This window comes from Neovison vison, chromosome 9 (genome assembly GCF_020171115.1).
Source record: "Neovison vison isolate M4711 chromosome 9, ASM_NN_V1, whole genome shotgun sequence".
Taxonomy (NCBI): Eukaryota; Metazoa; Chordata; class Mammalia; order Carnivora; family Mustelidae; genus Neogale; species Neogale vison.
The window spans coordinates 32579762-32633691 of record NC_058099.1 but is presented as its reverse complement, the minus strand read 5'-3'; the positions used below and the strand labels follow the sequence as shown (position 1 = coordinate 32633691).

The 53930-nt window shown below is 52.6% G+C and overlaps 1 protein-coding gene across 1 annotated transcript; it reads right to left on the bottom strand.

The window, feature by feature from the left end:
• Nucleotides 1-231: 231 nt before the first annotated feature.
• CORO2A (coronin 2A) lies at nt 232-53401 on the bottom strand. The gene is made up of 12 exons (XM_044265278.1): nt 53349-53401; nt 24959-25159; nt 12006-12122; nt 10736-10885; nt 9258-9437; nt 8428-8544; nt 7628-7732; nt 6764-6860; nt 5912-6024; nt 5464-5554; nt 4317-4576; nt 232-3122 (listed from the first exon to the last, which is right to left on the bottom strand). The coding sequence occupies exons 2-12, from the start codon at nt 25157-25159 to the stop codon at nt 2991-2993; spliced, it is 1563 nt and encodes a 520-aa protein (XP_044121213.1). The 5' UTR covers nt 53349-53401; the 3' UTR covers nt 232-2990.
• Between the last annotated feature and the right edge of the window lie 529 nt (nt 53402-53930).

The following is a 53930-nucleotide window of genomic DNA, read 5'->3' as shown; positions in this document are numbered from 1 at the left end:
TCAGGTGTCTGCCGAAATTTCACCTCCTCCAGGAAGCCCACCTTGCTTATTTACCCACAGCCCACACTTCCCCTAACCTGGCCCTCATCTTCCTTCCAAGCATAACTAAAAACTTCAGAGGGCAGGGACCAAGTCTGTTTTATCTGTTTCCCAGCCCGGTCTCTGGTCCAAACAAGTAGATAATTTAATTGGTATTTGTAGAACAAATCAAGAAAAGGAAAGTTCCAGGTATTAAAATGTCTAGGCAGATGTTGTTTATTATTTTGGTACATTCTTTCCATTGCACGATTTCACATCTATTTATTTTCATTTTTATTTCTTAATTTTTTTTTTTTTTTACAAAGGTAAAAGGAATTTCAGAAACAACATTAAAACAATCAGACTATTTCAGGCACAGTTTCATATTAAAAGCATAGATCTATTTTTGATTTCCTTCTTCCCTCTATGATACAATCTTAAATTTAGTTCCAGGAAGAACATTTATTGTAGAGCTAAGGTGGATACGCCCCAGCGCTCATCTCCCGGTGCTGTCTTCATTCTCAGAAAGCTCCTGAGTCAACGGTCAGGGGCCTCCCAGAGGACGGAGTAAAGAGATGAGTGCACATTCTGCTTTGCCCTGAGTGTGCAGGCCTGGCCCTGCAGATGCTGGGCAACCTCTGCTTCATCAGTCAAGAACATAAACAAAAATGCAATTTTAAAAAATGGCTTAAAAAAATATTTGATAAAAATTACCTATCCCTCTCCCTTGCTGTGAAATAATTTAAATAATTTACTCTAGTTTAAAAAAAAGCAAACCCAAAAAACAAGTTTGTTCACAGATGCCTTCACATTGTTTTTAAGCATGAGGTCTGGGTCCCTTAAGAGCCTGAGAAGGTTCTGCTCAGAGGAACATTTGGGAGGCGCCCCAGACTCAGCCCCAACTCCGGCTGTTTGAGGCCAGTGCCTGTGGGCGTGATCCTTCTTCATTCTCTGGGAATGACATGGGGATAGTGTCATCATTCTGACCAGGGGGGCGATGCCCGCCTGGCCCATGTTAGAATTAGAGCTGGACATGCCAGGGAGTGGAGGTGGAAGGGCTTTGTTAACTGCAGAGAGCTGACTGCCTATGAGGTGGGAGAGGCAGCCCCACCCAGGGGAGCTCTGTTCCCTCACAACACCTGGGACATGGCCTCTGGTGAGCCCCAGGGACAAGTCAACAAGACAGGATGCGGGGTCTGGTGTGTGTAGGCAGACAAGGGGACCAAGCCATGGCTAGGGGAGGGGGCGCTCGGGGTCACAGAGCCCTCATCAAGTTGTAGCCAGGGGTCCCACAGAGACACGGGACACTTCCAGCCCGGATTCAGAGGAGGGGGTTAGGTCCCAGAGCCGGTCTGACATTCTCTATCCTTATCTCTACTGCAGATAGGTACAGATGGGCCAGCTCAGTGGCTCTCCAGTCTGTACTGCAGAATGACCTGGAAACTCAGAACAATATACACAAAGATTCAGCTTCAACTGGCCTGGGATTGGGACGAGGCATCTGTATTTCTCGAACCCTCCTAAGAGGACTCTCACGTACAGCCTGGGCTGAAACCTACCAGGCGGTGGGGCCGCCTCCCGTCCCCACCTTAGCTCCAGGATTGCCCTGTGCAGCGGACAAAATCCCATCAGGGCTCATTTAATTTCTGACATTTTCCATCTCTAGCTCGGCTGCGTATTGGCCACTGACAAAGAACCTTAGCGAATGGGCGCAGGACGCAGTTTCACAAGGGAGGGACATATTACTCTCAGGCTAGAAGGGAACTTCAGGGTCATCTGGCCCTACTCCCTTCCCTAGTGCAGTCATCCCTCTCCAGAAGGGGGTGGCCATGGGGTTCTGCAGGCATCCCACAGCGCTGGGGCTCCCTGCCTCGTAGACCAAAATCTACCTGCCTCTATCCTGGAGCGGACGGCTCTGTGGCCGTCAGTGGTCACAGGAACCACCCTGATGTCTGCTCCCCCACAAAAGAGATAAGTGTCTGTCCACACTTGGCTGATGGCGATTGAAGAGAGGATGGTGTGGGCTTCCTCTCTGTGTTCTAGCACTGGGCCAAAGCTTGACTTATTTCCCCACAGTTAAACTTCCTCTGCTGGTTCACCAATGTCTTGTGAGTTCCTGCAGCCGACCCAGATCATTGCTATGGGTAGTTTTCCTCAGGTCAAGGCCATGGCTTCTAGTCTCAGGAGGCAGATCCTGTAGAGGGCAGCACACCCCAGGGTCCCCAGGTTCAGATGGAGAAACTGAGACCAGAGAGGGAAGGACCTGTAAGAGGTCACTGCTGAACCCAGAATAAACAGATTCCTGCCCTGCGGGCTTGAGAGATGCATCAGACCGGGAGCAGCAGAAAGACAGACCCAGAAGACCAGAAGCTTGACCCAGCCCTTCCACGAACCCTCTGTGGACCCTGGTCACTCGTCTCTCTCTGGGCCTCAGTTTCCCCACCTGTAAAATGAGGAATTGGGCCAGATCACTGCTTTTCAAACTTCTCAATGTTTTTTCAGAAACAGAACTATGTATTCCATGGAAGCCAATATATAAATCAGAAAGAAGGGGAGCTGTCTGGTTGGAATGGGGTGGGGGTAGGGAGCACAGCCCTCCTGCATAGGCTTCCTCCCACCCTGTGGACAGTTTGAAAATCACAGGCAGCTTCCCCTCTTGGGTCCTTCCAGCTCTAACTTTATAGTGTTCTTTTCCTGGAGAAGTGACAGCTCGCCGTGGACCCTTAAACACAGAACAAAACCGAAGGCAAGTTGTTGTCTAAAAAGAGTCAATTCAGACACCTGTTTTGAGAAGGCAAGTAGAAAACGGCACCACACCCCTCCCACTAGAATCTTCCAGCAACCGAGAGTTTTCGTTTTCTGGTAAAAAATATAGAAATAGTGGTTGTTCTTGGGGGACTTCTGGTTTGGTTCTGGACCTCCCCGTGGAGCCGAGTGGTGTCCCTGAGGGTGGGGAGGGCAGCACGCTCTGCTCAGAACCTCTGTGAGCCCATGCGCGAGTTCTGGACCTCCAGCTCCAACTGCTTGGCCTGCACCTCACGCTGCGTCAACAGCTCTCGGAGCCTTCGGATCTCCTCCTGTTGTCGATAGAACATCTGCAGCAGCTGGGAAAGCACAGAGCAGAGGGAGAGATCACGCGGTGGCCCCGGATGTGAGGGGCCAGAACACCCTCGGGAAGGACAAACCACCGCCCCCTTTCCACACAGACAGAGGCTCAAGGGAGCGGCCGTTACAGAACTTTATAAAACCATTCTTCACCCAATAAATGAAGTCTTAATGACTCGATGTGTCAGACTTTTTTTTTTTTGCCTCCTTAGATGCCCTGTGGGATAGAGGAAAGGATGCATGGCCCTGAAGTCTGGAGGCTACAGTTCTCACCACTAAACTAGCTAAATGATGTGACCTCAGCAAGTTACTTAGCCTCTCTGAGGTTTTTTGTTTTTTGTTTTTTTTTTAAAGATTTTATTTATTTATTTGACATACAGAGATCACAAATAGGCCGAGAGGCAGAGATAGAGGAAGGGAAGCAGGCTCCCTGCTGAGCAGAGAGCCCGATGTGGAGCTCGATCCCAGGACCCCTGGGATCATGACCTGAGCCGTAAGCAGAGGCTTTAACCCACTGGGCCACCCAGGCACCCCGTAGCCTCTCTGAGTTTTAATTTCCTCCTCTAGGAACCTCGGGGTCAGAAGATGAACCTGGGCGTTAGCGTCATTGTTGTGGCATAGGGAACCGTCGTAGATGTTGGGTGCTCCCCTGAGGATCTTCGCACCCCTACGGGGGTGGGAGTGTAAGTACCCCTTCCCCCACCCCCTGCCGCCGAGGCCAAGAGAGATTCAGCCCCTGGCTCTGAGGTCCTCCCGTCAGTGTTCAGCAGAGGCAGGACCAGGACTCCTCTGTGAGATGCCGGCCCCTGTGTTTTTAGCCACTATAAACTGACCCCCAGGGCTGGGGAGAAAATTCAGTCAGGTCATAAGCCACAGTGCCTACCACAGGACCTGGGACGTGGTAGGCACTTAACAAATGGGCGCTTAACAATGTTGACTCTGAAAACAGAAAATCCTAGCGTCAGAACTGGGAGGGACTCCAATACGGAATCAAACCCTCCGCATCTTGCAGACGGTTTTCCGCCATCTGGATATACACCCGCCATCTTGGCAGACCACAGCGCTCACTGCCTGTTTGGTCAATGAGGTCACAAAGCAAGTCAAGAGGCCAGGCCAGGCCCCATGGCTGGCCGTCTTCACCGCTCACTTTCTCCCGACCATCCCAGTGCACGCACTGCCCTCCTCGTTCCCACCTCGTTCTCTGTCTTTGGTGGGGGACACTCCATGTCGAAGCCATTGGTGAGCCGAGGGGTCTTCTCTTCCAGCCTGTGTTCTGCTGCTCCCTGCCTGGGCACCTTCTCCTCCAGACGGGAGAAGGCTCTCCGGCCATTGTCTACAACCACCTTGTCTGTTTGTTTGGAGGGGGCCATGGAGACGGACGGGGGTGTCTCTGGGAGCAGTGGCTGTGGGTTCAGGAGCTCGGAGCAGGGCCTCAGGGACACCATGACTGGGCCTGGGAGGGAAGCAAAGGGCCGTGTGAGGACTGAGGGCTCATGAGCAGATGGACAGGAGTGGAGCTCTGGCCGCATGCAGACAAGAACCAGCCCCCACACTGGGGCACCCAGATCGCAAACACATCCCCACGGGGTCATCTAAGCGAGGCCTGGTTTGCCAGGGCATCTGCGTGCACACCTGCAGCTGCCCCCAAACACTGCGAATGGCTCCAGTGAAGACTTGTCCTTGCTTTGCAGGGACAGTCCTGTATGCATTGCGCTCTGCCTTCTACCAGTTCATGAATCCTCCCAACAGCCCCGAGAAGCTGGGCGGGGGCTGGGGGTAGGGGTGGGTGGGTGCCAAGGTAGCAGTCACAGAAGAGGCGAGAAGTCCAGAGAGGAACAGACCAAGTGTCACCCAAAGGAAGAGGCAGGAGCCGCGGTGGGGCCAAGAGCACACATTGCCTCCTCTGGGGTAGCCCTTAGGTGGACAGGGCAGGGGGTGGTGAGCACAGGGAGGAAGGGCCTGGGGCAGGGGTGGGCAGCGGGGAGCTGCTGACTAGACTAGGGTCTCTTAGGCTGAAAAGTAATTGCAAAGGTGGGGATGGGAAGATGGGCAAGGACCTGGGGCCGAGACTACCTACTCACGCTGCACAGTCTGGAGTTTCAAGAAGTGTTCCATGGAGCAAAATGCCTTGATTTGGAAAGACTGTCCTGAGCCACTTAGGACAAGCCTTCCATTCTCGGACCCATATGGGACCATCCTAGCCAATGGGGACTCACTGTCAAGGACACGGGGTTATGGGAGAATACAACTGTAGGCCAAACCCCTCTCAGCTACCTGGGATGACTGGACACTCCATTTCACCTCACATTTGCAAGGGGCCTTCTGTCTGCCCCCCCTCACCTTTATTCATCCCACAGAGCCACTCCTGGGCTGTCAGAGAGGGCCGGGCTCCTGCCGTAGGCGGGTAGATGTCCTCTTGGTAAGACTCCGACTGGAGGAGAAGCCAGAAGTGAGGACTGAGGTGACAAAGGGGCTTCCCAGATGGGAGGGCCCTAAGGGAGCTGGGGTCCAGGATTTCCCCACCTAGGAGTTGAAGAAACCAAGGCCAAGAGAGCAAAGGGACATGTCCAAGGTCACACAGCAACTCAAGAGCAGAGACGGTTTGGTCTCAGGACCCTTAGCTCCCAGCAACACTGCACTGACAATGAGAAAGGCCTTTCCCTTGAGGAGTGGCCACCAGCCTCATTGCTGCTACCCCAAGGGCATGGGCTCCGGGCTCCAGCTCCCAGGGCATGTCTTCTTCAGAAGGGGCTCCCGCCTCCCTCACAGATGGCCACACCACCCTTACCCGCCGGGGTACAATCATGGATATAGGCTCAATGAGGCCTTTGCTTGTAATCAGCTTGTAGAAGCGGAAGATCTCGCAGGAGGTGACGTCGAGGCCTCTCTTTGGCATGACACCTGCGGGCAGATGGCCAAGGAGGGCTCAGAGGTTCTGGCTGGGCTGGGGTCACAGGGACCCAGGGTGAGGGGCGAAGCCAGAGTGCACACCTGGGCGTGAGCAGAGAGTACCCTCCTCCCACCCCGCTTCCGTCTACAGACAGTTCATGAGCAAATACCTACACTGGGCTGGGCCCTGTGCTGGGGAAATGGGGTTGGAGTAATCAGACTTGGTCTTCCCCACCAGCTTGCGCCCGAGCTGCTCTGAACAGAGCTCCTGCCCCCGTCCTGTTGATGAGTGTTACCATGGTGTCCTTCTCCTTCCCTTTGTGGTTAATCTAGCTGTGTCTTCATGTTCAAGTGTGTTTCTTATAGACAACATAGAGATGTGTCTTCTTTCATTTTTTTTTTTCTATTCCCAAATACACTTAGAGAATAGGGGCTCTCCTAGGTCAGTCTCTCTTATGTTGTGGCTGCTGCTGTAACTGCCCTACCTCAGCCTAGAATGCCTTCATTCTCTCCCCATACTGTGCTCCGCTCCCCTTTAGGCTCCTCGAGTGTTGCCTCCTCTGGGAAGCCTTCCTCGACTTCCTGCTGCTTGCTCCCAGAGAACCTCCTACACACCTCCATCAGAGCTCCCATAGAGTCCGCGTTGATCCACCTTCTGCCCTCCTGAATGGGGTCCTCTCCAGGGTGGGGCCCTCATCTGACTCGCTCCTGTCTCCCCAGACCCCACGTGTCCCCAGTGTTCCATACTCACCCATCCCCTTCTGCGGGCTGTGGGAGCGGTACTCTGTCAGGTAGCTCAGGTGAGGCTTGTCGGCGCTCACCTCATAGTAGCGGATGTTTCCATCTCCCTGAGGAGGAGGAGGGTACAACTCAGAGCCGGGTCCCATCCGCCCCCCCGGGGCTCCCCACGGCCATGCAGCAGAAACCTGGCATTCACAGTGACCGAAGGGCTGGCGAAGCCACCTCACATAAGAAAACACCAGGGAACTGCCGTTAAAGCAGCAAGGGGTCCTCATTTCAACACTCGATTCTCCCAATCATGACCCAAAGCCCACCTATGTGCCTCCAAGGCAGAAACTCTGGGAGCACAGGCCTGAGTCCCACTCCCAGCTGCACAAAAAGGTCAGCAGTGGTGGGTCCCGAGACCGTCCAGTGATCTTACACTTCTGGGGCATTTCTGGTTGTCCCTGTCCTAGTGACTGGGGAAGGGAGAGAGGGACAGAGTGCTGCTCCAGGCACTGGTGGGGAGGAGCTACGATGTCAAGTACCAGTTAGTCCTACCCAATGAAAACCTGCTCCAGCCCAAATTCGAAGGTACCCCTATTGAGAAACACCGATGGGGCCTCCTCATCTGGTCCCAGACCGGAGGAGCGATAAGCCTGGGGTGTCTGCCCAAAGCCCTGGCCCTGGGTGTTCCCTGGGAGCCAGGATGGTGGGACAGGGTACGTGCCCAGTGCAGGGAGACAGTGTCCAGAAAGCCCTCCCCATCCCTCTCCCTGGCCTGAACCCCCAGGGCCCCCGGTTGCTGTGGGGCTAGCGGTAGGGCTAGGCTGGGGTAGCCCTGCTCCCTGCCTCAGGGGCTCAGGCAGCCCCCTCCCTGCCACACCAGGCTCACCTTCCCCACCACATAGAGCATGTTGGTGTCCGCATCATAGAAGGGAAACAGCACGCCCGAGGAGCCATCCAGGTCCATCTCGAAGAGAGGCTGGGACAGGTTGTCCTACAAGGAAAGGAGACCAGGAAGGCCTGTGGGTCACTCCTGGAGGTCCTCAGTGGTGTTCCTGGAGATGGGAATCCCTGCCAAGGGGCTCTGGGTGAGTGTGTGTGTGTGCACGCGTGCATGAGAGAGGGAAGGAAACAGAGGGAGAGAGACCACCCCCTTTTATCCTGCAGGCATTTTGCCTCCAACCCATCACCTCTCACACCCCTGATGGCACACCAGCCCTCCCCTGCTTGTCTGATTATTTGATGGAGGAGGAGGTCAGAGAGAGGAAGCGATTTGTCTAGTCTTTGAACTCTAGCCAAGCGCTCCTGCAGTGCCTGGCCTGGCCCTTCCCTCACCCCCTCAGCTGCTGCTCCTGCCCACCTGCCTCCAAGCCCTCACTCCAGCTGTTCCTTCTGTCCAGAAGCACATCTTCTCTCTCTCCCCCCACCCCCACCCCTCGTCCTGGTCCAGACACGGCCACCTCCCCCTGATCCCCACACCACGGTCACTCCCTCCTCAAACGAGAAGATGTGCAAGGTCTGAGCAGCCCCCCAGTTTGCATCCCAGCACCCTTAGCACCGGCCGGCTCTGCTAAGTACGTGCTTGGGCAACGAGTAAGGGCACAAACAAACGAGTGAGTAAGCGAACGAAGCCAAAACTCAGCTATAGACAACAGTGAGGGGCAGGGTAGGGCTGCACGGGATACTCACCTGGTCCCACACCGCCAGCTGCCGATTGTTCCACTGGGATGTGCCCGTGGACAGCAGCTTATTCAGGTTCCCCAGAAACAGCACCTTGTTGGCCCGGTGCCCTGTGCAGCTGGTTTCCTGGATGGACATGTGTGGTCAGGGGCTCGTGGGCCACAGCTAGGGTCCCTGGCCTCCCTGCCTTTGCTGCTCTACTGAAATGCCTTTCTTGTTCACTACCTAGCTCTGCTTAGAGAATCTTTCCAGAGACACCACCCCCAGGAAGCCTTCCAGAGATCCTCCCATCCATCTGGGGGCTCAACTTCTATTTTTACTGAGCTTTTTCTGAGCTATGATCGAGGCAAACTTCAGCGCACCTCTGTGCTCGTGCTGAGAGATCCTTGAATGTTCACTGTATGCAAGGCAATGGGCGGGGCGGGCACTGTCACCTGAGTTATCTCATTCAATCCTTCTAGAGGAAGGACTGACAGCCCACTGTTGCAGATAAGGAAGCGAAGGCTAAGAGAACAGAAAGTGCTTGTCCTTGGTCACACAGCAGACCGGCAGGAGTGACGGGCCTCCTGACAGAGCTTAGGCACACCGGCAAGTTCTGGAGTTAACTAGGTTCAAAACTCAGCTTTCAAGGTGGGCAAATCACCTGACCTCTCCTTAACCTCCGTTTTCTCATCCAAAGAATGCAGGGGACACATCCCACCTCCCAGCAGGGCCAAGAGGACAGAGAGATAGCACATGTGAAGGCTTGGCCACAATGCCCACAGCATTACTAGCCTCCCGCAGGCCCTCACCACCCCTTGCTCCTCTGCCCCCAAGCCAGACCCCAGCCCGGCACAGACCTGGAGGACAGTCCCGGCCCGGGGGTCGAGGATCCGAAGCTTGCGGTCTTTACAGGTGGTGGCCAGCAGGCTGCCATTGGTGTTGAAGGACATGGAGAGGATCACGCCTTGGTGGCAAGTAATCGTCCTCACGGGGCTCATGATTACAGACTCCTTTGTGTCCAGGTTCCAGACCATCACCTGCACGGCAATGAGCTGTTTCTGAGCACAGCAGCCACCCCCACCCGGGCTCCCACGGTTGCACGCCTGCCAGGCTGCAGTGAAACACGGTATCCCCAGGAGGGAAGCCACAGATGGCAGTCTGGCCAAGAAGCCTTGGGTGGGAGGCTGGATCTGCTGGCTGAAGCCGCTGTGTGGCAGGAGGGGAAGCCGGGAGTCAGGCTGTCTGGCGGCGAAAAGAAAACACCATCTGCTTTGGAGTGACAAACCATCCACGCTGGGAGGACCCCAGAGATGAGCTAGTCCAGGGGCTCTCACACACTGATAAGCAGCATTTCCACCTCACACAGATAGAGGGCTGCCACGTTTAGCTGCAGAGGCTGTGCACTGCACAGCTCCAGGGAGATCCATTCCCATAGCCCATGACGTGACCTGCACCCCGTGGAGCTGTGTGCAGAGTTCCTTGCACAACCATATAGGGTGGCCCTGCAGACACAGCCCATATACACAGGTGAAAGAGCACTTCTGATCAGAAGGGGGTCAGAGGCTCTGTCAACCGCTCCCATCCCATCCTTGATCCATTAGAGAGGTCCCCAAAGTGCCTCCATAAAGCCCTGTGTTGTGAAGGGAAGAGTTTCAGAGCCACGGCTATGGTCACACCGACCCCATTCATGTACAAAAGGAGAAACTGAGGCCTAGAAAAGTCAAGGGACTTTCCTAGTTCCTACTGCAAGGCAGAGACTGAGTTGCAATAGAATCCAGGGCTCCTCCACCATGAATTTTCCCCATCCCCAGGACCCATAGACTGCCAGCTTGGCTGTCAGTGGGGCAGTGGGAAGCTTCTCTGGATAGGATCCAGCCCACCCCCTCCAGGACGACTAAGGTCCTGCAGTGTCCCCCTGCCCCGACCACAAAAACTCATGTCCACTGGAGCCTCAGAATGTGACCTTATTAGGAAACAGGGTCTTCGCTGATGTAACTAATTATGATGAGGTCATATGGACTGGGGTAGACACTGCATCCGCTGACAGGTGTCCTGCTCCAAAGATGAGAGAACACACAGAAACACAGAGAAGCCTGCACGAAGCTGGAGGCAGGCCGAAGTGACCCAGGTGCAGCCCAGGGAATGCCCGGAGCCACCGGAAGTTCTAAGAGGCACAGGAGGAAGCATTCTAGGGTCTTCGAGGGACCGCGGCCCTCCTGACAACTTGATTTTAAATTTCTGGTCTCCAGAACGAAGTGAGGGTAAATTTCTGTTGTCTGAAGTGCCCAGTGCGGTCATGTTAGGGGGGCCCCAGGAAACGAGAGCACGGACCCACCTTGAAGTCGTAGCCAGAGCTGAAGAGGATGTTGGCAGCCGTGGGATGCCACTCGACCAGGCCCACCCTGCGGGTGTGGCCCATTAGCTCCTTCTTGCAGGCTGTGAGGTTCTTTGTCAGCAGCTGCTTGGGGATGTCCCAGATCTTAATCTTTCAGGGGAGATACAGCGGGGGTAAGGGGAGCTGTTAGCCAGGGTCACCTGGTACCCAGGCCACCCTAAGCCACAGAACTGGCAGTGCCCAGCAGAAGGGCCCGGGGAGTGCTCTCTGTATCCATCTCTTTGGAACCCTCAGAGGGACAGAGGCTTTGCCAAGGTCTTCCAGCCCAAGTCGGGGCTCGCATTGCCAGAGTTGAGCCCAGGCCTCCAAATCTGCTTCCTGGTAATCTTTGCCATCCTAATGGCCTGCACTGTGGGCAGCTGGGCTGGCCACAGGCCTGACTCCCAGGCTGGATGTCAGATCAAACCCACTTCCCAGCCTAGACTATCTCTCCAAGGACAGTCGTCTACCCTTCCTAGTCCCAAGGCTCAGGCTAGAGCCTCAAAGGTCAGGAGCAAGAGTTTGTGCTCTATCATCAGAGCACTAGGGAGCCAGTGCAGTCTCTGGCGCAGAACAGGGTGGGGCCAATGTCTTTCCTTTGGAGTGGCCCCCTTGGATGGCCTGAAAGAGGAAAGATAAAGGGCCAGAAGGCCAGGCTGGATGGGGTCATGGCCTATACTCCACAGGAAGGGCCCGGGAAGAAGCGCTGGGACTTCCTTTCAGAGTAGTATTGTTGAGAATGGAAGGGGCTTGCACAGCAGAAAGTCAGCTCCCGGTAACGGAGGCATACAAATGGAGGGGGGGGGTGGGGTGACACAGAGGGGATGGCAGAAACTTGATGTTCTCCGTTGTCGTTCAGATCTCTCAGGCCCCTGAGTGACTGTATGGCCCCTTTCCCTCAGAGATACACAGGGTTTTCAGGCAGACTTTGCTTTCAATTCAACACATATTTATTTCCTGGTCACCAGGATTTAAAACCAGGAGGGCAACCCCAAGAGTGCCAGAGGCTCCAGATAAGGTGCTGCGGGTATGCTGGGCATGTGGGCAAGTCCCAGAGCCCAGACTTTCTCCTGCACAATCTCCCTGAGCCCTCCCCCCACACTGACCTCGCCTCATGAAGGATCAGGGGGTTAGGAGCACCCGAGCTAAGAACAGACACCCATCAGTCCACCTCCCCATGCCCCCAGCCCGCTCCTCTCGGGAAAGGGAACCGCCTCACGCAGACACTCACTGTGGTATCTTCAGAACAGGAGGCGATCTCAAAATCATTAAAAGGATTCCACTTGATGTCTAAGACATTCCCTCCGTGCCCGCAGACCCTTGGGTAGTGGGGGTCCAACTTTCCCGTCTGCAAAACAGTGCCCAGGAGTGTTGGGGAGAAGAGAGGCTAATCCCACATAAGCATGTGGATGGTCACTCGGCAGGCAGCAATCACGGAGTAGACAGGAAAACGTAAGGGACAGACAGGGTGTCAATCTAGGTCCTACGACTGCTCTCTTGGTGATTCTCCGGGCCTCAGTGTCTTCCTCAGATAATGGAGGCAATAATAGGTATTTCCTGGGGTTCATGTGAAGATCTCAGGAGATGAGGTGTGGAAAGGGTCTAGCACAGTGCTTAGCGCATAGTAGGTTTTCAGTCAAGGGCTATTTCCCCTCAGACACCGCTGGTGGGAATGCAAAAACGGTGCAGCTGGTTTGGAAAACACTCGGGTGCTCCCTTCTAGGCTAAACAGAGTTACCACATGACCTAGCCATTGCACCCCGAGGTAGATTCCCAAGAAAAATGAAAACACAGGCCTACAAAAAGCTCATCCGCCAATGTTCATAGTGGCGTTATTCATAATAGCCAAAAGGTGGAAACAACCCAAATATCCATCAACGGACGAATGAATATACAGAATGTGGTATATTCTATATACCTGTCACATCATGAAATATTATTTGGCTGAAAAAAAAAAGGAACGAAAAACCAACACGCTCTTTGACATGGACAAACCTTGAAAACACGCTAAGCGAAAAAAGACCCCAAAAGCCACACATTGCAGGATTCCACATAAATGGCCAGCTGTGGTTTCACTGTTAAGAGCAACTTAATACATCTTTTGGTACCCGATACTCAGAACCTTGGATAATACCTATGAAAATTCCAGAACGGGTCAATCCATAGCGACTGAAAGCAAATTAGTGGTTGCGCGGGACCCGGGGCGGGAGGAAGTGACGGCTGATGGGTATGCCGTTTCTATTTTGCATAATGATTTTGTGATGTTTGCACAAGCACGTGACTATATTAAAAACCTACGGAATCCTACGTTTTTTAAAATGGTGAATTTTGTGGTGTGTGAACTGTATTTCAATTAAAAAGAAAAAGCGAGCACCTCCTTTCCCTCCCTCTTGGCCTGCTGAGAATTGCTGTGTGGGTGGACGGATGCCCCAAGTGGAGACTTCCAGCTCTGCACACAGACCTGGGTTTCCTAGGTCGTGGGACTGCCACACGGGTTCAGTCATAGAAACCCAGAGCTGGCAGTGACCAGCACTCTCTTTTCACACATTGCACTGCATGGCTTGGCGGAACAGGCGCCAGGACCCAGGCCCCCTGCCTGGCAACGCAGGCTTTGTCCACATCCACGATCCCACCCCAGGTGCTGAAGCCCCCCTGCCCCACCCTCCGAAGGCTCTGCAACCCAGTTTTCCATCTACGAGGAAGAGACAGCTGAGAAGAAAACTGGCCAACATCCACGACATACATAGGACAGGCCCTGCGCAAGGTGGTGGCGGCATAAAGTGTAGTACATGAACCCGCAACCTCGATGGCTTCAGGGTCTTTATAAAAGATCTTTCAGGAATAGGACGGACTCAAGGAACACCCACCACCTCTCCTTCCCTCACCACTCCCAGCTCTGCAGAAACCACCAAGACCGGGCCCCGCTGAGACTGAGCAAAGATGCAGTGGTGTCTCCCATCTGGCTTCATAAGGCTTCCAAGCCACAGCTACCGCAAGAACGGACAGAGGCCTCCAGGTCCCTCTGGCACACTAGCAAACAGACACAGAGACCCTGGCTCACAGAGACTTATGCACCCATCGTAGTAGCTCTGCAAACACAAGCAGTGGTCCTGGGCTCCCCTTCACAAATACTCTGCCCAATCCAGCTCCTGCCCTTCGGGAAAGGGTCGTAGACACCTTACCCTTGACCAGATCCCACACTGGAGGGGAAAATCTCCACCGGGCATTATCGGATAAACTGGAACATGAAAGGTAGGTTCAAGTATGATCACAATGTTAAACTTCCAGAAGTTGATAATTGAATACGGTGATATAAGAGAATATTCCTACTTTCAGGAAACACTTAAGTATTTAGAGGTCAAGGAAATCTGTCATTTATCCTCAAATGCATCAGAAAAAAAGATCATACCCTCATATATACATTCAGACAGAGAAAAGGGAAGAGTCTGGACTTGAGTTGTTTGTGAGCGATGTGTGAGGTGCATCTGGGCCCTTCAGCAAGGAAGAGAGGTGCATGCTCCCTGCCCCCTGCAGTGGGCAAGGGCCTGGAGCCAGGCCTGGAGGAAGAGAAGGTGCACCTGTGGGCCCTGGCCCAGGTCCGCACAGGACCACTGATCCAGCCACCAGCCTCTCGCCTCGCCTCTGCGCCCTTTTGCACACTGTCATGCGTGAGCTTTCAGAAGTGTAAAATCTGATCATGTCCTGCCCCTGCTCAAATCTTGCAAGCTTTCCCCCTCGCGTGTAAAACGTGAAGAATCATCTCTTCCTCACAGGGCTGTTACGAGGGTAAAATGAAATACTGTGCATGAAAAGCCAAACAGGGATGTCCTACAGTAAGCGCTCAAAGAACAACAGCTTTTGTTAAGAGCGTGTTTGTGTGTGTGCCTGCCCGAGTGTATCAAAAATGAGGGGAAAAAAGCCTGGAAGGAAGTGCTCCAAAATGTTACTCATGGTTACCTCCAGATGGTGGAAAATGGGTAGTTTAATCATCTTCCGTGGTTTTTAAAAAAAAATTTTCCAACTTTCTATAAAACTATTGCAAAAACATTTATTTTGCAATAAATGAAAGGTATTTAACACAAAGCTCCAAACTTTCTGAAAAGATGAGTCCTTCCCGGATTAGCCATAAATGTGTTCTAAACCTGCAGATCTTGAAGGGCTCTCAGAGACTTAGAATAAGGGCCAGCAGCTTTTGCTCAGGGGCCCAGCCCAGAGGGATTTGCCTAGGGTCCCAGGAAATGTGGGGGGTGGGGCGGGGCTGCAGCCCAGGGCCGGGGCTGGCAGGTGTGAGTGTGCCCTGCCCTTGCTGTGTGGGAGGGCTCTCAGCCCTGCGTCTGTGTCCTGCCCCCTTCCTCACACAGCCCTTCCTTCTCTTAGGCCATTTCCTGGGTCAAAGGGCATGAGCCACGCTGGGTCTTCTGCTCTGGCACACCCAGTTGTTCTCTGGCCCACAGCCCTACCCTAATTTTTGTTCCGAAGGATTCTGGTAAGGCATGTGGCTGCCTTCAGAGCAGCACGGAGGCTTGAGGGGGGTGCCGCAGACCCGGGAGATGCTTCTAGGCCAGGCATAGCCCACCAGGCCAGCACTCCTCCCAGGCCTCCCAAACAGAGACCCAGCGCAGGCAACTTCTCTGCATTTTCCGAGGCCGGGCATGGCAGCCTGTTCTGCCGGGGCTGCTCTGCCTGCCGGCAGAGCTGAGGTCGGACGTTACCAGACCTCATTAGCCCATCTCCTGGGCTGAGACGGAGCTGCTGAAAGCCCTGTCATGACAGGGACATTTATAATCAGGAGGCCACTTCCGCCTTTCAGTCCACGAGGCCAGCAGTCAGCCGGGGCAGGCCTCTGATTTATGGGGAACGCAGCTCTAAATCAGGGGGGCACCCCTGCTCCCCTCGCAGACTGCCGGAGCTCGGGCTTGGGGGCAGGAGCCGGCCGCTCAAGCCTGGAGACATGCCACTTCCAAGTCTCAGTGGGGCTGCCCTGAGGTAGGCGGAGTGGATGGGACAGTGGACAGAGGGCAGAGCCGTGCAGGTGGGGGACACTCTGAGGGGGGCAGAGCTCAGCTGCTGGGATGGGACAGCGGTGAGGCCATTGCTACAACCCCCAGCGCTCGCAGGGGTGCAGCCATCCCCACAACAGTGTCACAGCTTCCGGGGGCCCTTCCAACTGCCCAGGGCGGACACGGGAGGCAGAGGTGGTAGGTAGAAGAGGTGAGGCGGGCAGGCTGACTCCAGCTTCCTGGGTTTGAGTCCCTGCCGTGGCACTAATCTGTGTGACCTTAGGCAAGTGACCTTAGCGCTCTATGCCTCAGTTTTCCCCATCTACGAAATGGCAATAGTAGGACGTCGCAGGGTGTGAGCGATTACGTGAGTTCCTCCAAGTAAAGCACTTAGGACAGCGCCTAGTACAGGGCAAGCTCTCTGGAAACTCGCCAGTGTCAGTTTATTAGAGCGAATTACAACGACCCGGTGTTCTTGTCACTCAGGATGCTTCAGGGGGGCCAGGGATATACTCAGTGTGATGTCAAACTGTTCCGCAAGGGTCTGCCCTCTCTTCCTACACATCTGACGGGTGATTGTGCCCGGATGCCCTCGGTGAATAAAGCCATGCCTAGACTGTACTCCAGTGAACAAACCCGTAAGGAGGCGTGTAAACGTCGTTCTTTAGGGACTGTAATTCAGGGAGTCATCCATGTGCCAGGCCTGTGCTGGGTGCTTCGCTTCACTCCTTTTATTTCATTTATCCCCCAACCACCCCGTGAAGAATCCCCGTGTACAATGCAGCAGCTGGGGAATAGAGGGGTTCACAGTCATGTGGGAAGGGTGGCAGAGCCCTGGGACCTGGGAGTACATCCTCTCGCGGCCTGCTCGCCCTGGCTGTCCTCTTGGCACAGTCAACACTGGCATCGTGGGCCACTTTCACGAGGACCTGCCTGGAACTGGAAGAGACTTTCAACAAAATAAAACAAGACAAAACAGAAAGCGACACACCATGCTGGCCCACAGCCCTGCATTTCTAGAAGGGGAATCTGAGTGTGGAGGGAGTAAGTACGCCCCACGGAAGGCTGAGATTCAACACGATGGCTGGGCCAGAGACAGAAGCTCATGAGAAGGCAGGATTGATCTGCAGGCAATGGGGAGCTCTCAGAGGGGACTGAGCCGGGGAGTGACATGATCTGATGAGGGCTTTAGAAACTCCGTCTGGCCCTCCAATGCTCCTCTCTTTCTCCAGGCACACAGTGTCCATCTGACCTCCTCCAACGAGGTCCACCCCTTGGGCCTATCCCCAGGGCTCTGCCTGCCCTTGTGTTCATGTCTCCCCACCCACCACACCTCACAGCAAAGTCCACCCCACACACCCCCAGGGGTGGCTTGGCTGGCTTGGCTGCAAGCCAGGCCCCAGGCTCACCTGTCCCCAGACCTTCCTGCTGCTGCCGCTTCCGTTCCCCGAGCACAGCCCTTGTTGCCCAGGCTGCGGGAGCCTCCCTCCAAACAGGCCGGCCCTAGGTCACAGTGAAGGAAAGGCAGCCGCCTGCAGAGTCCCCTGGCCCCTGGGGCAGCCTGGCCCTTCTAAGAATAACCTCCAGGATGCCATGGCAAGGCCAGGCACCATGCACACTGATGCTCCTGTACACACTCCATGAAATACTCAGCTAATTTGTCCCTCCCTTCCTTCTTACGGCACTAGTTCAGCAACACCTTTTTGTGCCTGGCTGGGATGGAATCCCTGGTAACTGACGAGAAGCCCCTAGAAACCAGAGCCCAAACCGAGACGCTGCACGCAGTCCAGTGAAATGAGAGCGAGGCCCACAGCCACACCCAGGGCTCAGCCGCCTTCTGGTCCTCACCCTCAGGGCTCAGGAGCCTTTGGGATGTCATCTCTCTGAGCCTCAGCATCCTCATCTGCACGACGGGGCAGTATTTCCCGCAGAAGGGGCTAAGGAAGGCAGCAGCGTACGCACTGTCCGTGCTAACCCTGCAGGCCCGTCCGCTGGGACGCACTGGGTCAAAGGCCCAGCAAGCGTGTCCTCTCCCTCTCCCCTCCATGCCTACTCGCGCATACTGCATGGGTTTACCCAAGAAAAGAACAACCACATGTGATGCGTGCACCTCTCTGGACGCCGATTCAAAGGAACCAAGCACAAAGAGGCATTTACAAAGCGATCAAGGGTATCTCCACATGCACTGGGAATCGGGTGACACCGGAGTTCTTGTCAGGGCTTCCATCAATGGCACTGCAATTCTGTCAGAAAATATGCCTAGTTTTTAGAACTGCACCCTGAAGTTTATGGGGGTATAATGACAAAACGTCCAGGATTTGCTTCAAAATACTTCAGGAAGGGGCGCCTGGGTGGCTTGGTCAGTTGAGTGGCTAACTCTTGATTTCAGCTCAGGTTACAATCTCGGGGTCATTGGATCAAGCCCCAGGAGCCCCAGGAGCCCCACGTCGTCGGGCTCTGTGTGGAGTCTGCCTGACTGATTCACTCTCTCCCCTCCCTCTGCCCCTCCCTGGGCTCTTGCATGCTCTAAATAAATAAGCAAATAAATAAATAAAATCTTTAAAAAATGCTTCAGAAAAAAAAAAAGGATGGATAAAGCAAGAGCGGCAAAGCTTTGAAAATTCTTATACAAGGGTTCCTAGGATTGCTTTTATCTACTTTTGTGTTTGAAATTCTTTTGTAAATATGAAAAGAACCAGATTAGAGCTTAGCTAGTGCAAACGTAGTCTGCAAACCAGCAGCATCTGCATCCCCTGGGAGGAGGGAGGCCAGAACTGACGAATAAAAATACAGGATGCCCAGGGATGTGTGAATTTCAGATAAATGACAAATAATTCTTTTAGAGTAAGTACACTCCATGCACTATTTTACTTATACTAAAAAAGAGCTTGACAGTTTCTAATGAAACTAACCATGTGAAACTACTTTAGGACCCAGAGATTGCACTCATGGGCTTTCACCCAGAGAAACGGAGACTTACTCATGTCCCCACAGAAACCTGTACATGAATGTTTATAGCAGCTTTATTCCTAACAGCCCCAAACTGGAAACAATCACGGTGGCCTTCGGCAGGTGAACGGTCAAACAAACGTCTGCACACCACTTAATACTCCGCAGCAATAGAAAAAGGAGGCGTTATTGGTCCATCCTGGATCACCCATCCCCGGGTGGATTTCCAGGGAATTACGCTGAGTGACAGATGTCAAGCCCAAAGGGTTACATGTTGTATGGTTCCATTCACACGACATTCTTAAAATGGCACAAGGCTCAAAAAAGAGAACAGATGAGTGGTTGTCAGGGGTTAAGGAGAGGGCGGAGGTGGAGGGCGGAGGTGGAGGGCGGCGGAGCAGCAGGAGGGATCTTTGTGCTGGAGACAGCGTTCAGCTTCTAGACTGTATCTGCGTCCATATCCTAGTTTGGATACTGTACTCTATCTAGTCTTGCAAGATGTTTCCATTGGGGAAACTGGCCAGAGGGTACACAGAAGCTCTCTGTGTTAGGTCTTATAATTGCATGTGAATCTACAATGCTCTCAACACAAAAAAGTTTAAGTACAAAGAAAAAAATAAGCAAAAAAAAAAAAAAGTTATTCGGTGTTTATTTGAAATTCAGGTCTGGAGCTGGCTAGAATGCAAAGTGCCTGGCCCCACTTCGGACCTGCTGAATCAGTATCTATGTTCTGACATGCAGGCGTGAGCTCTGATTCATGGCTCCCAGCTCCTGGCGTGCTTGGAGATCATGCTGAGCAGGGAGCCCAGTGCAGGGCCTGATGCCAGGATCATGACCTGAGCTGAAGGCAGATGCTCAGCCAGCTGGGACACCCAGGCACCCCTCATCCTATCTTTCTAAATTAGGTCCACTTTCCCTACCCAGGTCCACTCCATCTCAACAAAGCAACTTCTTTTCTTAAGTCAGTTGTTAGTACCTATTTATAGTCGGTAGTTCATTGAGTTAGAAATTGTGATAGCTCAAAAAAATAAAATAAAATAAAATAAAATAAAAAATAAAAGAAATTGTGATAGCTCTGAAAGAGGCTGAGTAATAAAAATCTGAAAAATACACTAATTATTTAATTAATTATGATATAGTCTGTTTGACGGATAGAATCTTCTAAAAGCCCCCAAAGCATGGGAGACACAAGTCAAATGGGTCATCTCCAGGGAACCTCTGAACTCTGGTCTTCAAGTTCAAGTCTTTGCAGAAATCCCATTTTACACTTGTCCCTCCCCAGCTTGAAAAACCTCAGCTCTAGAATACTGTTTACACTTCTCAGCCTGGCGTTCAAGACCCTTCTCATCTGGCCGGAATCAACTTCCCCAAGGTACTTCCCTTCCTCGCCTTCGACACAGAGCATTCATTTGTTCCGGCCAGACCATTCTCTGCGTTACTGCCTTGGGCATATGTACAGTCTCACCTCCACACCTTGGCTGGTGACATTCCCTTTGCCAGTGATATTCTCTGTATTTATTCAGATGAATAATCCCTGGGTAATTTGTTCAATCAGTGAAAATTTATGAGCACTAACCGCATGCCCAAAATGTGAGATACACACACACACACACACACGAAGTACCAGTTGTCTCCCCAACCCCCAACTATTCCAAGTAGGTTAGGAGGTACTAGCAGAAGAACACAAATGACTCTGATGCGAAGTAATCACATTATGGTGTCCTAAGAAAGGAATACGCTGTGGAATACATCCTATAAAAGAGAATGTTGGGGAGATTTAGGAGAGGGAGAAAGAGAGGCTATCCATGAACATGGTACATATTTCCATTTACTTGGGTTATCTTTAACATTGGTCTTTTTTTTTTTTAACAACAGACAAAAAATGATATTTATTAAAAGAATGGCAGGCAAAGGATTAATATCTCTGATCTAAAGTAAGTACATACAAATGAATGAGATCAGTAAGTCTTGCTCCTAAGTAAATCAACAGAGACTAGTCACAAAAGAAATGACTAATTGGCAAATGTGTGGGAAAATGTTTGGTTTTCGTCTTTTTTTAAAAAAAGTCGTAAGTTAAAACAAGATATTCTCTTTCCTCTATCAAATTAGCAAAGATCTTAGGCTATCATAAAGGTAATGGCCAGAGCAGTGAAATGAGCAGTTGAATTCATCACAAGTAGAAGCATATATTAATCTTTAACATTGATCTTTCAAGAATGCTCTGCAATTTTCTCCTTTTAAGCCTTGTTTATTCCTCCATATCCAATCTTCTTTTATTCCACTGCAAATGTTTACAAATTCTAAGTGTTCTAGATATACAAATATGCAATTCATTTTTGTATCCTGACTTTTTGCACCCAGCCACCTTCCAAATGTTCTTACTATTTTTTTAAAAGATTTTATTTATTTATTTGGCAGACAGAGATCACAAGTAGGCAGAGAAGCAGGCAGAGAGAGAGGGGAAGAGGCAGGCTCCCTGCTGAGCAGAGAGCCTGATGCGGGGCTTGATCCCAGGACCCTGAGACCATGATCCGAGCCAAAGGCAGAGGCTTTAACCCACTGAGCCACCCAGGTGCCCCTCTTACTATTTTTCTAATAATTTGACCACATATTTTTGGGGGAGTTTTTATGTATGCAATCAATCTATAAATAAGAGTGGTTTTATGTCTTCCTTTTTAATCCTTACATCTTTAACTTGTGTTTCAGCCCTATGGTGCCAGCCAGCATGACCCATTAAACTCATTGCTGATTTTAAAGGGATATTTCTTTTTCTTCTTCTTCTTTTTTTTTTAAAAAGGTTTTATTTATTTATTTGACAGAGAGAGACACAGCATGAGAGGAAACACAAGCAGGAGGAGTCGGAGAGAGAGAAGGAGGCTGCCTGCTGAGTAGGAAGCCCATGCGGGGCTCGATCCCAGGACCCTAGGATCATGACCTGAGCCAAAAGCAGATGTTTAACGCTGGAGCCACCCAGGCATCCCTAAATGGCTATTTCTAACATTGCATCTTTATGAATGTTTGCACCACATTAACAAGGAGATCAAATATCACCATTATTACCAATAATAGGACAAACTGACATGTCACACGATGTAATCAACTGAGGATACAGTGTCATTTGTTTAACATTCTTGCCCCAAACGTATATTATATATCTCATCATGAGGAAAAAATGTCAAAAATCCAAATTTTAAAATGTTCTGCAAAATAGCTGTCCTTAAGCTCCTTAAAAATGTCAGTATCACGAAATAAAGTAGAGTAAGAGATTTGACAACTAAATATAATGAACGATTCTCAGCTGGATTCTGGGCCAGAAACAAAATTTCTATACATACGCATATAGAGAGAAAGATATACAAGAGATAAAAAGTAAACCTGGCAGAATGTTAGCAAGAGATGAATCTAAACAAAAGGTTTTAAAACTTCTATTTCTTATGTTAGTGAAATTCTCTTTTCCTTGTTTGCTAAGAATCTGTATCAGGAATGGTTACTGAGCTTTACCCATGCTTTTTTCCTGTATTTATGGAGATTACCATATGGATTTCTCCTTTCCTTTGTTAATATAATGATTTACATTTATAGATTTATTAATATTAAACTGTCCTCAGTTTCTGGAATAAATCCAACGTGGTTAGAATATATCTTTTTTAAAATTCACTGCTAGATTCAGTTTGCTAGCCATTTTACATACATCTTGAGTGAGGCTGGCCTGTCATTTTCCTTTCTTGTTCTCTCCTTGGTTTTGGAATCAAGGTCACACTGGCTCACAGAACAAGGAGGGGAGCCGTCCCTCTTTTCCTATTCTCTAGAAATGTTTATGAAAGATTGAAATGATCAGTTCCTTGGAAGTTATACAGCAATGGCCTGTAAAATCACATGAACTCTACAGTATCATCTTTATGTATGCAATCTTGTGAAACGTAGCATATAAAAAAGGCATAAAATATAAGTGTTCAGCTTAATGAATTGCTGGAAAATAAATTACCCATATATCTGCCACCCTCTCAGGCTAAGACATAAACTATTATGGGCAACACAAAGGAGACCCCCCACCCCCCCACCATGGGACCCTTTCCAATCATAACTCCCCCCTCCCTCAGGTGGTGATAGTTATCCTGGTTTTCTGGACAGTCTCTTGCTTGCTCTTAAAGTTTTTCTACTTACTTATACATCCCTTAAGGTAGAGTTTAATTTAGCCTCTATCTATCTTTATATAAACAGAAGGAGACAGTTTATAATTTCTTTGGTATCTTTCCCTCAAACCGTCATTAGGATTCACCCATGTTGGGGCACCTGGGTGGTGCAGTTGGCGGAGCGTCCTGACTCTTGGCTTCAGCTCAGGTCTGATCTCAGCGTCAAGAGATTGAGCCCCGTGTCGGGCTCTGTGTGGGGAGCCGTGCGTGCTCAGTGAGGAGTCTGCTTGAGATTCTCTCTCCCTCTGCCCCTCCTCCTGCTCTCTCTCTCTAAAATAGATAAATCTTGGGGCACCTGGGTGGCTGAGTGGGTTAAGTCTCTGCCTACAGCTCAGGTCATGGTCTCAAGGTCTTGGGATCGAGCCCCGTATCAGGTTCTCTGCTAATCGGGAAGCCTGCGTCCCCCTCTCTCTCTGCCTACATGTGATCTCTGTCTGTCAAACAAATAAATAAATAAAATATTTTGAAAAAAATAAATAAAAACAAAACTAAAAAAATAGATAAATCCTTAAAAAAAATGGTGCCTGGGTGGCTCAGTCATTTAAGCCTCTGCCTTCAGCTTGGGTCATGATCTCAGGGTCCTGGGATCGAGCCCCACATCGGGCTTTTTGCTCAGCGGGGAGTCTGCTTCCCCCCCTCTCGCCCCCACCTGTCTCTCTGCCTACTTGTAATCTCTTTCTCCCTGTCAAATAAATAAATAAAATCTTTAAAAGAAAAAAGATTCATCCATGTTGTGGTATGTATGTATGTTGTTTCTTTTTCATGATTATGTACGTTCCCTAGTATGGATACATCACGATTTATTTATGTAATACTTCGGACATTTGAGTTTTTGCAGTTCGGTGACAATATGAACCACAAAGCTACGCACAGTGTCGTCACTGCGTCCTGGTGCACAGAAACACTGCGTGGACATACCTCGCAGCGGAATCTCGGGGTCGCAGGGTGTGTGTATTTTCCTCTCCACTAGAAACTGCCACATGTGTTTCCAAAACACAGGCGACAGTTCACCCTGTCCCCAGAAGCATCTGAGAGTTTACGAGCTCCGCATCCTCACCACCACTCACGATTCCTAGCTCCTCACATGTTCCCCGATCTGGTGGTCGTGGTAGTATCTCATTGTGGGCTGCTGGTGAGATACTCCTCAAGGGGGATTTAAGATTTCTCTTTTGTAACTGATTTCTAATTCAGTTCCATTTGGACCAGAAAACCCAGTGTATGAGATTCTATTTTGTATTTATGATTTTAACTTCTGAAGTCCTTCATCGGGGGGCGGGGGACAGGGTATCTAAGCCTGTTGTTCCTTGTTTCAGCTGACTCTAATTCATGGTGGCTCACATGCCTGACTTCACTCTGTAGGAGTTCTGTCCACATATGGGATGCTTTCCTCTGGGGACACTCCCTGTCTGGCTCTGCTGGGAACGAGAGGCACTAGTAGCCAGCATCCCGCTAGTCCCTTTGGACGTTCTGCCTTGAGCCGACTCAGGCTTGGTTGGATCCTGAAAAGGTCTGCTGTTAGGTTAAGTTATATGAAACTACCCCTTTGGGGTTAAAAAAAAAAAGTGAAACATCAGCAATTGCATATAGTGTAACCTATACTGGTAACCTTTGCCTACAGGACAAGCTACTGCTTTCTGTTCGCTTCCCGCTTCCCTCTCTCAGACTGTTGACTCAAGATTTGCTTCTTTTTGTTGGGGAGGGGAGGTGGCTTTGGCCATTTCCCCAACGTCTTGTGAGCCTGGCAATGCATTACAAATTATATCTGATTCGGGAGTGAGCTATTTTGCTGTGGGGTGGAAGACAGGTCTTGGGAGTAGCTAGGCAACTGCTAAAAGAAGAAATCCCAGGATACGTATCTTTTTTTCCCAATGAGGAACCCAAGGCTCAAAGAAGTGAAAGAACTCAAGGTCACATGGCTGGCAAGAGGCAAGGTTAGGATCTGAAGCCACACGTGAGACCAGAAACCCAGGCTCTTTCTACTTCCGCTGTCTACACCATCTCCAGAGGGCTGTGTGGGCCCGAAGCTTAGCCGGTGGCCTTACCTGGTTCAAGGGAATGACGAAGAAGGCCCCCCCACAGGAGCACTCAGTCACGACTGCAATGAAACAGGGGTTCACGGCGCAGAAGTGGTTGTCTTGGACGCTGTGGGTGATGGGCACCGAGTCGTAGCAGTTCTCCTTGCTGGCTGGTTTGCCAAAGACGTGGCGAAACTTGGAGCTCCGGTACTGGGAATGCCATGACATCTGTGGGAAACGAACAGGACAAGGCGTGAAGCGTGAGGCTCGTGGTGCTGACAGCGGGACACCTGGGGAGCCCCTCTGGAGTGGGCAGGACCAGGGCAGCGGTCAGCTCTATGTGGACAGGGCGCTCTCAAGGGCAAGCAAACGAACAGGATGTCATTGTGGCGACTTCTGTGGCTCTGGTGAGATGGTGTATGATTATCCCCGACCTGTTTGCTTGTCCTCTCTTCACCTGTCGATCCAAGGGGCAGAAACGCCAGAGAGAAAACTCCCATTTCCTATCGGCCCACCCCACTCCAGCCCAGCGATGTGGGTCACATTGTGTCCTCTGGACCCAGCCTGCCTGGGCTCCAATTCCAGCTTTGCCTCTTACCGGCTGGGTGAGCAAGTGACTTAACTTCTTTGGCCTCAGTTTTCCCATCTGTAAAATGGGGATCACAAAATCATCTGTCTCACAGACTTGTCGTGAGGACCAAATCACAGGTTCCTTGATCTACAGTCATAATTACTACCACGATTATCGTCCAGGCATCTTGAGCTTCCCTAGCTCCTCATTCGGCCCCGTATTTGTTCACTCTAGTTACTGAGCGCCACTGTGTGACGAGGCCCTGTATCTGGCACTGGGGATTTGGAGAGAGTAAGCCTGAGCCCACCTTAGAGAAGTGAAGAATCCTGTGGGAAGATGGGCCACTGGGATCCGGGGTACTACAGATAATAATAAAGGTTAGTACATGACAGTCTGGGAGGGCTTCCCAGAGGAAATGACAAGTGAGTTATGATTCGAAGGATGAGTAGGAGTTGGCCATGTTGGCGGTGAAAAAGGTAAGGTGGGGGGAAGATGTCCCAGGCAGATGGAACAGCCTGAGCAAAGGCCCTGAGAGAGAAGCAAACATGGAATGTTTGAGGAATGACACGTGGTTTTATAATATTAGAAAGGAAATGTGAGAAAGAAAAAATATATATATATATGCATATACACACATAAACATGGATATGGGATGATGGGAGTGAAGAGAGCACAAGCCGCAGGGGTGAGCATGGCTAGGCCATGGATGGCAGAAAAGGGTCTCAGCTTCATGAATGGCCAAACATACGTGGTCTTCCAGCCTTGCTGCGGCCTGGGTCAAACCCCTGACCCCAGGCTCTGGCCCCACTGGGTCTACCCATCCACACTCCTCATCTAGGCCAGAGAGAGCCTTCTGGACACCAAGCCTAGCTGTATTCCTCACCCTCCTCCCCTACCTGAGCTCACCCTTGGTCACTCTGGACTGACTACCGCCCTACAAAGGCCAAAGCCAGCCTGGCACTCAAGGCCTTCCAGTGAGGTTCCCCTCCGATATTTCAAGATGCACCTTTTCTTGCTCATCTTTTAAAATGTACTTTCTGGGGACGCCTGGGCGGCTCAGTTGGTTGGACGACTGCCTTTGGCTCAGGTCATGATCCCGGAGTCACGGGATCGAGTCCTGCATCGGGCTCCAGTCCCGCATCGGGCTCCCAGCTCCACGGGGAGTCTGCTTCTCTCTCTGACCTTCTCCTCGCTCATGTTCTCTCTCACTGTCTCTCTCTCAAATAAATAAATAAAATCTTTAAAAAAAAAAAATGTACTTTCTGGGGGCGCCTGGGTGGCTCAGTGGGTTAAGCCGCTGCCTTCGGCTCAGGTCATGATCTCAGGGTCCTGGGATCGAGTCCCGCATCGGGCTCTCTGCTCAGCAGGGAGCCTGCTTCCCTCTCTCTCTCTCTGCCTGCCTCTCCATCTACTTGTGATTTCTGTCTGTCAAATAAATAAATAAAATCTTTAAAAAAAAAATAAAAAAAAATAATAAAATGTACTTTCTGGATAAAGAACCTTCCAGCTTCCTTTGTACCTGCTCTTGCATTTCCAGTCCCTTGTCTTCCCCCTCTGCTTGGCCTGCTTTTCCCAGTAATCCCTGTACCCATCTCCACAAGTCCGAACCCTCCCTTCTCCAGCACCCAGGGCCCTCCTCCAGAGTCTTCCTTGCTACCTCAGGTAACAGAGCCCCGGTCCTCTCCTCTCTTCTACCCCCACCAGCTGTGTCTCCTGCCTGCCCTCAGGCCCCTGACACTGCCTGCCCTGATTCCTGTGTCTGGTGTCAGGGGTCACCTACTCTGCCACCAGCAGGTTCTTCAGAGAAAGGCCTGGAGCTCTGCTGCAGGAGTGCCCAGCACAGAGCTCTGCTCACTCCCAGTTTCTAGGAAATTCCCAAGGGCAGGCATGGTTGGCTGGGCACCCCTAGGGTTAGCACAAAGAAAGCATCTGCTCTGTGGTTAAGTTCAAAGGCACAAGATTAAACTGTTGACCTCAAGAGGTCATGGTGGGGGCGCCTGGGTGGCTCAGTGGGTTAAGCCTCTGCCTTCGGCTCAGGTCATGGTCTCAGGGTCCTGGGATTAAACCCCATGTCGGGCTCTCTGCTCAGTGGGGAGACTGCTTCCCCCTTTCTCTCTGCCTGTCTCTCTGCCTACTTGGGATCTCTTTCTCTGTTAAAAAAATAAATAAATAAATAAAATCTTTAAAAAAAAAAAAAAAGAGGTCACAGTGACTGGGGGTCTGACATGTGAGCCAAACCCTCCACAGGAAGCCCACCAGCCTCCTGGGACAGATCTGTCCTGCGTAGCTCAGACATTTCAACTCTCTTTTCAGGAGATACATTTGCTAGAGCTCCAGGAAGCCGCCCAGAATGCAGGGAGAGACTAACTGACGTCCATCCAGTCCCAGAAAGGATGTAAGAAGTCTTACAGAAGTGGAGAGCACGCAAGATAGAAGCACAGGGAAAAGCCATGGTGAGGCAATGGGGACAGAGGGAAAATGCAGGAACAAAGAGATCACCCGAGATTCGGGGGAGCTGAGCTACTGAATGTGTGCTGTCAGGTCCGCCACACAGTGGAGGTGCTCCTCCAATGTGGGTCTGAGCCTCCCAGTGGCCAATTCGATAAGGGAAACCAAGTTGGAAAGGGATTTAATCAGTGTGTGGAAGATATAAGATACATGCTAGGCGTAGCCCATCTTTTCTCTGCCCTGCGTCCTGAGGGAAATGGGTCCTGGGCACCTTCTTACAAAAGAACAGCAAAGACCAAGATGTCCCTAGGCTCTTGGTCATTACATAGCAGCTGAGGAGCTGCCTTGGGCCAGGGCTCAGGGTAGGAAAGCAGCGGGCAAGTCAGCAGGCTCAGCTCCAGGCCCCCCAACTCTGCCTCACCTTCAGCAGCCGCAAATGTTGAACATACGGTGCGACAGAGACATAAACTGGCAGAGCGAACCACTGAGCAAATGGGGCTGTTTGTCCCCGAGGGCAGTCTATCCATCCCAACACCCTGCTCCGAGCAGCTCCAACCAGTGGTAGCCTGGCGATGGCCGCCTATGCTCAGTGTGGCTGGAGCACAGGAACCCAGGGGGAGAGGTGGCCAGGGAGGCAGGACTCACGTCATCTCAGGAGCCATGGAAAAGGACTTAAACTCTCAGGGCAAGGCAGAGCTGCTGTAGGGATTCCAACAGGGACCGAGGAGCTGAGCTCACTTTTGGGTGATTCCCTTGATTGCCAAGAGCAAGACAGCATGGAACAGGTGAGAGGTGAGGATCACCGGGGCTGAAGCAGGGCAGAGGGGACAGAGAAGGGGGACAGGTCAGTGGAAAAGCAAGGCGGGGGGGATAAACTGGCGTTTGTGTCAAGTGCTGTGGGCGGTGGGGTAAGAGGGCCGGTGGTGGCTGCAGAAATCACCTTGACCCGAGTGGCATCACCCGTCTGGGCCCCTCCTGCCACCCCTGGTGCTCCCCCTTCACAGCCCGGCGCTCGGCCCCACACTTGAGGGATGGCTCCCCGCCCAGGGTCAGGGTCAGGGTCAGGAGGCCTCAAGAGGCCCGGGCAAGGACGCTCCTTCAGCTCAGTCACTCCACGGCAATGACAACTCACAGTTTTCAGGGTGCTTGCTACGTGCCAGGTGGCATTCCCCATGCTTCCCTGTATGGACTTAACAGGTAGCTGCTACCCTGCTCTCCAGTACAGAGGCAGAGAAGTTGAGGCAGAGAAGCAAAGGAGAACCCACGCGAGGTCACACAGCGAGCAAGCTGGAGCTGAGGGCTGAAGGGAGCCCCCCCACCCCCCGAGCCTCCAGCTCCAGGTTCCCGCAGATAATGACGGTGATGAGGAGTCTCGTTCCTACCCATCCCATGCTGGATCTCGCCTCAGCCCGGAAGCAGAGGCATCACGACCGTTCTGACCACCACTTTACAGAAAAGTAAAATAAGGCTCAGGAAACTATGCGGACACCTTCTGGAAAGAGGGCTCTTTGCTTCTACTGTTGAAGCCAGGGACTGTGGAACAGTGACAGAAAGCTAAAACTGTGTTCACGACCTTCTGTCCCCTTGCCCCCAACTCCACTCCCCACTCTACACCACCCTACCCCACCCCGGGCGCCTTATCTCCCCTGGCAAAGTTCTTCCAGACCTGTTGCCTCAGACAGAAACGTGCAGAAGTAGGGCATGGGGCCAAGCCTGGCCGTCTCTCCCTCTGCCCGCAGTATGGGAGTGTGCACCCATATATGTGGGTGAAGTCTGTGCAAATGTGTGCTGTGTGCAAATGCGTGCATGAGTGCAGCATTCACCATAGGCACGGGTGTGCAAGCACATGGGCATCTCTTTGGGTGTTCGGTGCATCTGGGCGTGCATGGGTGTTATCTGTGCATAAATGAATTTAGGGACTCAGCATTTCAGAGAATGGATTTTATTTCCCCCACAAGCAGGCACTTGCCTGGAAATGTGGACTGCAGTGGGCCCTTGGGACCTGGACGGCCCTCGCCCATGGGCTGGGCCAGAAGGGCCTATCTGGGCGAGATTTAGCCCATGCCACCAGTCCCGTCCTGCCTGGTGCCATCCAGTGGGCCCACATCAAAGCCACAGCATGCCTTTCTTAGGTGTGGCAGGCTGGCTCACTGGGGCACAAAGTGTGTGGGGGGGTGGCTTGTGTGGCTGCTATCCCCATGCGTGTATAGCAGGCCTGATGCCACGGGATTAGGCTTTGTGGGCTGCAAATTCCCTGCCCCCCCCCACCAAAAGATTAGTCATCTCTGGGTTTTAACATCCCATTGAGTTTATTTCTTAATGCCTGAGAGAATGGCTTGCTGCCTGTCCCATCCCTTCCAGCTCCCCTGCTAGGTAGGTGCAGGGTCTTGTCCCACTTGAGGGCAAAACCGAGGAGCCGGGGAAGTGCCTTGACCAAGATCACACTAACAGGAGCAATGGGAGGTGGGAAGCAGAAGCCAAGGCTTGCCCCAGAGGCCCCTCTTCCTGCTACACCTTCCTCTCTGATGAGTGTGACACACACACACACATACACACCCCTTTCCCACTGGGCCCCCCAAGGCCTGCCTTCCCAGCCCAACCAGGTCTCACTGCAGGACAAGGGTTAGCTGCGGGGTGAGCTGGGTGTGGCACAAACTAGCATTATGGATTATTCTTTAATTGCCTGTTCCTGGCCTCAGGGAAAGCGTGACTTGACCTAATTTAGCATTAGACTCAGGCGAGGGTAGGGGTCTGGTGCTGCTGGTTACTATGATCCCTTTGTAAGCTTGTGGTTCCTCATGGAAGATTTGAAGTGTTACTTGTTCTCTTAAGACCTGCCCTGTGCTTGTGCCTCAGGAGGTAAAAAATCACCATGCTTAGGTCAATGCAGTTAACAGAGGGGAACTAGAACCATGGTTTCCTAGGCTTAAAAAAATGAAAAAAGGGGTGCCTGGGTGGTTCAGTGGGTTAAAGCCTCTGCCTATGGCTCAGGTCCTGATCTCAGGGTCCTGGGATCAAGCCCCGTATCGGGCTCTCTGCTCAGTGGGGAGCCTGCTTCCTCCTCTCTCTCTGACTGCCTCTCTGCCTACTTGTGATCTCTGTCAAATAAATAAAAATCAAAATCTTTAAAAAAAAGAAAAGAAAAAGAAAAAGAAAAAAGACTACGGTAAGAAAAAGAATACTCTGAAAGTGATCTACAAAGACCAAGAGTTAACAAACACCTAATTATGGGTGGGTCCCTCACCTTGACTCCAATTCCTGACCAAACTATTATCCATCATAGAGCTTATCCTGATCCGACCTTGGCTCCAAACTTGACAGGAAATCTTCTTTCTCTTTCATCCTGAATCCTTATCAGGGCCTCTGATTCACCCCTGAAGGAGGCAGGACACCTGGATCAGGAAGCAAGGCCCAAGTGAGGTTAAGGCACCCTGCTGTCCACACGTGTCTCTGCTTAACCAGCCATTCCCAAGGAGGCTTCCTTTCTCACCAGGCAGAAAGAAGAAACCACAGGTCTTAGTGACCCCCTCCTAGTGAGAATTTTATCCACAGTTTCTGCTCACGAGTTTCTGTTCATCTGAGGCCAGGCCCTGGTTTATTTGTCACTTCTTGGCATAATCTCTATTTTTGCCTTCCACGGGCCAGCAACAGGGTCTGCAGTGACACATTGGGAGCCAGGGACCTGGGGCCTCAGGGTCTCACCCCACTGGCTGTTTTCTTCCTTCCTTCAGAGGGAGAAGAGGCCTCGTTGCTCTCCACAGAAGCAGGGGGATCACCTGTCCTGGCTTGCCCGGGATGTGGGGAGAAGAGTTGGGGGATGTACTCCTGATGCTAAAATGGAAAATGCCTGGGAAAGTCCTGGGCAAACAGGGGCAAGTTGGGCACCCCACCAACCTCAGGGGTTTCCAGAAAACTGTTATCTGATTCACAAACAACGATTCTGAGTCACTTGTAACCTTGACTCTGGCAACCTGCTCACTGAGGCCCAACATCCTGAACCAGAACACGGCACTTTCAAACCAGAACACAAGGTCTGTCAAGGAAGGTGAAGCTGCCTTAATTCAATCAGCAAGCTTCATCTGCTGTTGGTGCACTGCTTCTTCTGGGCCAGGCCTCGTGCTGACACCGGGGTGCACGGACGGGGGATGGGCAGTGCTGTCCCTGCTCTGCGCCTGTGGACGCCACCCAGAGACACGGCTGAGGGCAGGAAGTTGGGAGATGGCGTGATCTTAGCCTGCTAAAGCACGGGGTCGCGGGCTGCGACTTTGAAGGCACACGAGCATAAGGGACATCAGATCACTGGGTGTGGGACCCCCACCCCGGCTCTGTCTGACACGGGGCCCTTGTGGCTTCTAGATTAAAGTCACAATGAAGTACAAGGAAATAAAATGTAAAATGCAGCTCCTCCATCACCTTTGCAACGTTCCACATGCCCTACATGTGGCTACTGGGTACCCAGTTAACAGTGTAACTATAGAGTAGGTCCCCCACACCTATGTGACTTTGGGTGGGTGATTTCACATGTCTGTTCCCTCACCAGCAAAATTCAGCACAGTAACAACTAACAGCTACCGCATCGCTTACTTTGCACGAGATAGCCTCCGTGTCCTAACTCAATGCTCAAAGCAATCCCCTGTTATCATCCCATTTTTACGGAGGAGAAAGCTGGGGGCCCAGAGAGGTTAAGCAGCTTGTCCAAAATCACACAGCGGCTGAGGTTGGCATTTGAAGCCAAACTGTTGAGTCCTGGGTCCACAGTCTCTCACAGCACTCCCAGGACAATTAAATAAGATAATCCACACAGCATATGGAGTGATGCTGGGTGCATACTTAGTGGTCAACACGTTTGCTGTTAAGACTGCTGTGGTCCCAAATTTACCGCACTCTAGGACGTGATGTCGTATGTGACAGGTATGTGTTGAGGGCCCAGCATTTTGGAGATCTGAGTAAAAATCCCAAACCAGAAAGTACAAAGCAGCCCCCTAGGCACAGAGTTCCTAGTGGTGGAGGGGGCAGACAAGCACTCATGAAAAGCTAACTAGTAATCCCTCTTGGTCAAGAGGAACCTGAAGAGTGTATGTGTGCATCTCCCGGCAGGGTCAAAGCCCTCGGAGGGGAAGCCGGCCGCCTCGCTCAGCCCTGTGTCAAGGAGGCTGGGGTTCCTGGTGGGTTCTGGGTGGCAGTGGTGCTGGGCAAGACAGGGGAAGCCTTGTGATTTCCTCCATCAGCACAGCCCAGCTGGCAAGTAAAAACAGCCCCGTCTCCAGGTTCTTTCTGCTGTGGGGCCCCTCCCCTGCGCCCATCTCCCTTCTTCCAGGTCTCCGGTCCTTCTGGTCCAGCACAGATGCCTCCCGGCAGGCCCACAGGAAATATAGCCTGAGTCACAGACAGAGCCAAGAAAATGCCTCTCTCCTCCTGATGAGATTAGGCCCAAGGGAGAGCTTCCTCCTGACATCTGACACTGCCCAGAGCCCTGGCACCAAAGAGGGGCAGGGCACCTCCAGGGACAGCCTGACCTCCTCTGCCCCACGGCCCCCCACTGTCCTCTACCCCTCCCTCAAGTCTTGCAAAGCCTGGCCAGCCTTTTCTCTGGGCCTCACTCCCTTTCTGCCCCTAATCCAGCCCAGGGCTCCTTTCCTGATCTCACTCAGACACCATCATTTCCCTTAAGACCTACCACCAGATCCCCTCTGTCCTCAGAATCAAGCCCCCTGCTGGATTTGGGGTGTGGGGTCCCACACTCCACCGGCCACATTTCATCTCCACAAACTCAACCTTTAGCCGAAATGGTTCATCTGTCTTCCCCTCAAAGCACCGTGTTTTCCCAGGCACACCATCTTTGCTCATGTCCCCTTCTCTCTGCCTGGAAGCAAATCAGCCCACGTTAAGTACTTAACTGGGCTCCTAGGATGCTCCTCGTTTCCCTCCACCTTCCTGGGCCCAAGAGAACCACCACCAGCTCTACCAGCCAGAGCACTCTCTATTCTATGAAGCAGCCTAGAGCATGAGGAGAGGAGAATCAGGTTCAAATTCTGGACCTCAACCTGTCTCTGGGCCTCAGCATTTGCATGGGTAAAAGGGTATCCTATGATCTACCTCATGGAGGTTTACCAGGGATTGAACAAGGTAACGGCTGTAAAATACCTTACAAACCTCTGGTACCAAGAAAGAGCTCAGCTGTGGTTGTGTTCTTCCCTCCCCTGGTCCTGCTGCCTATGCTCCTGCCTGCTCCCTCCGTCCAGCCTTCCAGCCATCCGGCCATCAGACTGCCAAGTCCGAATGGTTCTCCGCTCTGCTTTGCCCACACACAGGCCAGATCCCACAAGCAGGTACCCGGGGTGGGGGGCGCGGTGCAGGGGGACCCACCTGGCCCCTGGACTAGCTTCCACTCACGCCATGAGCCTCTCCTGAACCCCTCTCTGGACACGAGGAATGGTGGGCAGGGCAGGGGGTGCGCTGAGCCTGTAATTTTCCTAGATGGTATGCTGGTCAGGTGGGAGAGCCCTGATTCTGACACCAGTCTGCTCCCTGACCTTGGGCAAATCTCCATCCCCTCTAGGGTTTTGTTTTCTCAGGCAGGTAATACTCATACCTTGCCCGAATGTTAGGACGGTCCACTAAAGCTCTGCAGCCCACATGCACCAAAACCCAGGACTGGGAGGACGAAGGAGCTACCTATCAGCTGTCCTAGTCCTTGGAGGCCTGGGCCCCTTCTTGCCTTGCTCCTCTAGAGAGACAGAAGCTGGCTTCTTCCTGTTTATTCCCCTAAGTCAGGCCCAGACCAAAACTTCAGGCAACTTTATTGCCCCACAATCTCCTTATCTGAGAGTTTCAAGAGACAAGGGTCACTGGGGACTTTCTAAAGCCACCTTCAGGAGGGTGACAACCTGGAGGTTCCACTGCTTCCTCACCATTCATCTCCCAGCGGAGCTTCTGAATCTGTCTTTGGACAGAGAGGGCCACTGAGGCCCGGACTGGGGGAGTGCCTGGCTCGGGGTTCCACAGTGAGCAGAAGCCCTCCAGCTCCCGTTCTGGAAAGGGCACCTGCCAGCGGCAGGGGCCACCTCCAGCCCACAGCTCAGCTCCCACCTTGCCATGTTGCTGGGACCCTGGGGCCCAGGGGGACTCCAACCTGCATTCCTGGAGCCCTCCCAGAGCTTGGCTTGTGCTGGGCACTGTGGGGGGAGAGGCGACGATGACCCTGGCAGGAACTTCTGCCCTCCAGGGAGATCAGGTGGATGGGAGAGGCCAACATGGAACCAGTGAGCTCAGTTCAGGGCGAACGGGACTGACCAGGCTGCAGCAGGAAGGTGGAAATCCCAGGAGTGGGTGAGAGCCTCAGGGCAGGTCTGTTTGAGGCCAGCCTGAAAGGCTGAGTTGGGTGAGCTGAGCACAGAGTGATGGGGGACAGGGGTGCGTGCTGTAGGTGGAGGAAGTGAAAGACACAGCCAGGGAACGAACTACAAGGGGTCAGGTCTGGTTGGGGTCTGGGCAAGGGAGCAGCGAGGGCCCCGCCAACAAGGCACCGGCGAGGGCTCCGAATCTGGCTAAGGCCTTGGCACCTGAGACCACGGGAAGATGTCAGTTTGAAACCAGGGGTGTGGCGACGTGATGGCTGCCACGAAATGGGGGTCCAGCTATTAGGTAGTTAGAATGTCTGGCCAGAGGAAGTATTTTCTTTCCTCAACTTTGGGCTTGTATCTAAGGAAGAAACAGATGGGTGAGTGGGTCCTGTTTCATGGCTGGTTGTAGTCGGCTGGAGGGGGAAGCTGTGGGGCATTGGAGGGGGGGGAGAAGATTCCGAGGCCTTCCTTGTCTGGGCTTGGGAGGAAAAGAGCGTGCCTGACTGGGGGAGAGCGCAGAGCCTTGGGCTTGCTGGCCAGGAGTCAAGGGCTGACCTGTCTCCACAGGTCAATTTGAGCGACCACGGAGCTGGGAGGCCTGGCTCTTACGTCACATCTCAGCCAGCAGCTGGGGTTTTACATCAAAAAATAGTCTCCTTTTTCCCTTCAACCCATTTCTGTGCTGAGTCCCCAGATATGCCTGAGGGCCAGCCTGCCTGTTTCCTGCTCCTGCCTGGGCAGCCCAGCCCAGCACATGGGCGGGGGGTGGGGCACTGGCCGTCCCTTCCTGCTTCTCTGCCCCCCTGCTAGGAACGCGGACATAATGCTTGGCCTTCATCAATTCTTCAGGTAGCAGCTGCAACAGCGGCCAGGGGAGGACAGCCAGGCCACCATCCCCCCATTTCCAGCCTCCCTGAGCTCCTCCTGAATCATCTGTTCGGACTGGGCCCATGCACCAGGGAGGGCAGGCCGTCCACCAGAGTCCAGGCTGAGGAGGCCCCTCTGGCCCAAGACGGACTCTCCGCTAGGACTGGTGCCCGTATCTCATGCACATTCTGCGTGAAGCTTTCCAACAGCAGGTCTCAACCCAAGGGTGCACCAGAATCACCTGGAAGGCTGATTCACTCCCCAGATCGCTGGGCCCATCCTGGAGTTTCTGAGTTAGCAATTCAGTAGCAGCGCCTGAGAACCAGCATTCTCAACAAGTTCCCAGGTGACCATGAAGCAGTTGACTGGGGACCACCCAGAGCCACGGCCCTACAAGTCAGCTCTGTGATTTGCGGAGTCCTTCCTGTTGGGTTCACTCCTCACGTCCACCTCGGCGGCGGGGGGCAGTTACCCCCTTTGTGTGGACACAGCCAGCTGTGCTCCGCTCAGAGCACTTCTCTGACGTTACACAACCACGAGACAGCAGAAACCTGTCCTCCAAATGCTCCAGGAGCACACAACCGCTTCCTAACTGGGGGCCACTGGGGGCTGTGATTCTTGCCTTTCCATCTCGCAAATATTCTCGGTATACAAATGGGGGGGGGGTCAGGCCAGTCCTCAAGAACCAGCGGGTGCTCGGCAGCTAGCTTCACCCTCCGAACTGCAGGCATCAAGGTCAGGTGGTCAAGACACAGGCTTCAGAGTCAGAGACCCAGAGAGAAACCCAGACTCTCCTTCTCTAGATCTTGCAACTACAAGGGCACCGACCTCTCCCCACGTTGCTATGAAATGGCGCCAAGGCTGAACAGAGCCATTAGACCGGCGCACAGTGAGTCCTCAACAAACGGCAGCAACTGATGGGCCAGGGAGGGATGTGGGGAAAGATACTAAAACCTGTGTCTCAGTCTTCCCATCTGTAAACTGAGGTCAACGACGGAACCTAACTTACAGGGAAATGATAAGGATTCGATGAGTTTATTCCTTTAAAATGCCTTACAGTGGGTGCCTGGGTGGCTCAGTCGGTGAAGCATCTGCTTTCAGCTCAGGTCATGATCTCAGGGTCCTGGGATCGAGCCCACATGCTCAGTGGGGAGTCGGCTCCCCCTGCTTACGCATGCTCTCTCTCACTTTCTCTCTGGCAAATAAATAAATAAAATCTTTCTAGAAAACTATTTAAAAAATATAAAATAAAATGCCTTAAAGCAATGCCTGGCATGGGGGAAGCTCCGACACGAGCTCCTTTTTGTCAAGTGTGGTAATTTCAGCACCGAGCGCACACTTTTCATTAAGGCATGTCAGCAAAACCATTAAAGAACAGAATAGGCTATTGTGAGATCAAAATTTAAAAATCACAGTGGTGCTGGTTGTACAAACAGCGTGGATGTACCCCAGGGCACAGAACTAAAAATGGTTACAATGGCAAATTTTATGTGATGTAAATTCTGCCCCAATAAGAAAGGAAGAGAAGAGCTAGCAGCCCCTAGGTATCCGGCTGGCTCTCCCCTGGCTCTCCCAGGCCATCAGCCTGCTCCGCCCTTCCTGCTCTACTTTCCCCGGGGAGGCCGTCCTCCTCCCCCTTTCTTTCTTTCTTTCTTTCTTTTTTTTTTTAAGATTTTATTTATTTATTTGAGAGACAGAATGAGAGAGAGAGAACGAGAGGGGGGAGGGTCAGAGGGAGAAGCAAGCAGTCGCCCAGCCGACTAAGCCACCCAGGCACCCCTCCCACCCCTTTCACTCCTGGCTAGTGGGGCCTTCTCTGCCCACACCGCCTTCAGCAGAAGGGGCTGCTATAGGGCGAGTGTCCTCACAACTTTCCCAGGCACTTTCAGGAAAGGCCTGGAGGGGCTGTGCCTGGACAGAGGAGTTCTCTTCCCATCCCCTTCCTGCAGGCTTCCTGACCCTCTGTGGGCCTGGCTCCTGCTGCTCTTGGGGTAGAAAGAGCTGAGGAAGCAGTATCGGCTCACAGGGACTCTCTCTGGGCTTGGCTGGGATTCCCACTCTGTGCAGGGAAGGCACAGATATGTTCTGAGACCAGGGGCCCAGCTCCAGTCTGCTCTGCCTCCATTGGCTGTGTGACCCTATTCAAGTCATTGCCCTCTCTGGGCCCCAGGGCCCCATCTGTACAATGGGAATGTGCATCTCTGCTTGCTGCAGTCCTGAGGCTCTAGGGAGGCTCTGAAGGGAGAACGGGGGTGGGGGGAAGGGGGCACATGTGCTTTGTTTCTTTACTGTGTGGTATGACCACATGGAAAGGAGGCAGAGAAGGCTACAGACACAGTCGGGCCTGGCTCAGGCACTGGTCTCACCACATACCTGCTGGGACACCTTGGGTAGGCTAGTCAACATCTCCAGGTCCTAGGTTTTGTCATCCTAAAGTAGTAAATGAGTTCATATATGGCAAGCACTTAGAACACTGCCTAGAACATGGCAAATCCAAGATAAATTCAAAATAAGTAATAATAGCATTCTACTGAGTACTCACTGTGCGCTAGGCACTGCCCTACCGTATTTAACTATATTAATGGGTTGAAATGAACGTTTAACAAAAATGCATAAGGTGACCAGAGCTTACAGATTAAACCAGATGCACAAAGTGTCCATGTCATTTTTTTCTCCTCCATGTGGCAATGCTTAAAGATCTAAAGATTTGGGGGTGGAGGGGATCACCTGTGTTGGGAGGCACCCGAACCCCCTTAACAGGCTGGCAGCAGAGAAAACCTCGTGCCCCTCCCCCAAGCCCTCTGTGCTGATTTAAAGCTCTAATTCTTATCTAATCTAATTCTGAGCCAGATGCACTCACTCCTGCTCTCAAATGATCTTATTACATCTTGGGCAAAAAAGCAGGACTGCCCAGCCTCGGGGACCTGGGTGGACATCCAGCTCAGCTCTCAGTCCTCCTTTCCACACCATTCTGTCTGAAAAGTCTGAGGGTCTTGGCTTGTACCATTCTAGTGATGGGAAGCTCACTCCTTCCGGGAACAGGGCAGATCCACTGTCACATTTCCTTCTCCCACTGAGTGGAAATCCCCAGTTCCCCTCCCGCCCTGCCTCTGTTCCTCCAGCCCCACCAACGGCACACCCAGGGCCTTCGCCCCATGGCAACCTTTCAGACAGCTGAGGCCCCTGACCACATGGCCCTGCACTGGGTTCATGCAGGGAGGGGGGGTTTCTTGTGTGACTCAGGTTCCCATCTCCCCATTTTCGTCGCCTCCCCATAATGTTCCAAGCTGTCCCCATCTGACACCTAGGTTGGAGCCCAGACCAGAATCAAATCCTCCAGATGGGGGCTGAGAACCACTCAGTGGAGCAGGCACCCCCAAAAGATCCTAGATTCACTTCTTAGAATAGTAGCACTGGCCAGACCTCAAGAGCTCATGGGGTGCAGAAAGGGAAATTGAGTCATCTTGTCCAGGGACATCCATAAAGGGCAGAACCAGGAATGGGATCTGGATTTCTGGCACCCCAGCCTGGGAGAGTCCTCTAAGACATGGAACAAAGTTTCCTTTGATCCTGTGACTGGATACAGTACCAAATATTTTTTTCCTTATCTGTGTTGCTGTTCTCAGAGGGACAAATTCCAAGCATGGCTGGGGAAGAAGGCTTCTAATTGTGAGGCGCGGGGGTGGGGTGGGGTGGTCATTCACCGTAGCTGGACCCTTCTGAGACTCAGACTTTGAAAGGTGGGCTGCATTTCTCCAGACTGTGGTTTAGGCTGAGAAGAATGGGGCTTCTTAGGGTCAGGAGGGGAGACAGACCCCAAGTCTTTGCTGCCAGAAAGGTCAGCACAGCAGCAGCCCCACAGTGGGAAAGGTAAATGGGGACACATAGACTCACACTACATTCTTCATGCTTCCCGCTGGAGACAGATCCCTGTGCTGGGTTCTGTGGACCCAGAGGTAGCAATGGGGTGTCTGCCCAGGGAACAGGCAGAAGAATGGGGAAATCACACCCTACCTGAACAAATCACAAATGAGGTGATTTGTCAGAAGGGGCAGCTGCAGAGAAAGGACCAGGAAGTTAGAGCAGGGAGGCTTTTTTTTTTTTTTTTTTCTGATCATGTACTCTTCGAAAGAGAAAAAAATGAACCCCACCCACCAATATTTTATATTTTATACACGTTACTACTCTCAGGAGCTACGAGGCACAACGTATACATGAGGTGAGATTCATCGCTAACCAGAGTGCCTCTAAAGCTGTATTTCAAATAGTGCTCCCCCCCCCCATTTAAAAAACAGCTTGGGCTGACTTCTTATCAGATTGGATTAGTTTGCCACTGTTTTTTTTCCCCCTCTTCTTGTGGCTGCGGATGTGACCATGGCCAGAAACCCAAGTGTTAATTTCTTGTCCAACAGTACTCATATTATTAGAACCACTAACAACCCACTGTTCAGATAGCAATCTTCTTCTTTTTTTTAAGATGTATTTATTTGACACAGGGAGAGAGAGTGAGAGCACAAGCAGGCAGAGCAGCGGGCAGAGGCAGAGGGAGCAGCAGGCTCCCCACTGAGCAGAGAGCCCGATGCGGGGCTCCATCCCGGGACCCTCGGATCATGACCTGAACCAAAGGCAGAGGCTTAACCCACTGAGCCACCCAGGCGCCCTCAGATGGGAATCTTCTAAAACCACTTGTCCATTTTGTGAGGATTAGTTTTGTTCAAACTGGTTAATATAATCCACAAAGCCAATCTGGATTAATTAGTCTGGATTAATTTGGATTCATTAACCAGGTTAAATTAACTATACTGAACTCCTGAAAAGAGAGCAGGGGCATCCTTGCCATCCCTTCTCGGAGTACTTTCCCCTTCTCTCCAGAGACTTCCGGAGACACGAGACACGAGGCTGTCTGACGGCCTGAGTGGTGTCGGTGGGTCTGCATCTGCCAAACTTGAGCAAAGCCGAATGATCGTCTCGATAGAGCTCTTCCCTGTACCCCAACAAGCGTCTTGCACACCTCACTTGGGAGGCCACCAGAACAGAAGCCGGGGAGACCAGCAGGATTTCCAGGCTGCACAGGATGGTAGAGATCGTCTAGTCTAACCTCCTCACCTTTCAGGTGAGGAAACAAGGACTGGGTGAAGGATGTAACTAGCCCACCGCAGAGCCCAGAGAGAATGCAAATTTCTAGCTCTTGATGTGAAAACCAGCTGCTTCCATGTCCCCGCCTCAGTCCAGCCCCTTCCTCGGCCATTCTCGGCTCCCTGCACCTCTCAGCCCTCTGCAGCTGTATCCCCCGTGCTACGAGGTCAGCCACTGGCTCTGAGGCCGGCTGGAGGTGGCATGGAGGTGGCATGGAGGTGATGTGTGTCCCAGTCAAGTTATAGGTGCTATCAGGATGGGAAGGGGGGGACACATGGAGCCATCAGTAGGCCACGGTTCCAAGAGTCGCTCTGCTTCCCTCTGTAGCCTTGATTCCTTGTCTGTGAAATGGGACTGGTTAAACCCAGCTCCTGGGTTTGCTATTTGGATACCCATGAGGTCCCCCTGATGTCTGTGGGCTGGGAAGTGACCCCTGAGGGGTGCTACAGTTATCCTTACACTCTGGAAGGTTTTTTTTTTTTTTTTTTTTTTAAGATTTTATTTATTTATTTGACAGAGAGAGATCACAAGTAGGCAGAGAGAGAGAGAGAGGAGGACGCAGGCTCCCTGCTGAGCAGAGAGCCAGATGCGGGGCTCGATCCCAGGACCCTGAGATCATGACCTGAGCCGAAGGCAGCGGCTTAACCCACTGAGCCACCCAGGCGCCCCACTCTGGAAGGTTTTGTTTAGGCGATGGGATCTGGGGGGTGAGATCTAGAGTCTGTGGAGTCTACCTCCGACTGCCAACCAGAGCCCTGGACACTGCAGGGCTTGGAGCCCCAGCAGCCCAGTGGTCCCCTGAGGTGCCGACCCAGGCCTGGTGTGGCGGTGAGCAGCTGTGGGCATGGATCCCGGGCCTTCCAAGGCAGGCCTTAAGTCCTGCTCCTGTCTCCACAGCTCTGTTCCCCCCTGCTCTCATCCGCCTCATCTCCACATCCCTCTCCCCTCGTCCACGCTGTCTTCCTAATCTCCCCACCTGACTTCTTCTAAGCTGAGTCCCATGTGGGTGACCCTGAGACAGAAACATCCCTTCTTCCAAAACCTTCAATGGCTTCTCAGTTGGGCATTCAAAGCTGAGGTGTGGCCCAGGAGTGAACCAAGGAGAGAGGTGGGGGCAAGGTGGGGGAGAGAAAGGGGGACAAGGGCAGTAGGTCTGGGTGCAGACAAGAAGGGGGTGCATTTTCCTCCCTCCCTCCCTCCCTTTCTTTTTTTTAAATTTTTAAAAATTTTTTTATAAACATACTCTCTATAACTCTACAATACCTCCCTTTCTTTTTAAAGATTTTATTTATTTATTTGACAGAGAGAGACACAGCGAGAGAGGAAACACAAGCAGGGGGAGTAGGAGAGGGAGAAGCAGGCTTCCCGCTGAGCAGGAAACCCAATGAGGGGCTCCATCCCAGGACCCCAGGATCACAACCCAAGCCGAAAACAGTTGCATAATGACTGAGCCACCCGGGTGCCCTGGCGGGGGTGCATTTTCTATAGAGAACTTAAAAGCAATAATAAGACTAGAAGTCTGACCTTTTATTATCATGATCTGCCTGCAATTCTCAACAGAAATGACAAAACACTCCCCTCTGCCAGGCCAGGCTGCTCCTGCCTCCCCTGCCCTTGGTGACTGCCCAGGACTGGATACTACGCCCTGGACCAAGCCAAACTGGACTGCGTTTGCCACAGCCCGAACAGGCTCAGCGCGATCCCCGTCAGCAGCCCTGGCTTACACTGGTTCCCTTGCCAAGTCCCTCCAGCGCTCTGCACGCGCCCCACTGCTGCCACAAGGTTCAGCTGAGCAGCTCCCTTTCGTTGTCTTCCCACACGCATCCCCGGGCACCCCTTGGCTAGCCACAGCTCCCCCCCCCCCCCGCCCAGGCCATGTACGGACCCCGCAGCATCAGGTTCTCATCTCCCAAGGAAGACCGAGGAAAGGAAGCACCCCGTGCAATCTGGAACCCGCAGCACGGCAAACCATACTAGCAGAGCCCCCGTCTCCCTGTGTGACCTCGGACCCATCCCAGATCCTCTCCAGCCTCAGTTTCCTCCTGTCCAAGGGCCATATCCTCTCCAAGGGCCCTCCTTTCCTTGTCCTCAGTCACCCACTTCCCTTGGCCATAACCCTGCACTTTGCCACCTTGTGAAAATGTTCCACCTGCTTCCAAAGTCACTAATCCAAGCGCCCCCTTGCTGACCGCCCATTGGGCGCTGCCTCAACTCCGCTGCCAAGACGGGACACAGCCTCTCCATGAGGCCAGCTCCGGGATGGCGTCTGGGCCATCCGACCTCAGCCGCTTTCTTGTGTCCAGTGATCTGGGACACCCGCCCACAGCTCTGCCCCCGAGAGACGCCTCCTCTACCTCATCCCCGTCCATCTGCCCCTCTCTCCTTTCCTTCCACGAGGTCCGTCACCTCATCCTCGCCAGAGACCTCTTCACCCACTGACCTCTTTTGCCATCAGCCACCAAAAGTCTGGTGCGGGATGAACCAGGATACAAAACCCAAACCAGGACAAGTATCAGTGGGGTGACGGCTTTCCCACTACAGCTCTTCTCCTCCCGGGGCCCTTCCCTCTGCAAGGCAGGTCCTGTGACGGCACAGCCAGATCCCAGCGGTTGCCCGTGTGGCCTCCTCCTCCTCCTCCAGCCGCCCATCCCCAGCGCTCCTTGTACACCATCCACGCAGCTCTCACCCCACTGCTACCAGCGGCTCTCACCTGCACACACTCACCTACCTACCATCTTGGCCCCCATGTTATCAGAAGATGCCCATCTGAGCATGTCACTCCACAGCCACTGCTCCAGGAGCTCAAGGGTCTGGCCCACTCCACCTCTCTGGCCTCACCTGCCCAGGAATCCGAGCTGGAGACCCTCAGAACTTTCACGTCCTCAGAGGTCCACGTCCGTCAGCCTCAGCATTGTTTCCTTGGTCCAGCAGCCTCCCCTTCCCCCTGACTGGTCTTTGAGATCTCAGGTCAAAAGTTCTTCCTTTGGGGCATCTGGGTGGCTCAGTCAGTTAAGCGTCTGCCTTGGGCTCAAGTCACGATCCCAGAGTCCTGGGATCGAGTCCCACATCGGGCTCCCCACTCAGTAGGAAGTCTGCTTTCTCTTCTGCCCCTCCTCCCATTTGTTCTCTCAATCTCTTCCTCTCTCAAATAAATTAAAAAAAAAAAAAAGAGTCCTTCACTTAGAATAGCCTTTTGCAGTTGACCCTGAACTGGACACATTCTCTGCTCTGTAAGCTTTGATGCCGTCTCTTCCCCAACAGGCACCTGTTGCAGGTTTTGTGGGACCCGAGGATTACTGTCCGTTGCCTCTGGTCTGTGACCCCACCACGGCAGCACCTATGTCTGTTCTGCGGTGTGCCTGTAACCCCAGCGCCACGCCGGGCTTCACAGGCACTCGGTGACCCATACGCAAATAAAGGTCTCATTCACAAGAGTAAATTGAAAAATAACTTTGTAGGAAATGAATGTGTGGGCCTTTCTGGGTGAGGCTCTAGGGTGATTGATCTGTGTGGGGCAGGTCTCTGTGGTCTCTCTCCAGGGTGGGCCGTAAGTCAACCTAGTCCTGATAATGATCGTTAACAAGGATGAGGTTAATGAACCAGCCAAGAAGTTCTCTGAGCTCTTTCCTGTCCATTATCTCTCCAGCTCCCCTCCAGGCCTTCCCCCCATTACTCATATAGCCCTGGGCGTTTAATGACCAGTCCACAGGGGCATTTCTGAACTCTGAGCTGGCGTTATGTTCATTTTGCAATGTGAACACTGTCTTCTTCAGAAGGGCCAGTGCTTAGGAGCCTTTGCTTTGTGAGGTTGGGTGAGGAAAAAGCGATGGATGGGTTCAAATCCCAGCTTTATCTTTTGCTGGCTGTGTGACCCTGCAAAAATCCCTTAACGTCTCTGGGCCCCTGTTTCCTGATCTGTAAACAGAGGATAAGACTATCTAGCCAGGAGGTTGACAGAGGATTAGATGAGTATATGTACATTAAAAATCTAGGGTGGGGCCCTCCTGCTTGTTGTTCTGATTGATTCCAAGACACAGTTTTTTGACATTTAACATCTCTGAAACTGAAATGCAACTTAGAGTTTGCTGTCTTTCCTTTCTTAATGGGTTATAAAACAATGGCATATCTCACAACAGATGGTACCCTGCATCCAATAAAATATGACAGGAGATTAGTTTCTTTACTTCCCTTGTAAAGAGGCGGGAAGGTGTATGAGAGCCCCACGGACTGAAGACCAAGAGAGGGCATCACTGAGGGAGAAGGGTCTGTGGGGGTCGGCATACTGGGGTGGGACCCTGAAGCATTTACAAGGCCCCTGCCCTAGCCAGCGGGCCCTCTGGACCTGTTCCTGCCATCCCAGTCCCACTCAGGGGGTGGCCCAAGTGCCAGAAGAACACTTACCCTTCTGGACCTGACCCTGTGCTCCTGCTGCTGGGGCCTGCGGTCCTGCTTGGACAGTCTGCTCACCGTGCGGAGAGTGCTGCCAGCCACCTCCAACCCCCGTCTCTGTCCCAGGAAGAGTCCTAGAGCCTACCCCAGACACCTCTCCTTCAGTGCCGCCTCCAACCAAGCCACCCCTGGTCCCGGTTCCCAACTGTCCTGAAGGCCAGCAGGGAGGATATCATCCAGGCCTCACCCAAGGCCACCCGCTGTGGGTGCCTCCTGGAACCCTCTAGCCTGCTGACGTCAGACCCTTATACTCTCTGCATTATACTGTCACATATATTACATGCGGACAACTTGTTCTAGAAATAAACGTCAAATAGCGTGCAAAAATTTCAAAATATAGAAAAGACAAAAGTAAAAGCGATAATCAACCAGCTTCATGTGTCTGCGTATTTTCACATATTCACAAGTGTGGACATACATTCTTCTCCCATATTCAAACCCAAGCAGGCTCAGTGCCCACACCGTGTTCACCGTGTTCTCTGCCTTGCTTTTCCAGGTAATGTGACCTCGCGGACCTCCTTGACCCGGAACTATTTCTCCTCAGTGACTTCACGGCGCTCCTGTCTTCCACCCCTTCCCCTGGCACGTCCCTTAGCTCTCAGCCCCTCCTGGCCAGGTCCTGAGGCCCAGCCCATGCGTACGGCCCTGCGTTTCTGCAGGCACTCGTCCTCTTCAATGGGACAGGGCTGTGACTGGGTTATGGCTGTCCTTGGGCCCCCTCTAAGCACAGCCACACCCCCCTACAGAAATACTCTTGAGCTCTTAAATCAAGGGGTATAAGGTGAACAGAGGCTATCTGTCCCTATTAGGTTTGATTGGAGGCCTTTTAAAATAGACCAGATGTTCTCTGAGACCCAGAAGGATGCTGGCCCTGTGTTTCTTGAACTGCCAGGGGCTCCAGACATCACAATAAGCAACAACAAACAGGTGCCTGACATTTTAGAGTTCAGAAGTACTACCATGCTCTTTATCCAATTTTAAGCCTCACAACCACCCTATAAATTAGGCAAAGCAGGTACTTATCTTTGGGCCATTCTACAGATGAAGAGGCTAGGGCTCAGAGAGGTGAGCCATTTACCCAATGACCTTCTGCACTTTCCTCCCCTCCCATGTCTGGCTGACCCCCATCCCACTCACAACCCAGCTGGGACATCACCTCCTCTGGGGGCCTTCCCCACCTCCAGCCCCACCCAGGCTAGGTTAGCTGCCCCTCTTTGAGGGCCACAGCTCCTGGGCTTCCCTATCAGAGCTGGAGCCCCCCGCCCCCCTCCCGGCTGCGCACCCTTGCAGACGGTGCTGCGTCTGGTTTCTCTCCATCATTCCCTTGAGCACAGGGAAGCCTCAGTAGATGGCTGCTGGCATGAAGATCGTCACAATCATCAAGGCAGGAAATAATCTCCCCACTTTATGGGTGAGAGGAAGGGGCAGAAAGAAGGGACAGGACTTGCCTACAGAGCACGTTTTAGGCCAGATGCGGGCTCCCTCCTCGGGGGCGTGGCTTCCTTCCTTCCACTGTCTTTTGCTGTCTGCAATCTTGGACTGCAGGCCACTGCCCCAGGTTCATTTCTGTCTCCTCCTGCACTGGCTGGGCCTACCTGGTTCAGCCAGGTGTGAAGGGGCGTGTCGTGGAGGTGCTCTGGCTGGGGCAGGCTCAATCCCCCAGCCTGAGCCAACACCCCGGGGGGCAGCCTTAGGGACAGCAACAGTAGCCACCCATCTATTGAGCACCTCCGTGTGCCAGCACTTTCCACTTACACCTCACTTCATCCTGCAGCTGGCACCATTATGATGCCATTCTGCAGGTGGGGCGGGGTGCGGGGGCGGGGAAGACCCCGGCCCAAGGCTCAACTGGTAGCCGGCTGGGCCTGGATGCTGGGACCACATCCCTAGCAGCAGGAGGCCCCAGGAGTTTGCTGGCACCAGAGCCAGAAATAAATGCACAGTCAGAGTACAAGAGACAACTCCCAGGGGGCCTGCAGGCCTGGCAGGGCCCCAAACTCTCGCTCCCTGTCTCCTGGCCACCTCCCACCCAGGGCCCACGGGAGGGCTGAGACTCTTGAGCTCAGGGAACCCAGGCCTGCCCCAGCAGCCCGGCCCAGCCGGCAGCCCAGCCCAGCAGTCCTGGGCCCTGCCTGTGGGTGGGGTCACGCCACTTGCCAGCCCCCTGCAAACTCTGGGCTCAAGGCCAGACCGAAAGCAGCTGCCACATCAACCCTGCACAAGTTCTCAGCATCCTATTTCTTGTCAGAATGAGACCTCACCTATCTGTTCCCAACGAGGTGAGAGATGCTCCACAAGGCCCTACCTTTCACTGAGCCTCGCTTTCCCCATGTGTGAGCTGATGCTGGGGCGGGGTGAGTGCGGGGGTGTGGCCCACGGGAACCCACCAACTGACATTCCAGTTAGCAGAGCACAGTGATGAAGACCCTGGATTATTTCCACAACCTTCTCTCTGGAGCCTGATGACATGGCTTCAGGTGGCTGACCCTGTGCAAATGGCCCAACCTCATCTGTGAAATGGGGAGAACAGGACTCCTGGGAGGCTCAGTTGGTTAAGTGGCTGGCTGCCTTCAGCCCAGGTCATGATCTCAGAGTTTTGGGATCGAGCCCCGCATCAGGCTCCTTGTTCAGCAGGAGCCTGCTTCTCCCTCACCCTCTGTTTGCCACTCCTCCTGCTTGTGTTCCCTCTCTCTCTCTCAAATAAGTAAATAAAAGCTTTAAAAAAAAAATGGGGAGAATAGTTGAAAAAAGGCGAAGTAAATATGCCAAAATATTTATATTGATTACCTGAGATGAAAAGAGAAGATACAGATAATTTATTTTCTGCTTTCCTTTTTTTCTAAATTCCCCATTACCATCAAGTATTTATAATATAAAAAAAACTTTCCCTGTAAATTAACTTTATTGAGATATAGCTTACATATAATAGAATACACCCATTTTTCTTAAAAAGTAGCAATAACAATGAGAGAGTATCTATCTTCCACCATGCTTTGAGGACTGAATGGGTTAATGTATGTCAAATCTTAGATGGTTGCCTAGAGCAGAAGTGCTATTAAGTGTTTGTTCAATAAATAAGCTAAGACCAGCCTGGCTTCCTCCTCTTCCTCCTTGTGCTCACCTGGCCTGGACCCTTCATCCTCATTCCCAGCACCTACATCCACTGGGTCACTGCCTGGGTCCAACACATCCCCCCAGCCTGGATTATTTCCACAACCTTCTCTCTGCAACCCAGAAGACACACACTGACATCAGATCTGGCCATGCCCTGGCCGTGTCCCACGGCTCCTCACTGCCCTCTACTAGAGGCCCTGGGTCCCCTATGAGACAGCATCTCATCTCAACAAGCTACCTAATGTCTCTGTATCTTTGTGTTTTTTTTTAACTGAAAAAGAGAAGTAAAAAGAGTACCCCCTCCTCGGGGCAGTAGAGTAGAGCTGGCTCAGTCAGTAGAGCACAAAACTCTTGATCTTGGGTCACGAGTCCGAGTCTCAAGTGTGGCATGAAGTCTACTTAAAAAGGGGGGGGGAGAGTACCCCCCCACAATGATGAACAGGGCAGGGTCCAAAATCTGACCACCAGGGGCACCTCTTACCCATCTCCCCTGCCTTCTCTGTCACTCTGTTCTCGCCTGCTCTTCCGTGAACATGCCAGGCATGGTCCTACCCCAGGCCTTTTGCACTGGCTGTTCCCTCCACCTGGATGGCTCTTCCCCAGAAACCAGCCCAGCAACCTTCCTCACCTCCTTCAAGACTTTGCCCAAAAGTCTCCTTCTCAATGATCCCCCAACCACCCAATTTAAAACTGCAACCCCGTCCTTCCACTCCCCTTCACATGCCTGGAACGTAACTCCCGTGTTTTATTTGTTCCACCCCATTTATCACCATTTTCCTTTACTTACTGTTTATTGTCTTTTCTTCCCTATCAGATTGGAAATTTCTTTAGGATAGATTCTGGGGGTCTATTTTATTTACTGTCAAGACTGCTGCCTCTACCCCAGGAAATACCAAGCACAATGTTCAATAAAAGAACAGCTAAATGACTAAATGAATAAATGTAAAGGACATTTAGGACAGAATCAGGCAGGTGGGAAATACTCATTGTCATTAGTATTTTATTAGTATTACTGATTTTTCAAGGTGAGGATCCCATGCCCTTCCTCCTTGACTTTTCCAAGCTTATAATCACACTTTCCTAGTCTCCACTGCACCCTGCCAATCTCTCAATTATGGTAGGGAGCACAGGGCTCTTTAATTATATCTTTTTCCATTCAGACTGCACTGAACGAAACTGCCATTTCTTGTTAAGTCAAGAACAGTCAGATATTGGCCATTTCCCACAGTTTAACCTAATATATTTCTCATGTCAACCTGCAGGACCCTAGGAGGCACCTCAAGTCCTCGTACACAGTAGATGCCCAATAAATGTTTGTTCACAGAAGGCAAGCCACCTATTCCTGGCCCTTCATACTAGGTGTGATTGCAAAGCACCTCTAGTCTGGTCTGAAGGAGGCAAGGAACAGCCTATAGCCTTAAAATAACAACAGAAGATCCTGCTGCACTATTTTTTGGTCTTCCTGAAAAATCTCTGTCCCCTGATACCTGGCAAAGAAAAATAGAAACAAAGCCACGCCACACTCCCCTGTACAACAATCCAGCTTCCGGCCATCTGGAACTAACAAAAGTCAAAAGCTGAATGAAGCCCCTTCCAAGGGAAAAAGACTAGCTGCAGTCCTCTAAGAGGATTCATTTAATGATGGGGGAGGAAGGCTAGAACATTCTTTGGTTATCACCATGTTCACTGTTCCAACACAGGCTTCAGTTACAGAGATCTGTTAGGTCCTTAAGGCGGGTTGTCAGAGCTGAAAGAAATTCAGCAATCACTGACTCTATGCCATTTCACAGATGGGGAAAGTGAGGTCAGAAAAGGAAAGGGGGGGCACCTGGGTGGCTCAGTTGGGCATGCACCTTTGGCTCATGTCATGATTCCAGGGTCCTGGGATGAAGAAACATGTGAGGTCTGCTTCTCCCTCCCCCTCAGCCCCCCCACTCATGCTCGGGGGCTCTCTCTCTCTCTCTCTCTCAAATAAATTTTTAATTAATAAAATCTTAAGAAAGAAAGAGAAAGAGAAAGGGAAAGGGACTGAGCCAAGGTCTCACTGTGGGGTACATGCAGAGTTCATCCTGGATGTATGCCTAACGCCTACTGACTTGAGTCGTGAGCTTTCCTCTTGACCATGCTGCTTTTACGGCAGCCCGATCCCAGCAATGGAAGCTTTAATGCTACTATTTTTTAAGCTGCGCTTTCAAATGAAATACTTATTAAACCTCAGATAAAACACCAAAAGCGTCACTACATGAAAACTTGTTATAAATAACAGCACTGCATTCATCTTCCTCTATAGTTATTTCCTTAAGGTAAAGTCCTCAAAGGAAGAAGTCTAGGGGCAAAGGGCAGTTTGAATCATTTTCCTGGACTCGTGTAACAGGCTACCACATAGCCTTGCAAAATTAAAGGCTGCTGGAGGATCCCCACAGCCTTGCAGCAGGGAGGTTTATCCTTTTATATTTATTTTTGTTCATTTTATAGGAATAAATACAGACCACTTTCACTTACTATATGGTATGTGTCTTCCAACAAATAAACAAATACTCTGGTCTTGCAATCAGAAACCCGGGGCGTGGCTGCTGGCTGGAGTGTCAACTTGGACAAGTCATGTCCCCTCTGGGGCTAGGGGATGCCTATCTAGACAATGAGGGGGTTGAAGCGATGATTTCTTCCGCTGCCTTTCAGCTTGGACATGCCATAATTCCACAGTACATTTTCAAATTATTAGGATAGGATGACTTTATAATAGCCAGAATCTACCAGGCCCCTAAATCAGGCCAAAATGCTGAGCAGGAAAACAGATTATACACATGTGGAGATGACAAGACACTTAGGTAGCACTTAAGCGTGTGTGTTAGAGCTACGTTCGAGGGACAGCACATATACTTAGTCTGCTTTTACGAGGGGGTAATAATACTCATTTGTGGTCTAGCTCCAGGTTCTGTGAGGCTCCACCATAACCAGAGGGCACAGTCATGGCCACACTGCCAGTCAGATCAAGAACCCCAGACTTGCAGTCAAAGGTAGTTCACCCCCCCCCCCCCCCGTAAGTGCTCCCCCAGCCTCTGCTCACATCCCTCTGATGACACAGAGCTCACCACACGCCCAGGCAGTAAGAAAGCTCTTGGGTGACGGCAGGTCACGAAGCAGACAAGAAGGCCCAGTCTTGGTTCTCAGAAACTATTCCCTCCATCAGGGCAGGCAACAGGAGGAAATGAAGAGGCACTGGAGGCAGGAAGGGGCTGGAGAGGGGCTCCTATGGCTCCTCCCCTCACCCCAGACCTCTAAGGCAGCTGCTAACCCAAAGGCATTCCGAAATACAGGAAGTGCACATACTAGCCCTGATGCGGGTGGGTTCTGAATGAGCCCCAGGCTCACTATTACTGGCTCTGGGGCAGACACCTCAGCTCCTGCCTCTTCCCTTTTCTCCCTTTGGCTCTAGCCAGAGAAAGAGTGCTGGGCTTGGAGCTGTTCAGCCCGGAAGTGAGCAGATTTAAGGGACCTGATGATTGCCCCAGAGTGGAGGAAGATGTTGTCTGTGTGCCCAGAGCAGGACCAGCAGCTTCCAGCTGAGTGAGATCCTCATCATAAGAGGTGTGTAATGGGAGCAGCAAGACCTTCCAGAGGGGATCTTACTGAATCACTGGGCCAGACACCAGAGGTTTTTTGTTTTTTGGTTTTTTCAACCCTGAGAGCCTGGAGCCACAGTCCCTTAGACACGTGCTCTGTCCCAGACCCAACCCCACCCAGACACAGCTCTCTTGGCACTGTCGCCCCTCTGCGGTCCACACACATAAACCTGATCCAGCCCTATCATGCCTGGAGGGGCAGGGAAGGGGATGAGGGTGTCCGATACTATGCTCTAAAACCTGGTGGGTTCATGGGTCTGGTCCAGGCAAATCTGCAGCTGACGGTCCCTTCACTCCCAACTCAGGGCTCCCCCAGCAAGGCAGACTTGGCCCGCCGGCTTCGAGGGCCCTACCCTACATGCCTAGGGGACCCCGGGTTGTCGCCCCCTCCAGTTTCCCATACCTGGAAGCTGAGGCCCTGCGGGCCACCCAGTCAGGAGGGGGAGCGTCCAGGGTCCCGCGGGGCCACGCAGGCCACCGAGTGGGGAGGGCTGTCGGGACTGGCTGGCCACACCCAGCGTGAGCGGCCCTCGCTGCGGGTTGGGGTGGGCGATGCAGACAGTACCGATCCCAGCCCCAAGCCGTCGGGAGCCTGGACCTCAGCGCGGCCTCTCTCAACGGCGCGGAGCGCAAGGGGCCACCCTTGCGCCCGCTATCCCAGTGAGGAAACTGAGGCCTGGAGAAGAGCGGTGCTTTGTAAGGTCACGCGGGGGTGACGGAAGCCTCGTCCCCCTGCGCCCCGCCGGGTCCCCAGCGGCGCGCCGAGCCCTGCATCCCGCCCAGGGCGCTGCAGCCGGGAGGCGCTGCGCGCACACACCGCGCGCACCGGGAAGGCAGGCACCGCTGGCGGCGCGGGGCCGCCCTACCTTGATGACGACCGCGCAGGTGGCGGTGGCGGCAGCGGCGGCGGCGGCGGCGGCGGCGTCCGGCTCCGGCTCCGCGCTCCTCACCGCCCGCCGAGTGCCCGCGCGCAGCGCCACCGCCTCCTCCCCGCGCAGGCGGGAGGGCGGGGCCGGTGGGCGGGGCTAGGGCCGGGCACGAGCCCCGCCGGCGCGCCCCGGGACCGAGGGGCACCCCTCCTTCCCCACCCTCTCGACCGCGCTCCTGGCCCCCGGGACCCGTCTTGGGGCGGGCGCACGCGCACAGAACAGGCGCGCACAGCGCACACGCCGCAGTGATTGGGGCGGGCGGCCCGGCGCCCAAGCAGAGGCTGGGGGAAGCGAACCCGCAGCTCCCTTGCTGCGTGCCGGGGGGCAAGGAACTCGACCTCCCGAGCCTCCCTTCCTCCCCTGGCCAAATGGAAACAGCGACCGTTTCCGCGTCCGAGAGTGTTGGAGAATTAGATGAGACGACTTAATCTACGGGCCTGGCAAAGTGCGCGCGCAGAGCCGGCCACGGGAGTGGCGCTTGGTAAACCCGGGCTGGTAGAGAAATTTCCGAGGCTTCCC

What these genes read in the sequence shown, in the direction of transcription:
- CORO2A (XM_044265278.1), bottom strand. Translation starts at nt 25,159, where the DNA reads ATGTCATGGCATTCCCAGTACCGGAGCTCCAAGTTTCGCCACGTCTTT. An exon ending in CCTGTTCTGAAGATACCACA is followed by an intron (nt 10,886 to 12,005) that starts GTGAGTGTCTGC and finishes CTCCCCTGAAAG; the next exon opens with ATTAAGATCTGGGACATCCC. An exon ending in AGCTGGCGGTGTGGGACCAG is followed by an intron (nt 7,733 to 8,427) that starts GTGAGTATCCCG and finishes CTTTCCTTGTAG; the next exon opens with GACAACCTGTCCCAGCCTCT.